The 69911-nt window shown below is 49.4% G+C and overlaps 3 protein-coding genes across 15 annotated transcripts in view; 1 reads left to right on the top strand and 2 right to left on the bottom strand.

Annotated features, from left to right (window-relative positions):
• The window catches only part of P2RX4 (purinergic receptor P2X 4), a 14764-nt gene extending 9815 nt beyond the window's left edge, over positions 1-4949 (top strand). Inside the window, exons 6-12 of the mRNA XM_082698516.1 lie at positions 424-504; positions 608-749; positions 853-989; positions 3127-3220; positions 3360-3425; positions 3737-3832; positions 4475-4949. Of these exons, the coding sequence (XP_082554642.1) occupies positions 424-504; positions 608-749; positions 853-989; positions 3127-3220; positions 3360-3425; positions 3737-3832; positions 4475-4501 (643 nt within the window). The 3' untranslated portion in view covers positions 4502-4949. The remainder of the gene's footprint in view (positions 1-423; positions 505-607; positions 750-852; positions 990-3126; positions 3221-3359; positions 3426-3736; positions 3833-4474) is intronic.
• Positions 4950-6803: 1854 nt separating this feature from the next.
• On the bottom strand, positions 6804-54607 carry CAMKK2 (calcium/calmodulin dependent protein kinase kinase 2). Of its 11 annotated transcripts, XM_082698452.1 has the most exons (18): positions 54492-54607; positions 39652-39741; positions 37734-38221; positions 32898-32945; positions 32155-32208; positions 31451-31502; positions 30962-31095; positions 27604-27640; positions 24274-24295; positions 24058-24146; positions 22529-22728; positions 21867-21920; positions 19498-19571; positions 19313-19400; positions 18026-18154; positions 13434-13534; positions 12846-12888; positions 6804-9904 (listed from the first exon to the last, which is right to left on the bottom strand). In XM_082698452.1, exons 3-18 carry the CDS (start codon positions 38178-38180, stop codon positions 9740-9742), a joined length of 1737 nt encoding a protein of 578 aa, XP_082554578.1. In that variant the 5' UTR covers positions 38181-38221; positions 39652-39741; positions 54492-54607; the 3' UTR covers positions 6804-9739. The 11 variants fall into 11 exon arrangements, with proteins under 11 accessions (XP_082554578.1, XP_082554581.1, XP_082554583.1 ...); XM_082698455.1 differs by lacking the exon at positions 18026-18154; XM_082698457.1 differs by lacking the exon at positions 12846-12888.
• Positions 54608-63189: 8582 nt separating this feature from the next.
• The window catches only part of ANAPC5 (anaphase promoting complex subunit 5), a 43383-nt gene continuing 36661 nt past the window's right edge, over positions 63190-69911 (bottom strand). For 2 of the 3 annotated variants that reach the window (XM_082698397.1, XM_082698399.1), the window contains 4 exons: positions 69371-69478; positions 69140-69287; positions 64332-64494; positions 63190-63530 (listed from right to left, as the gene is read on the bottom strand). In XM_082698397.1, the coding sequence (XP_082554523.1) occupies positions 63319-63530; positions 64332-64494; positions 69140-69287; positions 69371-69478 (631 nt within the window). In that variant the 3' untranslated portion in view covers positions 63190-63318. The remainder of the gene's footprint in view (positions 63531-64331; positions 64495-69139; positions 69288-69370; positions 69479-69911) is intronic. The other variant, XM_082698398.1, reaches the window with a different exon arrangement.

Genomic DNA, 69911 nt, shown 5'->3' on the forward strand with positions numbered 1-69911 from the left:
TCAGGATCCACCCTGTGGTTGAATTTATCGTTGCTTTGACTTGAAAAACCCGATCTGTGGAGCATTGCCGAGAACACCTGAGGAAGGTGAGCTCTGAAACCCCCTCCAGCCTGCAGGCCGAATAATTTCCCTGGGAGGCCACTGGGCACCACCCCTCCTTAGCTATTCCTCCAGCTCTTCAGCTTTCACTGCCTTCGGCAAGAGGCACAAGAGGAAGAAATGGAAAGGCTTGGTTTAGTCTCCCCTGCTGACCTGGTGTTTATGCAGAAGAGAGTAGAAAATGCTCAAGATGTTTCACTTTTTTTCTTGAGAAGATGACACTGTAAGACACACGTGCATGTGCTTTTTAAAAAATATTATCCAAGGAAGTGAGTATACGTATATGTGTGTTTTATTAACAATACACTATAATTTTTTTTTCAGACCAGCTTTTTTAAAGGCTGCAGAAAACTTCACCCTTTTGGTTAAGAACAACATCTGGTACCCGAAATTTAATTTCAGCAAGTAAGTGGTGGCCGGCCGCGTGAGTTCCCCCAATGTTTTAGAGTGACTTCTGGCTTTTCTTTGAGGTTTTCCTCACTTCATTTCTGCTTCTTCCTGACTTTAGGAGGAATATTCTTCCCAACATCACCACTACTTACCTCAAATCATGTATTTATGACGCTGTAACAGATCCCTTCTGCCCCATATTCCGTCTTGGCAAAATAGTGGAGAGCGCAGGGCACAACTTCCAGGACATGGCCATCGAGGTAGGCACAGGCCCCTGGCTTCTCTGACGCAGTCTTCAACACACGTCATTCTAGAACAGGCCCCAAGGAAAGCTTGCTCGCTCTCTCTGCTCACAACCCACAGGGAGGCATCATGGGGATCCAGATCAAGTGGAACTGCAACCTGGACAGAACCTCCTCCCTCTGCTTGCCCAGGTACTCCTTCCGTCGCCTGGACACCCGGGATGTGGACCACAATGTGTCCCCTGGCTACAATTTCAGGTAGGCGTGAGCTTGGGCCCCAGTTCTCCTGTGTAGGGGCAGGAGTGACAGCAGCTGGATCACTCCCCAGTGGGCCGTCCCTGCCCTTGGAAGACCAGCACTCGCTCAGCCGCCCAAGGGCAGGTGGGAAGGCTAGGTGCCAGGGAGAGTGTCCAAGCAGAGCCTCGTACCTGTGCTTTCCTGGCCCCCGAAAGCCTCCTCTGCCCCTTACTTCAGAAATCATGTTGAGACAGTTGGCACAACAGCCAAGAGAGCGTGGCTGCTGGAGCTTCCTGGGGCCAGCCTCAACCTCTGCTCACTGATTTTGAGGAATGGCTGAGCTTGTGATCCTCTGGTCCAAACACCCAGGAATTAGTTTCTCAAAGACCAGGTCTGCCCCTGGAATCTCCAGGGTATGGAAGATGCAGGTCTAAGCCTCAGGAAAGGCCTTCACTGGTATTTCCCTGCTGAAAGTACCATATATGTATCCTGGGGCTGCCTTGACAGACTTTCTCAAAGTGGGTGGCTTAAAACAACAGGAAGTTACTCTCTCAGAGGTCTGGAGGTCAGAGGCCCAAAATCAAGGTGTCAGCAAAGCCAGCACCTTTTTTTTTGCCTCTCTGGGCACATCTCTGTGGGTCCCCTCCTCATAGAACACCAGTCATATGGAATCAGAGTCCATGCTAATCCAGTACGAGCTCAACTTAACTCCTACCTGCAAAGACCCTGTTTCCCTACTTGGATTTCATATTTACAAGTTCCTGATGAGTACAAACCCTGGGTGACAGTGTTCAACCCAGGAGAGCCCGTCATTTGATGGAAGGACCAAGGGGCCAGGGTCAGGTCTACCACTTCCTTGAAGCAGCAAAAACCTTAGCCATGAACATTTTTGTGGGTGCTCTGCGGTCTCTTCCATGCATTTTGTCACTCTTAAACAAAGTAGCTCTGCCGGGGCCACCCAAGGAGGTCTGAGGGGCTTTTGTACTGTGCTTGTCTCCCTCTAGTGGTAACATGTAACAATCAAAGACACCTGTGATCTTAGAACCGCCTGGAACTGCAGTCAGCTATCACTTTGGCTCACTGATACTAGGGGAGCTATTTGAATTTTTTCCCGAAGAGAAAAATTAGATTTGTGTTGCTCTATTTCTACTGATACACAGTTCTAGAAACCACTTCCACAGTAAGCCTCAACATCAAGCTTGGGTCAGAACCTCAGGCAGAGAGAAGCTGATGGGAGACCTCACCAGAACTAGCATCAGGCCCCACCTGATTCCCAACCAGGATGGGGAAGCCGTGAGCCAGAGCGATCATAGACTACGAGTTCAGGCTTCTCTGAACCAATGTCCTGTATAACACAGGCAGCAAATGGCCTCATGGCTCAACAGTGCCCCCCGCCCCCCACCACCATTCCATTCCTCCTTGTCAGGTTTTGCTTTTTTTAATGGCTTTATTGAGACTAGTTCCCATACCACGGAGTTCATCCCCTTAAAGTGTGGGACTGAATCGTGTTTAGTCATGAAGTTTTAAGACTATCGCCACAATTTTAGAACACTTTCATCACCTCAGTGAGAAACCCTGTATCCTTCGGCCATCACCTCTGTCCTCCCTCCTACCTGTCCCGGCCACCACTGTCTACTTCCTGTCTCTCTGGACTTGCCTATAAATGGAATCACAGTGTCGCCTTCTGTGACCGGCTTCTTTCACTCAGTATTGTGTTTTGTTGTTTTGAGGTTCATCCGTGTTACAGTATGTATCATTGCTTTCTCTTTATGGCCAAATAGTATTCTGTTGTGTGGATATGCCACATTTTATTTATTCATTTATCCATCAGTGGGTCAGTGGTTCTTTAAAAAAGATGTCCAGTGCAGATTTTGTGAGGCTTGTGAAGTGTCATGGCCGGCCCCATGCCCCCCACCCACAGGGCAGTCCTGGGGTTTGGGGCTCACAGGCCACATTCTGTCAGTGGCCAGATCTCCTTGGCTCAGCTGTGATATGGGGGCTACTCAGAGTCAGAGGTTCCAGCTCAGGCGTCATCCGTTAAGAGTGCCTTGGAAAGTTCTGCTCTGATATTCCCCATCCAGGACCCAGAGGGTGAATCCAGCCACTTGTCTGTCCCTGCCCCGTACCCATCGGCTTCTCACCTGTCCTCCATCCCTAGGTTTGCCAAGTACTACAGTGACCCGACTGGGGCCGAACACCGCACGCTCATCAAGGCCTATGGCATCCGCTTCGACATCATAGTGTTTGGAAAGGTAGCCTGGCCGCCCCCTCCTCTTGGGGCACTGGCTGAGACCCAGGCTTCTGGGTTGGCCAGAAAGGGGGCCCTCTCCCCACCTTTTATCTGCTCATGCCCTCTATCACAACTGTTTCTTTTTCTCCTGTCTTTTGCAGGCTGGGAAATTTGACATCATCCCCACCATGATCAACATTGGCTCCGGTTTGGCCCTCCTAGGGGTGGTGAGTGACTTAGACTGCTCCTTCACCCCCCGGGGCTGGGGGCCTCCGCAGCAGTAGTTAGCACAGCAAGGCGAGACCCTCCACTGGCATCTTGGGGCTTCCCCTTGACCCTAAACTCGTTTCTAGAATAGACCATCTAGGCTTGTTGCCCTTGCCTCCAGCCCCACCTCACCTTCCCTTCTCCAAGACCACAACCCTTGGGGCCTCGCCTTTCCTTGGAAAATTCCGGGCTTTGCTAGGAAGGGACATGCACAGAATAACCGGCTAAAGCAGCCCGCCCGGCTCATTCTCTCACTCTCTGCCACACTCAGGCCACGGTGCTCTGTGACGTCATTGTCCTCTACTGCATGAAGAAGAGGAACTACTACCGGGAGAAGAAATACAAGTATGTGGAGGACTATGAGCAGGTAGGTCCCCTCCTAAAGGTCCCAGCACCTTGCTTCCTGCACCTCTCTCACGCCAGTGGTGAGCACCCAGAGTACTGGGCGAGGCCCTAGCACAGAGGTGCTACCAGGCATGTGGTCAACCCAGGTGGCCACACAGTGCTCCTTCTTCTAGACTTCTAGACCATCACTCTTTAAAATCTAGTTTTGGGGTACCCGGGTGGCTCAGGTCATGATACCAGGGTGCTGGGATGGAGCCCCACATTGGGCTCTCAGTTGGGGGGGGGTCCTGCTTCTCCCTCTCCACCTCTCCCCCCGTTTGTGCATGCTCTCACTCACACACACTCTCTAATAAATATAAATCCTTAAAAAAAAAAAAAAATCTAGCCTCATCTTAATTAGTGATGTCTCAGGTTAGTCATGATAACGAATATTATGACAAAACCCCACACTACTTAAACTTGCCTCACATAGCAAGAGGGGTCGGCACCATGCTTTGAGACCCCCTGCTCAAGGACTAACCTGAGTATGTTCAGTTGTGAAGGGGTGCCCGAAAGGCCTCTCACCCGCCCCGAATTCTCCAGACTCACCTGCGTGCAGCACGTGCTGGGGGTACATTTATCCATAAGCGCATCCGTCAACAATAAGCGTTATCATTCTTTGCAGGGTCTTGGCAGTGAGATGGACCAGTGATGCTCCTCCACACCAGGGCTCCCCGTAGCCCTCATCAGAGCACAGCCAAGAGGGAGAAAAGGCTGCTGTGTCGTCTCAGAGAAAGTTCCAGATTCTGAATCCATCTCCACTGCACGAGAACGACATGGTCACCCAGCTGTTTTGTGTGTAGGATGTGCAGAGCAAAGCACCCTGCAACCTGGGGTGTTGAGGTGACCTCTGGCCCAAGGGCAGTGATGCTCCCGCCACTGGGGCCTCGTCCGGCTCCCAGCTGAGCCCCAGCGTCTCTGGTCAAGCACTTTATGAGGGAAGGACGGACTGCTGGGTGTGGTCACTGGACCCTTAGCATGCGGGCTGTGCCTGGGCTGTGGTTCCTCTTCCGGTCCGTGCTGTCACAAGATAGTGTGTGTCCTTTGAGAAAAGGCCCGCTGCGGTGGTCAAGGACCAAACATTAAAACACTTTTCTCAATCTTTGTGTGGTTTCATAGCACGAACTAGAACTTTCCTCCCTTCCCTTTTACCTCAACAAGCAAACCCATCTGTTGTCCCAGCTCACTGTGCTCAGGAAAATTCCCGAAGCAGTCTGCGTTTGGAGCTTAGGCGTATTCCCCGCTTTGACATTCTCTTGAAGGCCTGAGATTTTTGATCTTGGTCAGGTTGGGTTCCTACAGAACTTACAAGATCTTGTCCTGTACTGACTACTCATCTTACCCGTATGTGTGTTTTGGGGTTTTGTTTTTTGGGTTTTTTTTTGGTTTTTGGTTTGTTTTACCTAAAATTGTGGTACTACACTATGGAGGACACAATTTTAAAGGCAACAAGTACACGGCTATCCTTCTCCCCTCCCCGTTTGCTTTCCAGAAGTCTCCAGCCACAAGCAGCACCACCTACACCTACTTTGTTTGAAATGTTAATGAAGTTATTTAGAGCTGCGCCTTCACACAGATTTAATTCCACAGTAAGTCTTCAGGATCTCCTTACAGCAAGCTGCTTGCCCGCCACATCCCCCATCACGAATTCATTTCCAAGTACTGAAGGGAACGTTTATTTTAGAAGTGCCTGCTTCTGCTGGATGAAACCTGGGCTTTTCTTGCTTTGGGGGCCGGGAAACGTTTACTGAACCCCTTTGAAAAAGCTCTGGTTCGTGTTACCTCTTTGGGGAAAAAAAAAAAAAAAAAAAAGCTTGCTTGAAGAACACACGGATCAAGCGGAGCTGGAATTTTTTAGGGCCGGCTTTCATTTTGCAGCCCAAGACGCGACGGTTACTGGAGTGGCGAGACCCCTTTTGGCCTCCCTTTTTCTCAGATGGAATGCTAAGGCCAGCTCGGGGGAAGGATGGGGGAGGGGCTGCTCACTTGACTCACCGCATTCACCTGTGTCCTCCCTTGCTGGCCCTCCCTGGCGCTGCTGCTTATGTAGGGGTCCTTCACCTTTGCACCTATGGAGCAGCTTCGGGGCATCTCTGGAACTCCTAAAATTCTGCAAAGGGACACACCTGTGTGCATTTTTTTAGCTTTCATTAGCTTCTCAGTGGGGTCTTTGAAGAGGAACACCTGCACCTGGACTCATAAAGGCCAGTATCCCAATGTTCTATTCCTGCAACAACAGAACAAGGAGCTTTCAAACTTCATCTACTTTCCTTTCATAACAGAAAACCAAGGTTCAAGGCCAGGAGAGCAAAGCCGTAGGCTAGATTCACATCTGGAGTGCAGGGAACCCCCCGCCTCTAGCCTGGAGGAAGCATCTGTTCTAAAAGTCTCTAAACGCCATGAAAACCGGTAGTCCAGAGCTCTGTAGAACCAGAGTCCAAGCTCTGTAGAACCCCGCGTTTGCCGAAAGTTGGAGCCCTCAGGACAACTGAGCCTCAGTTTACGGAGGACGATCCATAAAATGGGACAAATACGTACCTGTAGAGCAATATGTCCTACAACACACCTGCTCACAGGATGTGTTCCCTGTGGGATTACTACCGCTCCCGGAGCGGCTCACCTAGTTGGTCTCCCAACAGAAGAACCTAGCAATTACCTGCCTGCCAAAGCAGTGCTTTTCAGACGTCCGTGGACATGAGTCACCTGGGGATCTGGTGGAAATGGGGCCCAGGATTTGCATTTCCAACCCCTCCCCGTCCAGGGACCACGCTTTCAGTAGCGGGATACTAGGACGTAGCGACACTGACATGAATAATGTAACGCTGACATCATTAGCCCGGACTTGGGCCACTGATCTCACAGTCAGCCTAAGGAAGAAAAACACACGTAAGGATGGATGTCCTACAGACATCTGTAAACAATGACCAACAAAAATACCTCCAAAAGGCCCAGGCTTTGCACCATTTTGCTGTCTGTTTATTTCAAGTTTACAGAGAAGCTTAAACATCTGTGGAAAAACACCAAAGGCTTATTTTTCTCTTAAATTCATGTACTTTTAAGTGATAAATACACAGTATTTAACTTTGTACACCTGATAAAAGGAAAATGCATAGTAGAAAGGATCAGGAATAAAACAGAAGCATCGGGCATTAAATCACAGAATAGAAAAGTCAGCAGTCCCACGAAACTCAGCCCATAAAGCTGCAAAGAGGATGGGAACCGACGACCTTGAAACCCTCTCTAGCACCTTGGAAGCAAGTGGAGGTCATGGTTCCTCCCCCCAGCAATGCAAAGCTCCCCTCTGGAAGATGAGTGAGAGCAACAGTTTGAGCCCATGCATCTAAATGCTCAGGTGTTTGCCTCCTCGGTCCAGAAGTGCTTTGAGGATGGGAGCCCTAACTCATAGGAAAGGACAGACCCCTGGGGAGACAGCCTCTCCAGCCCCCAGAGCCAACAAGGGGCTAGCTACCGCTTTCTGGAAGCCCCCGGTAAGCCTGTGAAAGAGACGGGGGAAGTGGAACAGGGCAGAGGAAGATGGGGCAAGACCTTGTGCAGGCCCCAAGTTGCTTACACCGAATTGGTCCCACAGATGAGCCAACAATGGAAGAAACTGATAGGGAATCTTTTTTGCTAACCAGGAGAAGCTGCCCATGATGGCTTCTCCCCTTTCTGGACAGAGCCAGCTTCCAAAAAACCAAAGTTTGTGTTCCAAGAGAATGGTAACCCTACCGCTGTGTGGTACAGCGCTCTGCTTATACTTTATGCGGGGAGCACTTTCTTTGCACAGCTTTCTTTGGTGTTTCTTTGGAGAGGAGAAAAAAAAAAAAAAGTTATGAGCCCACCCACCTAAAGAGCTGGCATTCCGCATGCGGAATCTTACGTGGGGAGTTCTGCAGTGGAAGAAATGGTCTTGCCCGATGCAGCTGTGTAAACAGGAGTTCTACAGAGAGCTCGCTGCCCGCCCGCCCCAGGCGAGCCGCTCGGCCAGGCCAGAGTCCACACAGACAGGCTGGGACTAAGGACAGGTTGACTTGAACTACTGCAAGGTGCTGACTGCAAACCAACCGGACCCCATCTGCTCCCAGAAGGGGCGGCGCCCGCAACACAAACACGTGCAGGAACGCAAAAGGAAGGACCAGGTCACAAAAAGCAAGCAAGCAGGACAGACAACCCTTCCTCCGACGGTCGTCTCTGCTCTTGGAAGCCAGCATTCCCTAATTCTGTACGGTCTGTACGACAGCAAGAAAAGTCTGGCTAAATGACAGTCAAGAGCTTACGAAAGTCTGTGGAAGCCAAGAACACCCAGGTTCCGCGAGTGCGCTGGGCAGCGGGGGCACGAGGCCTCGCTCCTCTGTCTCTCTGTAAGAAGTCATCCTATGATCAGACAGAAACTACAGGAAAGCATGTCCTCTGAGCCCAGTTACCAACACCATTTCCCCCAAGCCAGAGACCAAAAAAACACTGGGAATCTCCCAGGCCAAAGGCCTTCCTGTTTTCCTCCCCCTTGAACTTCCCCCTCAGCCATGTGTGGCTCTGGAAGAAGTCACACTTGAACTGCAGTGAGAATTCCCAGTATGAGTCGGAAACCAAAAAGGTGAGCTTCTTCTGTCCGGGCTTTTGGCTTACAAAACAGAACTCCCTGTGCCAAGCCCTGGTTCTCTTGGACCCTGAGGACAGCTCTGCGTTTCCACAATCTTCTCTATAGGGTGCCCCAGAGTTCTTGTGTGGATCCTCACAAAGCTTTGCCAGTAAGGACGGTCATTTGTGTTTCCGTTGAAGCAGAGTATTTCCTCATTGGCCCTTCAGAAACTAAGTGTTTCACTGACAGCAACAATCAGCTAGTAATTGAGAAAACAAAACTTCAGCAGTCTCTAGGATACACAGGTTACGAACAGGCCAAGCTGCATGTTAATATACAGGCACAGATTTCATTGGCTCTAACTCTCATCACAAGCCTGAAGCCGTGGAAAGAATCCTGGAAGCTCTAAATGATCTCTGAACTGCTCTAGAGTTCAGTCTAGTTAGAGAATTGAAAGTATTTTGTTTACTCGTAAGCCATGTAATGTACATGGAAGTGTAGGATTTCACCCTGAAGGTTTTGTCCTTTAATGAGAGACTGACCAGAGCTCAGTTAATATTTCAGAAACCCGCTGTGAGTGGCTATCAGCCCTTTAGGTGAACCCCCCCCTCCCGCCCCCCAGCTACCATGGAACGCCCTTCGAGGGGTGGAAAATCCCCTTTGCGAAGCAACTAAGCTTCAAGCCCTTTCCCTTTTCCAGACTACAACTCTACCCATAAAAAAAATCTGAAGTCCTTCTTACAAATAAGGTGCATCGAAGCTCCCAGCAGCTCCTAGGGCCAGCCCGGCCCTGACCCCGTGAGCCCCCAGTCCTGGAAGGGGCCACGGACTTGGAGTCTGGGGCTTTCGGGGTTTGCAGGAGGAGTCACACCCCTTCTTCCTCTCCCTCTCAAACACAGCAACTAACTATGTGGTCTCAGCCCACACCGCCAGAGTTCCCTGCCAGTTTTTTTATGATTTTCAAACCCCACACACATTCACTTTGTATTATCTGACATGGTTCTGAGTTCACAATGAAGGATTTTTTGGCATAAAAACGTTTTAAAAAGCAATTGTCCCAAAATGCATGTGGCTTTGGGTCTGCAACTCCTCACACCTGCCCGTTCAGCCAGCCAGCGGCCAAGGTCGATGTCATGGAGTCAAGTCTTTTTTTTTTTTGTCCCCTTTAAAACAACAAAGGAAGAAAAACAAAACAAAACAAAAACACCAGAGATGACGGTCAAGGCTCTACACACGTGCTGGGTTTCCGTAGGACATGCTGCTATGGAAACGCAGGGTGCAGCCTGCATGCGAGGTCGCCAGTCCGGGCAGCTACTCCATCGCCTGGTCGGGCCGCAGAGGATGCATGCGAGCGCACGGGCTGGGGGCCGGGGCCCCCCAACTCTCGGCACAGGGACCGCCTTTCACAAGAGCACTTCCTCCTCCCCCACGGGGGGCGGGTCGGGGGCCCGGAGGCTGTCTTCGCTGCCTTGCTTCCTGCTCACCGAACAGAAAACCCACGTTAAGGCAAGGCTGCCCCAGCCTGAACCTGCATCTCCCACCTTCCCACACCACCTGCAACGTCACTGACTTGGCTTTTCCTTTTAGAGTCTCTCCCCTTTTCTTGCCTATATGAGGGTTTCAGAGGAGACTTCGTATCCCCCTCTGTAAATGGCAAAGCAGCAGCATTTGCCAAAAATAGAAAGGAACTATAAAAATAGATGCGAACCTATCTGTGTAACACCCCAAATCATCCCACGTGTGTAGGGCGCAGCCAGCGAGGGGGCCTGTTCCTGGAGGTTTTTAGGTATCTTGATGTGTCTCCCCACCAGCCCCCACCCCAAGCTTCCTTCTTCAGGCTAAGGTTGAAGGCTCTTCAGTCACCTGTAGGTGAACTTCCTGGGGGGGGGGGCGGCACCTGGGTTTGGCCTGGCACAGAGCCAGCCTTTTGGAAACAGTGGTTAAGAGGACTGCCGCCTGCACACAGGCTCATGGGACACCTTGGATGGAGAGAAGGGCCCTCCTCTTGGTGATGTGAGGGGTCAGAGCAGAAGAGACCGAGGAGGTAGGAGGAGAGGTGTCGCCATGTCCCTGAGAAGTCACATCCTGAAATGCCCCCAGCCAGACGTGCCCGGGAGGACAGACACAGGCTGATCTAAGGAGCTGAAAAGGAAAATCCTTGAGAAGCCCAAATCACTTGGGCCGCCAACAACAGGGGCCCCTTCTAAGGGAAGCCAGACTACGGTCTGCTGTGTGTGCCTGGCCAGAAGGGAAACTCTGTCCTGGCACAACGGAAGAGAAAGGGTGACGTCTGTACACTCCTAAGAAGAAACCCCTCTCTGTTTCAAGAGCAGGCTCACTAGCATTTAGGTTTCTGCCGACGAAGAGGGGGTCTAATCTCCCAGGGAGGAGAGCTGTAACTAGATGTCCAATCCCGTCCTCAATTTCTGCCCTAGAAGTGCCTGCTTGGACCAGCGGGTGTAGCTGCAGGCGGCCAGCCGGCAGGCCTCGGACCCAAGGCCTCCAACAACTGAGTAAGCCCTGGGAACTCCGGGTGCTGGGTCTCTCAGACAAGCCGAGCACCCCACCAACAGCCTGAGGGCAAGAGAAGTAATCCGCAGGCCTTGCTGGGAATCTGGATAAGGGAATAAAGGAGTCAAGCCATTTGGGCCAATCTCTGGCACCTTGCGATTTTGAGCTCATTGAAGATAAAAAACAGATGGCCAACTAGCACACAGGCAGGAGGTAAACCCTACAACTTGAGATTGAGAAGAAAAACTTCAGCCCATTAGGCTCCATCACCTCGGAAGGCTCAAAGAGCAGCAGGCAGCAGATAAGTGGGGATCCACCTGGCAGGAATGATGGCTAACTGCCACTTTCCCTGATCCTAAACTGTCCCCCACAGGCCCCTGATCCTGCACTGCAGCTGGCCAGTAATCTTCATCTCATGCATCAACTCCCACCACACAGAATGGCCGCGTGCTTGTATGTGAACACTTGTAGCGGCAGGCATTTGTGACAGCCAAAGTGGAGACAATGTCCATCACCTAACGATCGGAGGAGTACAAGGTGGTCTACCTGCACTACGAAATACCATCTGGCCAGAAACAGGAAGGAGGCGCCGACGCCTGCTACACCACGGATGAGTGCGAGACCCCATACACAAAAGTTTACACGCTGTACAGTTCCACTGACATGAAGTGTCTAGAACAGGGCAACTGTACAGACACGGAGAGTAGCTTAGTGGCTGCTGGGAATGGGAAGTTGCTGGTGACGGCTGGGAGACAGGATTTCTTCTAGGGCTAATAAAAATGCTCTAAAACTGGGGAGCCTGGGTGGCTTGGTGGGTTAGAGCCTCTGCCTTCGGCTTGGGTCATGGTCCTGGGGTCCTGGGATCAAGCCCTGCGTCGGGCTCTCTGCTCCACGGGGAGTCTGCTTCCTCCTCTCTCTCTCTGCCTGCCTCTCTGCCTACTTGTGATTTCTCTCTGTCAAATAAATAAAATCTTAAAAAAAAAGTTCTAAAACTGTGGTCTTAGTTGTACAAGTCAAACCCACTGAACCGTGCCCTTCCAATGGGTGAAACTTACATATTATGTAAGTTACATGTCATATGTAAGTTATATGTCAATAAAACTGCTCTTAGAACATAAAAATGGTTTCCCAATTACAAAATTTTAAATGTCAAAAAAATTAATAAAAAATACATAGAAATGACTGTCTGAAGTTCCCAGTTGAGGACGAGGTAGTGAGTAGAGCTCAACAGAAGGAACCCTAGAATTTCCATCTTGCCACAGGCACTAGGGGGAAGAGAGGCAGCAGGGGTGCTAAATGTTTATCATTAGTCCACAGGGACAAAAACTCCCATCTGTCCTGGGAGATGCTGGTAATGCTGACAAGGCTTCGTGTTGAGAAGACAAATGGCCAAAGGGAAAAGATTCAGATGCACCCCGGGGACACAGGACTCTTACACTAATCTGCAGCAGGCGGGAAGGGAAGCTATTTTCTACGTCTTCACCCATCAGAGAAGAAAGGGGTGGATACTGGAGAGTCCCAGAACACTGCTTGCCTGATCTACGCTCTGACCACGTGGCCCCAGGGCAGGAGCAGCCACAGGACCCCGTGACATAGCTTCAACGCCACTGACGTGCCCGGAGCATATGTGGGTACCAGACTGGGCCATGAGACCTGGGTGAATTCACAGGCATTCCGGGTGGAGCGCCATGCACCCGCAGCCCCAGCCCACATGCATGACCCGCCGTCGGGTCCAAGCCCCTGGATGACCCTTGTTTTTGTCCTGGGTCCAGAGGCCCCAGGGGAGCCTGGGCACAGCAGCCCAAGCTGGAAGGACCCTCCGCCTGGGTGGGGAGGCCCCGTGCTCTGCAGCTGCCCCCGCCCCCAGGCTCTGGCAGAGGCTACAGCGCAGGCAGGCAAGCATTACCTTGGGCTCAGACAGGGGCTCACACTCCCTGGTTGGTTTTTTGCTGGAATGGCCGGAGGGGAGGAAAAGGAAGTGAGAAGGGACACTTGGGATCTATGAGATGCCTTTCCCCCACCCCAGAGACACTCAGACCCCCAACACCAGCTTCCCAGAGCTGTTGCCAGGGGAACTTTGAGCAGGGTGCCCCTGCTGTGACACACAGGGTCACGTGGGCGAGAAAGGCCTTGCTCCTCCATCGCTGGGCTAATCCCACCATGGAACATGCATGCTTCTGGGCCGCAAAAATTCTGACTCTCAAGAGGTCCCTCAGTTAAAGTGCAAGTCTCCCGGAGAAAGGCTGCCGCATGGGTTAGGCATCCACAAAAGGTGGGCTAAGTCCAGGTGGGGCAGGGTGGTGGTGGTGGTGGTGGCGGTGGTAAAACCAAAGGCAGCTGCTCTGATTTCCCCGTGTGAGCCTGGGAGACCTGGTCTAAGTCATTCCAGACGCTTCAGCTCCAGGGATGGGCCCTGGGCCGAGTGCGCTGGGCAGGGCTGCCCTGTGTTCAGCTCTTAGCTCCCCATCCCAGAGGAAGGCAGGGGGCCACTCACGTGAGCAGGTTTCCAGGCGCCGACAATGAGCGCTCCTCCCGCCGGCTGCCCTCAAACGGGTTCCCGAAGGAGCGTTTCCGTATCATGGTCTTCACCAGGATCTGAAGGACAGAAGAGGAAGCTGGGCCACCCGGGGGAGACTCCAGGCAACCACCTCCCCTGCGCCACTCTACGAGAGCGATCTCCCTCTTCCTTTCTCTACCAGCCTCCCTGCCGCTCCTACGGCTTGTGGCTGGCGACAGGCCTTTGAGAGATCCCAGGCAGCATCCCTCCCACTGAGGACACAACAAAGCCATCACCACATCTGACTAGTCCATGTCCCAAACCGTTCATTCTGACATTCTGCTGTCTTAATCTTGTCTCGGTCTACTGAAGCCCCAGACGGGTGCGGGGAGAGGGGGCGGCTCTGTGCTCCAGGAAAGGCCAACACTGTCCCTCCAGTAACTTGGAAATGTTGCACACAAGCCATCACTACACCTGCCTCGTCGCCCATCAACCCTGTCTCATCTTCAAACCTGGGCCTTTATTTTCAGTGAAAACTATCTGACCACTCCAACAAGAAAGCAACTGTTCTTTTCCAGGCCAAATTCAGGGGCTGCCACTTCTCTTTAAGCTGAAATAAGTGTCCCACAGTAGAACACTCACCATTTTAAAGTGTACACTTCAGTGATTTCTAGTATACTCACATCACCACCATCTAACTTCAGAACATTTCCATCACCCCAAAAAGACACCCCATTTCCCCTCCCCCCAGGCCCTGGCAACCATCAATCTATGTTCTGTGGATTGATTCATCTATTCTGCGCATTTCATGTAAACGGAAGCACACGGTGTTCAGCCTTTTGTGTCTGGCTTCCTGCACTGAGCCCCACGTTCTCAAGGCTTCTACGGCTGCAGCAGGTGTCGGTGCCTCCTTCCTCTTTGGGGCCAAATGATGTCCCTTTGTACGGATACACCTCCACTGGGGGACATGTGGGACATTTCCACTTTTTGGCTCTTGCGGATAATGCTGCTCTGGACGTTCGTGCACATGTTTTTGTGTGTGGACCTGTTTCCCACACAGTTTTCATTTCTCTTGGGTCTGTACCCGAGGAATTCCTGGATCACGTGATGACCATGTTTAACGTTCTGAGGAACGGCCAGACCGCTACAGTGGTCACACCACATGAGGCTGCCTACTTCTCAGGGGGCTGCATTTGAGTAGAGGATGGGGGACACCGGACGGGGTGTAGGAGCTGAGGAAACACCCCAGGACACTGAGGGCGGCCAGCCCAGAGCCTGCTGCGGTGTGGAGAAGGGGCTGAGAAGTCCCAAAGGTCCATCCAAGTATGACAGGCACCGGGGGCAGGCTGGTCCATTGTCAGTAGTGGGAACTTGCTCGTGGGCCCCCTCACCCATTCTAACCTAGATGGGGTCCCCAGCTTGGTTGGCAGATACCTGCCTGATCCCTTGGGAAGGGGCACCAGTCCCTCATCCTGTCCCATGGCCCCCTACTCAGCTTCCCTCTGCCTCCCAATCAGGTCCTCTCCAAAGCCCAGACCTGATCCCCTTACTCTCAGACAAAACCTTTCACCCACAGGACTCTGGAACTTATCCTGCCGCTGGCCAGAGGGCCAAGGACAATTCTGGAGCAAGGGAGTGAATGAGATGTTTTTGGTGATCCTTTTGGCTGCTGCATCCTCTGAAGGAATAAGGAAAAGACCCCAGCCTAGGAGGAGCCGGCCCCCAGCCCCTCCAGCAGAACATGGTGCCTCTTCAAGCTATTTTCCATGTTGACAGAGCTTCTGAATTGTTTTATGTGTCTGCTACTAAGAAGAAATCTAAGTATTTAGAAAAACATGGACAGCGGTGCCTGGGTGGCTCAGTCGGTTAAGTGTACCTTCAGCTCAGGTCATGATCTTGGGGTCCTGGGATCAAGCCCAGAGATGAGTCTGCTTCTCCCTCTGCCCCCTCCCCCCACTTGTGTGCACTCTCTCTCTCTAATACATACATAAAATCTTTAAAAAAAACAAAACAAAACAAAAACAGTGACGTTCCAAAAGGTAGAAACACCCATCATCACAAAAATAGTGATGTTCCAAAAGGTGGAAACACCCATCATCTCAAAAACGGATAAACGAAATGTGGCCTAGCCGTACCATGGTGTGTTATTCAGCCAGGAAAAGGAACAGCACGCTCCAACACAGATGAACCTCAGAAACACCGCGCTGAGTACAAGAGATCAGACACAGGAGACCACATACTGCGTGATTCCACTGACATGAAATGCCCAGGAGTGGCAAATCCAGAGACCGAAAACCAACCGGGGGTTGCCAGGGGCTGGGGCGAAGGACAACAGAGTGACTGTTAATGGGTACAGGGTTTCTTGGGGTCAGGGGGATGAGAATGTTTCAGAAGCACAGAGGTGATGGTTGCCCAATATTGTAAATGTGATAAATGCCACTGTATTGCTCACTTTAAAACGGTTTGTTTTACGACACACAAGTTCTAGGTCATAAAAAAAGAAAACCACTGACTTAGACCCCCCCACGCAAGACACTCCCCATCCCTCCCTGGCCATGGCTTGTGGTCTGTGGTTCCAGGAGCATACCATTTCCTCCTCCATGCCTCTGCAGGTGTCGCTCCCCACGCCACTCCCTGTCCCCCGACAAGACCACCTGTCCTACCCCTCCTGTGGCCTTGTCAGCTATCCCAGCCCTCAGGACCCAGCAGAAGAGGCTCTGCCTCTGCCCTCCTCTGCACAAGCCTGTCACCGTGTGAGAGCAAAGGAGGGTGATTTTTTTTCCCCTCCCTCTTTCTTACAAGGCCAAGAGCCCCACAAGGGCTTGGGCTGTACCTTGAGCATCTCTGTGGCCTTGTGCCTGACACACACTGGGTGAGTGGACCTGGACCTCCCCACCTTCGCCCCCACCCTCAGATGGCCGCAGCAGCCCCCCTTTCCTCCCTGGTGTCCACATTCCATTTTCCATGTGGGATCTTTCCAAGGCCAACTGTGACGGGGCTACTCCCCTGATTTAAACCCTACAGGTGCTCCCCACCCCTCTTGGGACCAAGATCTAAATCTCTGCTGTGGCCTCATGTCTTGGGTGGTCTGGCCCCACCTCCTGCCCAGATTCCCAGGGCCACCTTCCCCCCACCTTCCTTGCCCTGCCTCAGTGGCCCTGGCTTTCTTGAAGCTTCTTGTGGGCCAAGCTTCCTCCGAGCAGAGGATCACATTTGCTCTCCCCTCTGCCAGAAACACCCTTTACGCAATACCACCTCAGCCAGTAACACCCTGCCATCCACTCAGTATCTAGTCACTCCTTCCAGGACGACTTCTCCAACCCATCACCTTGGCCACATCCCCCTCTTAGGGCTCCGTGGGCCCCCTTAGGGATACACCTTGTAGCCCCTGTGTTTTGTTGGTTGTTTGCCCAGCATCCGCCTCTCCAAGACCACCAGGCACACCATGTTGGTTTTGCTCATCCCTGGAACCCCTGTTCCCAGACCTCTAGGATCAGAGACCTCCTAAGAACACCCTGAGCCTAGAACAGAATAACCTGCGGTGGGCACCTGGGTCGGACACCAGCTGCCTCCCGCACTGTGGGGGCAGGACATGGATGAGAAAGACTGAGTGAGTGTGGGTGAGTTTTAACGTGAAGGTCATGCAGAGGCCCCAGGCGGGGCGGGAGGAGGGAGATGTGAATGGATGCCCCACCACGGGGGCTCAGGTTTTGGAAGAAGGAGAGAGAAAAGTGTGTGGGGAAGCAGGAGGGAGAAGTGCAAAGCTGGGAGAGAAGGAGCCAGCACTTGGGCTCCCACAGGGGCAGTCATCTGAGGCCAGACACTGTGTCTTTGTGGAAAGTCTCACCAGCTCCTCCCAGAGCCTAGGGCCCTGCCTGCCTGCTGGAGCCAGCGGTCGCCAAACGCAGCCCAGGGCTTTCACGGTGGCCTTAGAGGGACGGCCAACTGGACTCTGCCGCCTGGCCCCCAGGACCTTGAGAGTCCTAGTCTCGTTCTTGGAGCCAGATGCCCTCCTGGGTAGGGGACTGGCAAGTGAGGGATTCCCAGAGTCTCCAAGGTTAAGCTTGAGGACTCCACGTTCTGGTCCTTTTTCCTAGGTCAGGACCCAAACACAAGGCCATAAAAGCACATGAATTGGGAGCCCCTGCCCCTAGCCCTGGGAGCTGCCCACACGGCAGATGTGAGGCAGGCTAAGCCATCCTCTCAGGAGACCGAAGATCCAGCCAGGTGGGAATTCCATCTTAGAGACCTCGGCTCCAGCTCCCGCCCCTGGCACCTGCGCTGGTCCTTCTCCTCGCCCTGTCATACTCTGAAAGCAGGAAATCCAGGAAGAGCAGGAGTTACCCCTCCCTATAGTCACAAAGAATCTGCCTGTAGACAGAACTAAAACTACAAGATGCAGGGGCCTCCTGGCCTGCTGTGTGACTAAGGCCCAGAGCCTGGAGGCTTTGAGTCAGGGACAGACCCAGCCATCCCCTGACTCTCAGGCCCAGCGTCTGCTTCTTGGCTGCCCGCCTGTGTCCCGGCCCGTCCTTGCTGGCCCGCCTCATGCTGTCCCTGTTCTCGGTCAGTGGTTTGGCCCGCCTTACCACGGTTGCCAGGCTGGGAATGTGTTTGACCGAGTTCTCGACCTCCTCTTCGGTCACCTCGACCAGCGTGCAGTTCTCGTCCTCCGATGGCAACGGCTCCGCCCCATGCCTCGTGACCCAGGGGTGCAGCTTCAACGAATGACAGGAGGGGTGAGGGGCAGGCGACTGGCTCCCAGAGGCCAGAGGGCGACACCAAGGCCCTGCCAGTGAGCGGAGCCAGGGAGGGAATGCACAAGGGCAGAGGTGGCGGCCTGAGGTCAGGCATGCAAGAGAGCTGGCAAGCCAGGCAGAGGGTGGGGGTGAGCGAGATGCAAGGAAACGTGGAAAAGACGGAAACAGAGAATGGGAGGGAGCCACCAGGCCGGGATGCGCGCCAGACCGCACTCTCCATGGGGCCCAGGTCTTGGCAGAAGTGACCAGAATTTGACATCTGCCTTGTACGGTTGCCCAAGGAGCACCCATCACCCCTCAGCAACCTTCTCTGATGCCCCTGAAAGGCTCTGCTGAGAGCAAGCAGACCGTCCCCATTTCACAGAAGGGGAAAGAGAGGCTTAGGGAGGCACAGGGAGACCAGTTAGAAGGACACAGTCAGGAGAGGACCCGGGCGGGGATCTTCCCCACCCCGCCGTCATCCCTGGGGTCCAAGTCCTTATCTGGAGCCATTTGTTCTCCTCCTCCTCAAATCCTAGTTAACTGATGCCTAGGAGCTCCTGAAGCAAACCTTTGGATTTCTGAAAGAGTCAGATGTGTGCATGTGGCACTGGTCAGGGTGTAGGGGATGCACAGGGCTCTCTCCTAACAGTGCTTTCTGCAAAAGGATGGAATTCAGCAGGCCAGGGACACGGTGTCAACCTGCTCACAAATTTCCTCCCATCCCCACTGAGATTTCTCAAAGGGATAGGCAGGGCCAAGGAAAGGATCTAGGACCTTGGCAGCCAGGGTGTGGAGCACACAGAGACCCCAGTCTGGTCTGGTCCAGGGAGGGTGAATGCCATCAGCCCAAGCCAACTGGAGCGAGCACCAGCTGCCCCACTGGCAGTAGATCCCACTGCCACAATCACAGTTAACGCAAGTCCAAATCCTCCTCCCCAACTCCCACCACCACCAGCCCTCAGCAGCCCAGAGGCCCAGGGCATGGGAGGATTAACAGTGCCGAGAAGGGCGCAGCGCTGTGGACAGAGAGGCGTGGGGCCCGGCCGAGGCAGGGTTGAGCCAAACAATTCCAAGCAGAGGACACAGGCCTGGCCCCTGGTGCACACCCCATGGAGAGTGGTGGCCCTCAGGTACCTTGATTTCTGGCACCACGATCCTTGATTCCGGGTTCTTGTCCAACATGCGGGTGATTAGGTCCTTCAAGTCCTCAGCTATATCGGGCCTGGGGGATGGAAGACACGTTAAAGGGTGGGACACACACAAAGGACCGCCAAGGTCTTGGAGAGGAAGGTGAGTTGGGACAGAAAGGCAATACTCACTGATCTGGAAACTCCAGGGCCTGACTCTTGATCTTACTGTGTAAACACATGATCCGCTCGTCCATGAACGGGCACTACAAAAAGAGGTCAGGGACAGACTGGCCACTGCAGGCTGCCACATCAGTCCTGCATAGGCTGGCATCACTCCACGTGGGTTACAGCAGAGGAATAAATGCCCAGGAGCCCACTCTAGTGAGGGAGCAGTTCCCATGCCACAAGGCTAGAAGAACCAGGGATGTCCTTCTAGAAGGGCTAGAGCCCCTCCCAAGCACACTGTGGCTTTCCTCGGCAGCTGTGCTTTACTTTACCTACTTATACAAAAGCAAAGACTCCTCCACCCAGAGGTAGCCCCACCTGCTGGGTGAACAGTAATAATACTAAGCACAATATCGAAGATGTAGGGGCGACAGCAGTGATTCGTGGGGCCTTAACCTGGGTCAGGCCTTGGACAGAGGTTTCTCAGGACCAATTTTCACTGGCTGTTCCCTCTGCCTGTAATGTTCTTCCCACCAACAAATGCATGGCTCGTTTTCTCCCATCACTCAGGTATCTGAACAAAGCTCACCTTCTCAGGGAGGCCTTCCTGAGCCCCTTTCTAAAGCAGACCACCCCCACCTGCTGCCATGTGATTTCTCCTCAGAGCACAGATCTGGATGTTATGTTCCATTTGTATTCCTTTACTGTTTAGCTCCCGCAGGGCAACATCAGCTGTAAGAGGGCAGGGAGATTGTTGCTGGTCTTGCTTCCTGCCGTTTCTCCAGTGCCCAGGAATACCCCTGGTGCAAAGCAGGGGTTTGATAAATACTTGTTGAATTAATGAATGCTTGAATTATATCTGCCGATCCTCTCAGAGCCTTAAGAAATCATAAATATTCTTCTCATTTTACAGAAAAGATAAAGACAGAAGATCAGAGAGGTCACATGTCCTGGGAAGCATAAAGCTGGGATTTTTACTCTGATGCCCATTCACATGCCACTTCCCAGCTGACAAATCAGTGCTTCTCGGTGGTGGAACAGACCTGGGAGGAACTCAGGTACGGTGCCAGAAAAGGAACTTTTATATGAGATGCTCAGAATGTGGGAAAAAGTCACAGAATGTGACCTGGTCCTCTCCCGTCCAAGGAAAATTCTTTCATTAAAAGCAGTAACTTGGGGGGCATCTGGGTGTCTCAGTGGGTTAAAGCCTCTGCCTTTGGCTCAGGTCATGATCTCAGGGTCCTGGGATCAAGCCCCACATCGGGCTCTCTGCTCAGCAGGGAGCCTGCTTCCCTTCCTCTCTCTCTGCCTGCCTCTCTGCCTACTTGTGATCTCTGACTGTCAAATAAATAAATGAAATCTAAAAAAAAAAAAAAAAAAAAAGAGCAGTAACTTGAATTAAGAGTTAGGATTACACAGGTGTACCCATCTGACAGAACTCATTAACCAGTACACTTCAGATCTGTATATTTCATTATATGTCAATTTTACTCCAAAAATGAAAAAAAAAAAAAAAACCCCAACAACAAACAAATACTGAGCTCTAGCTAATGACTACATTCTGAAGCAGCGTCTGGAAGGAAGTGTAGAGATGTTAGCAACTTACTCTGGAATGTGTAAAAAAAAAAAATAAAGACAGGTTGAAGATGGACAGACTTGTGATAAAACCAATACAGTGAAATGCTGATGGCAGAAACAGCTGGTGGCTGTGTGGATGTTTCCTGCAGTGATTTCAACTTTGCTATAGGATTAAAAATTTCATCAAATATTGGTGGGGAGGACATTATAAACCATGAGACCGGTTTCTTAAGCTTTCCTCCATAAAAGCACAAGTTCATGAAAATGAAAAATCTGTGCTTCTGCTGTTCACATAATTTAATGTGAACTTCAGAATAAAAAACCAAAGTTCCTAAACATAATAATAAGAGACGACAGCAAAAGAACATCGACAAAGAGATGAGACCGCATTCCCTCGGTCAATAACGCCAAATGGATTTTCACGCCCATTCCAGTTCTGTCCCCCCAACAGCTGCTTCTGGGAACACACTCTGCTGAGAGGAACATCAAAGCAGCCCTGGGCTCAGGAAGAAAGGGTGCCAGTGGCTATTGACTTGTGATGTCTGTCTGGGGAGTCGGAATAGGGAGAGAGGTAGCGCATCTGTCATCCTTGCGCCAAACCCGTCTATTATTTACAACCTCTAGCGCTTCTGTCAATCCTTCATGTTAACAGATCATTTCCCACAGACAGGACTATTCTATACAGGTATGCACATTTGGACAAGCATCTTTTTTTCACATTCAGGTCTAACTGTGGTAAACTCAATGACTAAGTACTGTCCCCCCACCGGGGCTGCCCAGCGACCCTCAGCAGACAGGACACCCCACCCCGTTACCTGGCCAAACACAAAGCAGTACAGCGTCACGCCCATGGCCCAGACATCCAAAGCCTGCAAAAGAAAGAGCTTCGTGTAAGGGGCCAAGAAGCAGCGAGGGTTGTCTACGGCTCCTACGCAGCCAAAAACGAAATCAAATCCTTCAGCTTTTTTCTGAGAAACCACCCAGTTCTGATTCCGGATCCTGCTCCTGGCCGCTGGGTGAGCACATGACCCAAGCCCGGCCAAGTGATTGGCTTAAGGATAGGAGCATGTCCCAGGCCTGACCAATGAGAGCACCACTCCCCGCCGCCCGACACAATGGTTGGCTCAAGGATAGGCACATGACCCGGGCTGAGCCAATCACAGCCAATCCCGAGATTTTTCAGAAGGCTCCTCAGAAAGAATGCTCTTTCTACTGAGGTAGGTAAGCTGATAGGGAGGAGCCTGGAACTGGGGATACCCACCCACCTGGGCAGGAAACCAATTCAAGAAAACAGCTGAAAGATGGAGAGATAGATTCTTGTGGGAATCCCGTTATCTAGCCAAACCGGAAGCCATTCTTCATCTACAAGATCCAGCGGATTCGTTGTTTAAGCCAGTCTGGGTGCGATTTTTGCCATTTAAAGGGAAAGGACCCGATCACAAGCAGAACTCATCATCTCGGACAGGTCCACACCTACCTTCCCGGAGAAGATCTTCCGGGTCTCCGAGAGTGACTCCGGCGCCATGAAGGCGGGGGTGCCGACGGTGTTAGAAAGGAGCGCATCGCTGCCCTTGAACTCGTTGCTCACACCAAAGTCGGCAATCTTGATGTGGCCATCTTCTCCCACGAGCAGGTTGGAAGGTTTGATGTCCCGGTGGATGATCTTCTGGTAGTGTACTGGGCGTGGGGTGGACACCAGATGGGAGAGAGGGGGGAGAACCATGTGAGAAGCTCTGCGCAGCCCTCAGAGCCCAGAAACACAGACACTGACCCAGCCCCCAAGCCCTTCCCAGCCTTATCCTCCCAAACCTACATACCCTCAGCTTTGAGAGATAAGGGGGGGGGGTTTGTTTAAGGAAGTTACCCCATCTTCAAAAATAAGGAGTGAAACATCAACTGACAATAACAGTTAGTAACCACCTGCGGGGGACGACAGTCCCTGGAGCGTTTTTGTTGAGCCTGGCTGGCTTCCAGCTAGAAGCCTCCCGACTTGTGACAAACATATTTTCGTTTACTAATGCCAACACTCAACCTGTTCACCACACCAACAATGACTAGAGCGGGTCCAGTGGAAGTATGGACCACAAGGTAGGACTGGGCACTTCATTAACTCCTTCCTGCCTGGATGTCAACCTATGGGAGAGGACATGGTCTCTCTTCCTATGGTCTGGAAGGCCCAACTGCATTTCTTTGCTGGTGGTGGTGACGACGATGATACCAGTAATAGGGGCACCAGCTCCATTTGTTGAGTGCCCCACCTGGGGCCTAGCCCTGTGTTAACTGGTTCCCATTTTCCCCATTTAAATCTCCCAACGAGGGGCGCCTGGGTGGCTCAGTTGGTTGGACGACTGCCTTCGGCTCAGGTCATGATCCTGGAGTCCTGGGATCGAGTCCCGCTTTGGGGAGTCTGCTTCTCCCTCTGACCTTCTCCTCGCTCATGTTCTCTCTCACTGTCTCTCTCTCAAATAAACAAATAAAATCTTTAAAAAAAATAAAAATAAATAAATAAATAAATAAATAAATCTCCCAACAATGCGCAAGGGGAAGAGACAAAATGTTTTACAACCAAAAGCAGAAAGGACACCTGTCAGTCAGAACTACTGATATGTACTGGCTGATTTCCACCCTGGTGAGAGATGCTTTATTCCCATTTTACAGATGAGAAAACTAAGGTAACAGGAGATTAACAGGATCCCCATCCCAGGGTTGCTGGGTATAAAAGACAATGCAAATACAGCCCCTAACAGCACCTGGTATACAAAGAAAGTCCTGGGGCAAACAATCATTATCAATATGACTCTTAAATTTTTGTGGCAGAAAGAAGTGTTTCTGTTCATCGGGAGCATAGCTTTCTACAGCTGTCCAAGACTGCATTTCAGACGATTCTGCTTCCCACCCACCTGCTGCTTGCACTCCAGGAGGGAAATTCCACTTTCCCACTTGCCATCCGCTAGCTGGGATGCTAACCACCCCCGGGTGAGAATCCTCCCACAGGCCCCCGCTTACGGTACTCTATGCCTTTGATCAGGTCCTGGAAGTAGAAACGGGCCTGGTCTTCGGAGAGTGGTTTGAGGGTGGGCACTTCCATCACAGGCCTGGAGGGTCACAAAGCAAAAGCAGACACCCTCTCTCACCAGCAGAACCAAGCACCGCCTCCCTTGAGAAGCTCTGCAGCTTGAGAAGCTTCAGGCATCCTGCCTGCCAGGACAACGGGATACTCACCCCTGGTTGACCAGTTCAAACACTGCAGGGAAGACAAGGGGGTCAACTGTTACATTGGGAAATTGGAAATCCATCTTCCTCCTCCTCCCCAATCGCCCATAGAACACCAAGAAGCACAGAAACTAGTACTGGGGCTGGAGAAAGGAACAATCCACTGAGCCAAAGCTGGTCAAGGTCCTGCAAGGTGCTCCCCGGTCTGGCTGTATTTTTAGTCCTCCAAACAGCCAAGGACCCCCTGGCCAGGGAAATAAAAAGCAGGGAGACAGGAGACAGGTGGGGATGGCTCATGGGATCCTTTCTTCTCTCCGCTCATACCTTGGAGATTCCAGGGATACAACTGATACTAAACTATGTTCTCTTAGTCACACCCAGGTTCCAGCCACCTGATGCCATAGAACAGTCTATGGGGACACAACCCAACATCTGTTTACTTAGGCACAAAGAGGGAGCCCCAGAGGTCTTCAGGACCCTAGCAAAGTTTTGATTCAAGAAACAAGAACATGTTTCAACAATCCCTCCCATATCCTCCACATTGCCAGGCTGTGTCAGGCCACAGACAGAGAACACTTATAGATTCTTCCAACTCCTCAATGCTCTGCGGTCAGCTGGGCCTCAGACTGTTTCCTGTGACTCCCAATCCAAAACAAGACTTGAAGGGGGGTGGGGAGGGGGTGGAGATTTCTTCAGCACCTCAAAGGCCAGCTCATCCCACGATTCCTAAACAGGGCCTTTTCTTGACACATTCATGCACGACATGCAAATGCCTCCCACCCTGCCAGCTCCTTCCCAGCACTGTATGTGCGGGGAACCCCTGCTCCAAACCACCAAGTATTAGATAAGCTGTGTCCAGGGAACTGCACAGGCTTTTGTTGTTGGTTTGGTTTTGTTCTTCCCATTTTAAAAAACTGAAGTGAGGGGCGTCTGGGTGGCTCAGTGGGTTAAGCCTCTGCTTCGGCTCAGGTCATGATCCCAGGGTCCTGGGATCAAGCCCCGCATTGGGCTCTCTGTTCAGTGGGGAGACTACTCCCCACCCCCCACCCCCCACCGCCTGCCTCTCTGCCTACTTGTGATCTCTGTCAAATAAATAAATAAAAATCAAAGGCAATGGCACTGAAGGGAAGGTTTCCACAGACAGGAGCGCTGGTCCTTTCAGCTCTGGCCTATCCCACCTTGGTCATGGAAGACTTAACTTTCCAGGGGTGCTTCATCAATTTCTGTGCTTCCTCCCGAGCACGGTCACTTGGTTGGCATTGGAGGAAGCTAGCCTATTGAAACAGGTCTGTTTTCAGGCGCTCTCTCACGTAATTTTTTTAAAGTTAATCTATCTAGGAGCGCCTGGGTGGCTCAGTCAGTTAAGCATCTGCCTTCGGCTCAGGTTATGATCCCGGGGTCCTGGGATCGAGGCCACATCGGGCTCCATGCTCAGCAGGGCATCTGTTTCTCCCTCTTCCTCTGCCACTCCCCCTGCTCATGGACGCTCGCTCTCAAAAAATAAATAAAATCTTTTAAAAAAATAGATAAATTTAACATATGTGATGTTATTTGCTGTGTAGCTTCTAAATTGTTTCCATAGGAAGATTTTATAAGTTCTAAAATTTACAAACTAACTGGGAAAAAAAAAAAAGAGTTTCTAAAATTTGAACATGGAATGTACATTAGATCTCTTAGGGAACTGGTGTTAACTTTCTCAGATGTAATCATGGTATTGTGATCACACAGGAGAACGTCCCTATGTGCGACACACACTGAAGTACTCAGGGGCTGAAGTATCAAGATGTCTGTCTGCTACTTTACATTTTGGATAGTTCATCAAAAATAATATAGAAATGGATGGGTGGGTGGCTAGGGAAATAAAGCAAATCTGACAAACATTATTAACTGTGGAATCTGGGTGGGAGGTATACAGGGACTCATTGTACTATTCTTCCAACTTTTCTGCAGAGGCTTAACATCTGTCAGAATAAAAACCTGAGGGGCACCTGGGTGGCTCAGTGGGTTAAAGCTTCTGCTTTCAGCTCAGGTCATGATTCCAGGGTCCTGGGATCGAGCCCCGCATCAGGCTTTCTGCTTAGCAGGGAGCCTGCCTCCCCCCCTCTCTCTGCCTGCCTCTCTGCCTACTTGTGATCTCTCTCTGTCTAATAAATAAATAAAATCTTTAGGAAAAAAAAAGAAAAAAGAATAAAAACCTGAGGCAGGGAAGAGGAGCGGGGAATGAAAAATAACATGTTCTAAGCTACAACACGTCCTTGGAACTGAACCATAGCAACTGAGGAGAAAGTGAGCTCTGAACTGTTTTCAAACCAGACCCATTCAAACCAGACCCCACATAATCACTCCTTGTGCAACAAAGGATCATCCCCTCACATCCAGCAGACTTCTGGATTCCAGGCTGGCTTGTGCCCACTCCCCTCACCTCCTAGATACCCCTCCCACTGTCCTCTGTACCCACTCAAAATGTATAGGCTCATTTGAACACCCATCCATGTCATATTGCAAGGACACATGACCTATCATGCATTCCCGGGCCCAGTCTGCTATCTAGTTTTGAATCCTAATTCAAAATCCTAATGTCCTGTTTGGAAGTCCTACCCTTCCTTCATTTATCAGTATCTACGCTCTGAGCTGACAGAGGGCTGTCCCATGTCCTCACCAATTTTAAAAAAATCAGGTCTCTGAGGGAACACCTGCGTCCTTTCATTTCTTTGTGCAGTGCCCTCCAAGGCTGCACGTGCCCCACCATGGCCTCAGGCTCTTCATCCTCATCCCCTCTCCCTGGTTTCCTCTGTCAAGGCCACATTTTCCTCAAACACTAAGCTCTCACCAGCCTCAGGGCCTTTGCACCTGCACCTTTGCCAGGAATGCTCTTCCCCACATGTAATAGGACGGTGTCTTTGACATTCAGGTGCCAAATCATCACCTCATATGTGAAGTGGCCCTCAATCCCTCTCTCTCAGGTTCCTATTTAACCTTCTTCAGAGGATCAATCTGAGGTTAACTGGTTTATTCCCTGACTAGAATTATCAGCTTCACAAGAGTAGGAGCCTCATCATTCTCATCCACCACTGCATCCTTAGTGCCTAGAACATACCCAGCATTAGCATGCGCTCTGTAAGTATTTGCAAGTGAATGAATAGGACCTCCAGAGAAAGTCCCAGCAAGCACTCCCTTCCACCTTCTGCTTCAAACCAGAGCTGCAGCCTCCGGTGGGGCTCACTGTGGGGCCCAGCTCTGGCGGGAGATGCCAGGGACAGGGAATGCTGGCGAGGACCCCTGGGCTTTTGCAGGTTCAGCTGCCTGAGCCAAGACACCGGACGGCAAGGGCTCTCTTACCCATGTACAGATGGTCCTCATTGGGGTCATCCAGGACCTGTTGGCACAGCCACACGGAACAGGCCGGAGATGAGGAGCAGGGGAGAGGAAGAGAGAGAAATGATATGAGCAGGGAGGAAGCATCCACATGACTGCACTTGCCAACAGGAGGGCGGTTCTTTCCGCTGGTTTTCCTAGTCAAGATGAAGGGCACAGGAAAAAACCCAGTGTGCAAGATCCAAATGGCCATCTGGAAAATAGGCACCTTCTAACCCAATCCTCAAGGGTCCAAGACATCTAGAAAAGAGGTTATAAAAGGGAGGGGCCAATTCCTCCCCTGGGAAATGGGGGTGCCCGGCTGGCTCAGTCCGTCAAGCAAGCAACTCTTGATCTCAGGGTCATGAGTTTGAGCCCCACACGGAGAGGAGAAATTACTCAAAAACAAAACAAAACAAATAAAAAATAACTTTAAAAAAAAAAAATCCCTCCCCGGGGAAATGTCTCAGCTTCAGTAAGAATCCCCAGGAGACAGCGGACTGATCCTCAGGGTAAAAATTCAAGTCCTGTCTGGGCTCTTCCAATTGCTCTGTGAAGGGCCCCCCAACCTCCTGACCCCTTAAGAAAGGACGTCCCCCTGCCTGGAACCACCATGGCATGTCCTCCTCCTCCTCTCACAGCCACCCTGCTTTCAGCTTGTCACTTATGTCTATCTTGTCCCTCTCTACAAACGGCTGTATCTACCGGAGTTGCCTCCGTGGTGCCCTGTACAAGACAAGGCCCATAGTCCGTGCTCAGGAAATGCATGAATGTCCATGTCCATCTGAGGAATGTCTGAAGTCTGTCCAAGAGGCAGGCTGGCAACCAGTCTTGTTGGGTGGACAGATCAGAAGCCACAGGGCAGTGGGGACCAGGGAGATCCCACCAGGACCCAGAGCCACTTGCTAACCAAGTGTCCTTGAGTTTCCTCCAAGATGGCTGACTTCAGCATCAGCGACCTGAGACTATGAAACTCAGTGTCACAGGTGGAGGCAGCCAGCAGCCACCATCCTTCTCCTTCTCTCTTGCCTCTTTCCACATCATCTTCACCTTCCCCAGTCAACCAAGATCCACAGGACGAGAGCTCTAAGAACGAGATGCACCCTAGGCAGAGGCCCAGGGCAGCCCACCTAGAGCCCCTAAGCCTTACCCTGTCGAGAGAGTCAGACGCAGGGCATGGCATACCTAGAGCCCACACTGGACAAGACTCAGGAGGGCATGGTTGCTAACCCTCACACCCATGAAAGAGCAGGCGAGTACCCTCAGATGACACCGGCCCTTTGCACATGCTGTTCCATCCTCTGTGATGCTCTTCCCTGTCCTTTCCCTATTATCTACATCCAGGGAACAACCAGGGTCATCTCAAACATCCCTTCCCATGAGAAGCCTTCCTCCGCTGCTTGGGCTGGTGGGCTGCTTGCAATCCATGCTCCAGCACTACCTCCAACACCCACCCAATTACATACTTGATCACACGCCATTTACAAATCCTGTCATCTAGGCCAGAGGTGCCCCAAATGTGATCTGGGAACTTCTAGGGATCCCCAAGATGCTTTTAGGGAGTTTATGAGGTCAAAACGATTTTCACACTAAAACTAAGGTAAGTAGCACCTGGGTGGCTCAATTGGTTGAGCATCTGCCTTTGGCTCAGGTCATGATCTCAGGGTCCTGGGATCGAGCCCCGCATCAGGCTTCCTGCTCAGCGGGGAGCCTGCTTCCCCCTCTCTCTCTGCTCATGCTCTCTCTTCTCTCCCTCTCTCTCAAATAAATAAAAACAAAATCTTATTAAAAAAAATAGGGGCACCTGGTGGCTCAGCCATTAAACGTCTGCCTTCAGGGGCGCCTGGGTGGCTCAGCAGGTTAAAGCCTCTGCCTTCGGCTCAGGTCATGATCCCAGGGTCCTGGGATCGAGCCCTGCATTGGGCTCCTTGCTCAGCAGGAAGCCTAGGCTCCCTCTCCCACTCCTCCTGCTTGTGTGACCTTTCTCACTGTTCACTGTGTCTCTCTGTCAAGTAAATAAATAAAATCTTTAAAATAATAGTAATTAGTAGTAAAATAAATAAAACTAAGGTAATAGTTGCCCTTTCTTCTCTCACCCTTTCCTAGTAGAGAAACAAGAAACCACATGGCACGCAAAGTCACCATAGGCTAAAAGCAAGATCAGATACAAGGATCCAGCCATCTTCTAGTAAGCCAGATGTTAACAACAACAAAAATTTACAAAAATGTAAAATGCTTGGGTGGCGCAGTCCATTAAGCATCCGACTCCTGGTTTCAGCTCAGGTCCTGATCTCAGGATCCTGGGATCGAGCGCTGAGTCGGGCCCCCGCGCTCAGTGCAGAGTCTGCTTGGGACTATCTCTCCCTCACCCTCTGCTCCTCCCCACCATGCTTGCTCTCTTCCTCTCTCTCTCTCTCAAATAAACAAATAAATATTAAAAAAAAAATAAAATGCAGGGGAGCCTGGGTGGCTCAGTGGGTTAAAGCCTCTGCCTTCAGCTCAGGGCATGATCTCAGGGTCCTGGGATCAAGCCCCACATCGGGCTCTCTGCTCAATGGGGAGCCTGCTTCCCGCCCCTCTCTCTGCCTGCCTCTCTGCCTACTAGTAATCTCTGTCTGTCAAATAAATAAGTAAAAATCTTTTAAAAATATATAAATAAATAAATAAATAAACAGCATGTAAATTTTTTCAGGAAATATGCTTATTTTTCATAAAAATATATAATGGAACTTCTGTTGTTTTTACGTGAATTAATAAATAATTTTTCAGTTTCTCAGTTTTAAATCTTACTATGGCAAATAATAATAAATACAACCCACATAAGCAAAACTTTTTGGGGGTCTTCAATAATTCTGAAGCACATAAAGGAATCCTGAGACCAAAAACTGTGAGAACTGCTGATCTAGAACAGAGGATGGAAAATACAGCACACAAGCCAAATCTGGCCCTCTGCTTATTTTTTGTAAATAAAGTTTTATTAGAGCACAGCCATACCCATTTGTTTACATGCATATGGTTGCCTTTGTGCTAAAAGCACATATAACACGGAGAAACGGAACCAGATCCAAAGACAAAAATGGATAAAGGACACGTCTTAGTAGCCCTCTGACCTTCAATGTCCTCATTTGTAAATTGGGACTAATAGTCTTAGGGAAGGGTGAGGATAACATGAAAGAACAGTGGTGAATGAACCTGGAGCAATACTACTACTCGGTCCTCCAAGAGCGGCTTAACCTGGCCTGGCTCTCCCTAGAAACCAGCGGCGCAGCATTTGGGTAGTAACAGAGCTGGGCCTAGACAACCACCATTCTCGCCTCCCTCCTCCCTGGCCCCCCCAGCTCACCTCCACCAGCTTCACCACATTGGGGTGGTCTAGCTTCTTGAGGATGGCGATTTCCTGGTACACCTGCTCAATGGGGCCCCTAGGCTGGATGCAGCCGCCGGGGGCTGGCCGGGTGCCTCGGGGTGGGGGGCGACCTGGAGGAGACACAGACCATCCCAGGGTCAGGGCAAAGAGCTTTTCCTCTACAGATGGGGGGAAACGCAAGGGAGGCGGTGTCGGCAGGGCCGGAGTGGCTGACGCCACCAGGGGCCGTGAGTAGCCTGTTCCTCTCACCTGTCTCCTCTGCTGTTGACACTCAGTGAGGCTGGAGACCCAGCCCCCTTGCTCAGCTTTCTGTCCCCTCCTTCCCATGCCATACCCCAGGTCACAGTGACAGGAGTCTTTGAGGCCTCTACCCGGGTACTCTACAGGGGACACCATTCAACGAGATCTTCTCTGTCATGCCCCAACCCTGCACCAAAGAGCAAAGGTGCGGCCCACCAAACTCACGTGGAAAGCCCGCCTGTCGGATCAGCTTCTTTTTGGACAGCACCTTCATCGCCTGTGGGAGAAAAGACCCCGCATCTCGGTTAAAATGGAGGAAGGGAGAGGGAAAGTTCCCTCTACTCCTAGGCCTGCCAAAGCTCTTGGCACCCGGGTGGCTTCGGGACAACGTAGTGAGCACTTCGTCATCACAGTGGCTTGACCAGCTGCGAGCGGCCTGGAGGCCGGACTGCCAGGACCCCCCCCTGCCCTGAGGGTGCTTCTGAGGTTCCAGGTCGACTCTCCTGGCTGGGACTCAATGCAACTGTGTGTCCTTGCCCAAGGACACATAGGAAGGACACACAGGTGGCAGATGGGAGAGCCAGAATTTGAACCCACACTAGACTGACCCCAAAGCCTCAGCTACAAGGGCAATTTGTCTCACTACCACCTGATTCTTGGTGCTATGGAGGATGTAGAAATGGGAGCCCAGAGTGAAGGTATGAGACATTTGCTGAAGGTATCCACTTTCTTTCTGAGCCAATCACTTTGCCTCCCCATTTCCACATCTCTATAATGGGAACATCACTTCCTTCCTAACGCCTGAAATGAAACGGCCTAAGAATAAAATGAGACAAGAGCAAAGAAAATCTTCCAGGAAATCAAGTTCTAGAAAGGAGGCTTTTACTTTGGCCAATGGTGAGGGCGGGGAGGGGGCTGTGGATACTCACGTAATAGGTATTGTCATTTTCATTGTAGGCCAACTTGACCACGCCATAGGAGCCCTGAATAAAGGAAGATGCCCATGACATACTATCCAGAAGTTACAGTCTGCAAAATGAGGACCCTAATATAGGGGCTGCAAACAAGCAACCAAATGGCCAAATCTGCTCTCCAATTACATTTTGTTGCATCGGCAGCTTTTAGAAAGTTTGAATTAGTTGCCAACATTTAAAAACAGAAAGATGCAGATATAAAGATCTACATTCTCAGCTTCTTATGAAAAAACATGAGAAGATCTAGCCATATGGGCCTATAATCATTTCTACATGTTAACAGTTTGCCACAGTCCTCACCACTCCCTACTGCCTTAGCCCTAGCATGATTTGCTCATTTATATTACTCACTTGCTTTCTATTGGCATTTGAGTTTCTGACCTCTGCAAAGATACTTACTGCCTATTGGCTGAAATAAAAGCAAAAATAGATGTGACAGTATCTAAGAGGGGGGAAAAAAAAAACCCACTAATGTTGGTGATATGGAATTCCCTCGAAGTTGTCTGAGCTTTTGTGGAAACACATTAATATTATGATGTAGAAAGAAAATAAGCCAGATGGACCGCTGATGACAAAACCCTCCCACAATCTCGCCTCGAAGGACTTCTTCCCACTCCCAGCTCTAGTGCAGGCCCTCCATTCTGTCTGAGACATTTTTGGTAGATGAAGAAAACTAGCCTGGCTCCTGGGATATTTACCTTTCCAATTTCATCCTTCAGTGTGTACTGATTCAGCTGTACACAATCCTGGAAAGTTAAGAAGAAACACGCAGAATATGAATTTTAAGTCTGCAGCTCTCCTGGTATGTTTTTCACAAAACAACATATACACCAGGACCCAAATCAGGGAAGAGAATTCCCCCAACCACCCAGAGGCGTCTCCCAGGGTGACCACTACCCTGACTTCTAGAAGCCTAGTTCCTGTACATTGTAAAAAGGTGATCATACAGTATGTACTCTTTTTTTTTTTTTTTTAAGATTTTATTTATTTATTTGACAGAGATCACAAGTAGGCAGAGAGGCAGACAGAGAGAGAGGAGGAAGCAGGCTCCCTTCCGAGCAGAGAGCCCGATGCGGGACTCGATCCCAGGACCCCGAGATCATGACCTGAGCCGAAGGCAGCGGCTTAACCCACTGAGCCACCCAGGCGCCCCAAGTATGTACTCTTTTAATACCCATTTTTGTTTGTTTTTTTATACCCATTTTTAAGATGTGTTTTCAAAATGTTGATTTTCTTTTTTTTTTTTTTTTTATTAAAGAGTTTATTTATTTGTCAGAGAGAGAGAGAGAGAGAGAGCGTGCGCAAGCACAGGCAGAGAGAGTGGCAGGCAGAGTCAGAGGGAGAAGCAGGCTCCCTGCGGAGCAAGGAGCCCGATGTGGGACTCGATCCCAGGATGCTGGGATCATGACCTGAGCCGAAGGCAGCTGCTTAACCAACTGAGCCACCCAGGCGTCCCCAAAATGTTGATTTTCAATTAAACAGATAATCCTATCTAAGGACTATGCTGTCCTCCAAAAACATAAAGTGACTTAGTGGAGAAAATCTGAGTGACTGTGAGGCAGACAATGGTTTCTTAATGGTTTCTGAAAAGTTCTTTCTGTACAAAAAGTACAAGATATAAAAGGAAATAAGTAATAAACGGAATTTCATAAAAACTAAAACCTTTGCTCTTCGGGGAAAAAAGAACAAAAACAAAAAAACTTTTGCTCTTTGAGATATTCACTATTAAGGAAACAAAAGGCAAGCCACAGCCTGAGAGAAACTATTTGCAACACATCAGACTGGCATCCAGTTAGATAAAGAATTCTTATAACTGGGGTGCCTGGGTGGCTCAGCGGGTTAAGCCTCTGTCTTCGGCTCAGGCCATGATCCCAGGGTCCTGGGATTGAGCCCCACATCGGGCTCTCTGCTCAGCAGGGAGCTTGCTTCCCCCTCTCTCTCAGCCTACTTGTGATCTCTCTCTATCAAATAAATAAATAAAATCTTAAAAAAAGAACTCTTATAACTTATCAATAACAACACCCTCATTTAAAAAAAGAAGATACACAAATGATCAGTAAGCACATGAAAAGAGGCTCCAGGGGCACCTGGGTGGCTCAGTGGGTTAAAGCCTCTGCCTTCAGCTCAGGTCATGATCCCAGTGTCCTGGGATCGAGCCCTGCATCGGGCTCTCTGCTCTAAGGAGAACCTGCTTCCTCCTCTCTCTGCCTGTCTCCCTGCCTCCTTGTGATCTCGCTCTCTGTCAAATAAATAAATAAAATCTTTAAAGAAAAAAAAAAAAAAAAGGAAAGAAAAGAAAAGAGGCTCAACATCATGACTCATAAGGGAAATGTAAATTAAAACCACACCCATTAGCCTGGCTAAAACTCAAAAATGACCATACCAAGTGTTGTCAGAATAATGCAGGCCATAGAGAAGCTTCGCACACTGCCGGCAGGAATTTAAAATGGTGCAGCCTCTGAATCATGAGAGACTATGGACTCTGAAAAACAATCTGAGGGGTTTGAAGTGGCGGGGGTGTGGGAGGTTGGGGTACCAGATGGTGGGTATTATAGAGGGCACGGATTGCATGGAGCATTGGGTGTGGTGAAAAAATAATGAATACTGTTTTTCTGAAAATAAATAAATTGAAAAAATTAAAAAATAAAAAAATAAAATGGTGCAGCCTCTTTGGAAAACAGTTGGGCGGTTTGTTAACAAACACCTCCTCTAGGACATAGCCATTCTGCTCCAACCCGTTCACCTAAGAGGTGTGAAAACCTGTGTTCGTGCAAAGACTTGCTGTTTGAAACAGCTTCAAGTTTAATAGGCGAACACTGGAAATGACTCAAACGCCCACTGACAGGTAAACGAATAAACAGTGGTCTACTGCACATAATGAAATGCTAGTTAGCCATGAAAAGGAAGCATGTAACAACACGGACAAGTCTCGACATCATCATGCCATCAAAGAAGCTAAGCCCAAAAAAGAGTACATACTAGATGATTCCGCTCACAGAAAGTTCTTGAACTTGCAAACTAATCTATAATGCTAAAAAGCAGGTCAGCGGGTACCTGGGAAAGGGGAAGAGGGGGAGGGATGTGTCATCAGGTGTGCGGGGAAGGTCTGTGACCTTGACTGGGGCAATGATTTCACAGACGTATGTGTCTATCAGCAATGACTGTATTGTACACTTGCAATATGTGCACTTTGGTTTACTTCAATTATACCTCAACATAGTTAGGGAGAAAATGTTAGGTGATGTAAGAAGTAAAACAGGGAAAAGAAACATGATAGAAAATAACACTTCCAGTGCTACAGATAGGCCCAGCACTTCCCTTGCACCCCCCCACCCCAATTCTAACCCTTTCCCCGAACCTTGACATCAGTTTGGTGCATAAACTTCCAGGCCTTTCTCTATGTAAATGCACGCATACATGCACCTGTTGAAAATACAGAGCATTGTTTTGGGATGGGGTTTGGGGAGACAAAAATGATGTCACACTAGATCATCTGTCACTCAACAATGTCACTGGAGATCGTTCCATGTCCGAGTGTACACACAGACCCCCATCTTTTGACCTGCTGTAAAGCCCTCCTTGGCTCACAGAGCCCTCCCTTCACCAGGGAACATTTTAGGTTGCTTCCACTGTTTCTTCCCAGTGTCGCTTTCATTCCCTTGAGTCCTAGAGGGATGTGACAGGCAGAAGTAGGGCCCTGCAGAGCTGTCCTAATGGGTCTCGCTGCCCCTAATCCAAGCCCCAAACACTGCTGAGTTCATCTTCCAGATTCCACTCAGATCAGGCCCTGATGCTTCCAGGGTCAAGTTCTGACTCCACTCCTCTGACCTTGCAGAGTCGCCTAGTTGCCAACCAAATACCAGGCTCCCCTTTCTTCCTTATAAATGGATAGCTCAGTGGCAATGTCTCAGGCTGCAAAACTGCATTTCCCAGCCTCTCTTACAGCTAGGGGTGGCCACACTTTGATCTGGGTAGCAGGAGAAGCCAGAAGTGGTTGGGTAGAGTTTCCAGGAAAAAGGACTGACTTAAGAGAGCAGATGACTTTTGCTCTTCTTCCCTGTTCCTTCTTCCTGCCTGGAATGAAGCTGTGAGGGCTATAGTCACAGCAGCCATCTTGAGACCATGAGGTTTTAAGGACAACAACAGGACCACCACACAGGTCCCAAATGCCTACCTCCAGATTTATTTTACATGATAAATAAGCCCTATTATGTTAAAGTCACTGTTATGGGGAAGGGCGGTATATCTTTCTCTCTCTAGGCTGATTCGAATCTAACCAAAATAAACCCAAACTCCCCTGTTGTCACAGTGCTCCTCACATGGGCCCTATTCTTCATCTAGCTGAAGCCCTGAGAACCTTTCCCCCACATCCTGCCTTCTACCCCTGGGCTTTTGCTCACACTGTGTACTCCCCTGCAGTGAACTCTCTGTGTATACCCATCCCCAATTATGCGAGTCCTACCCGGCCCGCAAAATAGAGTTAAATACTGGCCCCTTTAAAAGGCCATTCTCGATATCCATGCTTCTCCCAATTAAATTCATTCATTCCTTCAACAAATATTTTTGTGTTCCTACTATGTGCAAGGTACCGTGCCAGGCGCTGGGAACATGACAGTGGATGGGACTGTTCCTTCTGAGCTTACATTCTAGCTGGGGAGACAGGCCAAAAACAGACACACAGATAATTAGATGGTGATGAGTGTCGCTAACAGGGTGACAGGGGAGATGGGCTGGGGGCTGAGGGGGCTTGCAAGGGGTGGTCAGAGAGGTCCTTCAGAGGAGGAGACATCTGATTTGAAACTTGGTTGTCAAGGGGAGACAGCCCTGCAAAGACAGGGGGTGGGGGGCCCAAGCACAGAGGACAGCAGGGGTAAAAGCCTAATGGAGGGAACGAGCATGGATATCTGAGAAATACAAAAAAGGCAATGTGGACAGAGCCCTGTGAGCTGGCAGCAGAGAGGCAGGAGATGGGGTGGGAGAGGGGGCAGGGGTAGAGCACTCAGGGCCTGGTGAGCCCTAGTAGGGCTCTAAGTTCTAACCTACCTCCCAGAAGTTTCCAGTAAGGATCAAATGAGAAATTTACACACAGTGCAGAGAGAGAGCAGTGCCTGGCCCCCCTGCTGCTGGACCGGAGGCTTCTCACTGACCGCCATCCCCAGCCAAACTCCAACCAGCAGCACCTGCATCTCCCTGTGGCCCCCGAGCTGCTGTGCCCACTCTCAGGGCAGGTCACCTGCCCCCAGCAGCCCTCACCAGCAACTGTCAGGAGTCAGTATGAAAAGCCCAGCTCCCTTGGCCCTCAGGCAGGATCACTCTGAGGTACAGAACTTTGGACAGGTCAAACAGGGCTCCCCAGAGATGGAGCCCCAGTTGTGTATGGCCACACCAATTCCCTCAGGCACCCTTTGCTGACGTCCTTCTCTTCTACCCTCATTTCCCACCCCCACCTGGGCTTCCTGGGGTCACCTCCCAAATGAATGTTCTGGAACAGCGCCGCCTACCAGAGGACCCCGCGGCCCGGCCAGCTCACACACCTGCATGCCGGTGATGGAGACGTGGTGGGACTCCACCGTGGGCCGCCGGGGCAGCCGCGGCGACGACTGCGGGGAGCCCACCGGCGAGTGGGGCAGGGCCGCGTAGACGCAGCGCCCGTTCGCGTCCAGCTGGGACCGCTCCTGCAGAGAGAGCTTGCGACTGCACAGCTGCGGCCGGGCCTCGGGCCCCGAGCCGGAGGCGTCGAGGGGCCCATCTCGGCCGTGGGCCTCCAGGGGCCGGTCCCGGGCCAGGCCGCGGTCCGCCACGCAGCCCGGCTCACACTCGGTGACCACAATGAAGGACTCCATGCCCAGGCGGATGCTCAGGGACGAGAGGCCCTGCAGGGCTTCACAGGGCTTCTGGCCTTCGCTGTCGCCGCCGCCCCCCAGCTCATCCTGGAGGGCGGCCGGGTCGCTGCTGGGCTGGCTAGAGACGCATGATGACATGGTGCGCGTGCCCAGGCACTCCCATCCGGCAGCAGCGCCACCTGCGGAGAGAGGAAGGGTCAGTGGCCGGAGGCGGGCAGGGCAGGGGAAGTCGGTCGCTCCTGGCGCAGTGAGGACCTCACTCCCCTCTCCAGTTGACATCCTTAAAAAGTCTTGCATAACATGATGTAATCTTAAGTCTATACAGAAGAGCCTACTCCACATTTCCTTATTTGAAAAGCCCCTCCTCACACACAGACAGAGAATTCCAAACTCCATCTCTGCAGGAACCCCAAAATAGAGTAAGCCTGCCCCCTACAGAGGCGGCAGCTACTTCCAGCTCAAGCTGATTGTTGCTAAACTGGGATGTGGGCCTAGAACTGTCTGTTCCCCCAACACCACCACTTTTTTTTTTTTTAACATATTTATTATTTAATGTTTTCCTAGTCCAGTATCCTAGTTGGTGCCTGCCAGGCATAAGGCAAACAGGAAGTGAAAAGGCTGACATCGGAGCACCTGGCTGGCTTGGCTGGCAGAGCATGCAACTTTTGATTTCAGGGTTGTGAGTTCAAGCCCCACAATAGGAGTAAAAAAAAAAAGGTTGACATCAAATAGTTTTTTGAGGTGGTTCCTCAAAAATCCTAAACGGAGAATGACCACATGACCCAGCAATTCTGTTTCTAGGTACACACCCCAAGAGTACTATTCACCATAACCAAAAGGGAAGACAATGTACACGTCCAACAGTTGAATGGATAAGCAGAATGTGGTCTAACCACAATGAAATATTATTCAGCCATTAAAGGAATGAAGTCCTGACACCTGTTACAATCCAGGCATGCCTCAAAATTATGCTAAGTGAAGGAAGCCAGACCCCAAAGATCACGTACGTATAATTCTCTTTATTTGCAATTTCTAGAATGGCAAATCCATAAAAACAGAAAGCAGATTAGTGGTTGTCTAGGACTGAGAAGGTGCTGGGGAGAATGGGAGTGACTGCTGATGGGTACAGGGTCTCCTGAGGTGGCAACCATGTTCTGGAATTAAACAGACATAGTGAGGGCATAAAATTCTCAATGTAACTAAGTGCCGCTGAAGTGTTCATTTTAAAGTGGTGAAGTTCATGTTATGTGAATTAAAAGAAAAAAATAAGTTGACCCTTCCTTAGACTGTCAATTCCTTCCGTTTCTGGGACAGATTATTAACCTTTGGTTCATGTGTTTGACAAACCCTGCTGGACAAATGTCACAGGTGCCGCTAGGATTCAGGGAGTACATCCACGGATGCTAACGGTGGCAGCCCCGGACTGATCACCCACATCACAAAGGTGCCAGGCAAACAGTGGTGCTGAGTAGAGAGATTTTATGAATGAATCAAAAAAGGACATGTCTTTATGACACTGTGTGGCAGTGAGAGGGTAGAGAGGAATATGGGAGCAGAAAGTCGGTGCTTTCTGGAAGAGCTGGGTGAGGGACAGAGAAATGTCACTTGCCTTCTTAGGATCGTCCTGTAAGAAGTATTTATGGCGCAGCTTCTGTGTCCGGCAATCTGGACAGTAACGTGGGTGGATGGGGTCCGTGCTCTTGCGGAGGAGGGAAAGACCAATGGGAAAAGCATTAACAAAATCACTGCAGCATCCTAGGTACAATTTATGAAGAAGGACTTCAAGATAAAGAGCAACAAAGAAACCCATCAAGATACTCAGCCTTAGCTACAGTAAGAGAAGGGCAAGTTCAAATGACAATGAAATGGTCTGGTGGGTCCTCCAAAAACTAACTGCAGTGAACGGCCATAGGATCCAGCACGTGTTCTCCCAGGTATGTACCCAAAAGAATGAGGCTAGGATCCAAACGGATACATATACACCCTTGTTCCTCACAGCACCATTCACAGTCAGAAGGTGGAAACAACTCAAGTGTCCATCAACTGTGAATGGCGAAAAGAATGTATTCTATCCGTATAATGGACTATTAATAAGCCATAAAAAGGAATAAAGTTTCAACACATGCTACACCATGGATGAACTGTGAAAACGTGCTAAGTGAAACAAGCCAGATGTTAAAGGACAAATACTGGATGCTGCAATGGTACGAGTCAGGACCTAGAACAGACAACATCATACAGACGGAAGAGAGAGGCTGACCAGGGAGTGGGGGAGAGGAGACCAAGGAATCACTGTTTAAGGGGCACAGAGTTCAGTCTGGAGTAATGAAAGAGTCCGGAAAAACAGATAATGGTGACAGGTGAACAGCACTGTGAACGTCATTAATGCCACTAAATGGTGAAAGTGGTAAATCTTGTGTTATGTATATTTTACCGAAATTAACATAATAATAATAAAACTATTAGGAATTACTACTTTTTCAACTATCAGATTGGCAGTGACAAAAAGTATAATCGTAGCACTATTCTGGTGAGGCTATGGGGAGTCTGAATTGGTAGCATCCTCATGAAAGAAAAGTCACCGATACCTAACGAAATTCCAAAGCACATACCCTTGACTTAGCAATTCCACACCTAAGTCTTCATCCTACAGACAACCTCCCACATGTGAAAAGTGATGTATTCTGGTAGTATGGTTTGAAATGACCATCCACAGGGGGCTGAGTAAGTAAGATTATGCAAGTATCCCAGGAGAAAACCAAGCATTCAGTTGACCCCACACAATCTGGGATGAATTCGCTCTAAGACACGCTGTCATATGGAAAAAACCAAAGCATTAGTATGTTGCTGTTTTGGCGTAGGGGGAAATAGGCCCTGTATGTGAAAGAAACTGTACATGCAACAGCATATTTCCAAAAAGGTATTCAAGAAAATGGTTAACAGGGGCCTCCAGAGCAAACAAGTGGTTTGCAGAAGTAGGCAGACAGGGTGGGAAGAACTGACATTCTACTGGGTACCATGTGCAAATAGTAATTCTTCAGAAATGAACTCTTTTATTTAAAAAAAAAAAAAAAAGATTTTATCTATTTATTTGAGAGAGAGAATGAGAGCACGAGAGCATGAAAGTGGGGCGGGTCCGAGGGAGCAGCAGACCCCCCCGGAACAGGGAGCTGGATGTGGGACTCCTCAATCCTGGAACTCCTGGATCATGACCTGAGCCAAAGGCAGTTGCTTAACCAACTGAGCCACCCAGGGGCCCCATGAACTCTTTTTTTTTTTTTTTTTTTTTTTTTTTTTTTAGTATTTTATTTTTGGGGTATCGCGCCCCCTGTCGGGCTCCCTGCTCAGTGGGTCAGTGGGGAGTCTTCACCTCCATCTGTTTTCCTGCGTGTGCGTGCACTCCCCCCTTTTGTCAAATAGATAAAATCTTTTTTTTTTTTTTAAGATTTTATTTATTTGACAAAGATCACAAGTAAGCAGAGAGGTAGGCAGAGAGAGAGAAGGGGAAGAAGGCTCACCGCTGAACGGAGAGCCCAGTGCGGGGCTCGATTGAGCGGAAGGCTTTAACCCACTAAGCCACCCAGGTGCCCCTAAAAAATTTATTTTAAAGTCATCTCTAGGGGGCGCCTGGGTGGTTCAATAGCTTAAAGCCCCTGCCTTCAGCTCAGGTCATGATCCCAGGGTGCTGGGATCGAGCCCCGCATCGGGCTCTCTGCTTAGCAGGGAGTCGGCTTACTCCTCTCTCTCTGCCTGCCTCTCTGCCTACTTGTGATCTCTATCTGTCAAATAAATAAATAAAATCTTTTAAAAAAAAGTAATCTCTACACTCAACATGGGGCTCGAACTCACAACCCTGACATCAAGGACCGTACACTCTACCAAATGAGCTGACCAGGTGCCCCAGAAATGAATTCTTTAAAGAAAGAAGGTAACTGTAACCCTGGTAGGAGTTAGGATAATAAACCTAGAGGGCTGAGGCAGGAGGAGGAGGAGGCATCTGGTCCCACTCCTATTCCTCTATCCCACCCTTAGCAAGTCTGAGAAAGAAATCATTAACTGTGTTCCTGGCTGCCTGGCCGCATCGCTGAAAGAATCCAACCCAAGTTCAAGGTTTTCTGTGGCCCAGCTTGTTATGTTACGCATCCTCCAGGAAAGGAAAAGCAGGGCCCTTGAAGCTCCATTGCTTGCACTGGCCACATACAAATGACTTAGATTTCCTCAGCCTCAGTTTTTTTTATCTATAAAATGGGCAGTCACCCGACAACCATGAGGATTAAATAAGCTAAGCACACAGTGTCATGTCTCATACATGGTCATATGCTCAAAAAGCTATTTTTTCAATAATTACCTATCGAATGCCTACTACGTGCCAGGCTGTGTTCCAGAATGTTCCTATGAGGTACTGATATCCAAGCCAGCCAACCTACTCTCCTGTGGGTTCCAACGCTCTGGCTACAGGGGCCTGCCGCCTCCAGGGCAAGAGGGGGCAGCTCCAGTGGCCTGTCCTCCTCCCACAGACACCTCTGACAGGGCTGCAGAGTTCCTGAAAAGAAAACTAGTCTGGCAGCACCTGAGAAAGTTAATGGAGAATTTTTTTCTTGCCAAGAAAAAAACAATTGCTTATCGATCTTCACTCCAGGCCAAGGACACCAAGCCATCTGCCCCCAGCAAAGCTGCTTTGAATCAGTCTCCTTGACAAGCTGGCGTCTGGCCAAGGCCTTGAGGAGGCAGGGCGGAGATGGCAGCCTCTATGCTAGAGGGGCAAATGTGTCCCAGTCTCAGAAAAGAGGGCCCAGACCTCAGTGTCCCAGGGCCCAGCGAGGCCTGAGGACCAAGCCAGCCATTCTGCCAGGCGTGAGGGTTGGGGGTCGGGGTGGAGGGGGAAGTCTTCCACCTCTAAACCCTACAGAGTCCAAGCCAGGGTTCCAGTGGATCTGGGGCCACAGACCCTACAAGGTCACAGGCTCCATAATGATCTGATGAAACCCATCAACACTCTGCCCAGGAGAAAAAAATCCTACAAAGACAATGGTTTGCGCAACAATAGCAGTTAGCTGAGCACTTATCCCACACCAAGTATGGCTAAACATTCTGCCTGGCATTTGGTCCCCACCAGCCCTCTGCAAGGGAGGGACAGCCAAGGGCGCCATTGCGGGGGGCGGGTAGTGAGGGGCCCTTTCTGCAAAACTGCTTGGGTTTCACAAACTGCGAAGAGCCCTCTCTCTAGAGCTTCCTGCCTGAAATCTGTGTCCTCTCCCTGCCCCTGAAGCCTTCCCCATCCCCCCGGGGCTGGCAGCCCCAAGCTCCCCCACCTCTCACAGGCAGCTCAAGAGCAACCAGACCCTTCCTGAAGCAGATGGACCAGGCTCCATGCCAGGATGAAGGGAACACTCCTTCCTCTGCCAGGAAGCCAAGTGGCACAGACCTTTAGGAAGTGCGCTCCCATTTCCTGGGGGCTGTTTCCAACCTGTGCCTGTTCATCAAACGCAGAGGCACCACAGGACCAGCCAGCAAGCAGCCAGCAAGCGTGGCAGGGACATCCCCAACTCCGGACTCACCCTGGAAGGGGTTCCCTGAGCTCCTGGGTACCACGGGATAACAAAGGGGCCCCAGACAATGTCCTCCCTGGGATAACAGGCTTGGCCAGACACATCCTCTAACGTGGGGAAACTGAGGCCCAGGGAGGTCCTAAAGGAAATTCACTCACCCATTTGTTCTTTAAGGTAATTACTAAGGACCTACTATGTGGCAGCTAAAAAAAAAAAAAAAGATGTGATTTCTTAAAAGTAGGTACATGGGGGGGGGGGCGGCCCCTGGGCGGCTCAGTTGGGCATCTGCCTTCAGTTCAGTTCATGATCCCGGGGTCCTGGGATAGAGCCCTACATCGGGCTCCCTGCTCCCTGGGGAAGCCTGCTTCTCCCTCTCCCACTCCCCCTGCTTGTGCGTTCCTGCTCTTGCTGTCTCTGTGTCAAATTAAAAAAAAAAAAAAGTAGGTACATGGGGTGCCTGGGTGGCGCTGTCATTTGAGTATCTGACTCTTGGTTCCAGCTCAGGTCATGATCCCGGGATCCTAAGATTAAGCCCCTCACTGGATCTGTGCTCAGTATGGAGTCCCCTTGAAATCTTCTCCCTCTCCTGCCCCTCCCCCTGCGCATGCTCTCTTTCTCCCTCCCTCCCCCCCCCAAAATAAAAAAACAAAATCTTAAAAAAAAAAAAGTAGGTACACAAATGACTCTAAGTTTGTAAGTACAAACGAGGAGAAACCAAGACCAGATAAAACAGAAGATAGGGGAGACACCTGGATGGCTGAGTCGGTTAAACAGCCGAGTCTTGATTTTGGCTCAAGTCATGATCTCAGGGTCCTGGGATGGAGCCCCATATCGGGCTCCGCGCTCATGGGGAGTCTGCTTGAGAATTTTCTCTCTCTCCCTGCTCGTACTCTCAATCTCTCAAAAAATAAATCAATCAGTCTTAAACACAGAGAGAGAGAGATCAGAATGGTGGGGGCAGGTCAAGGAAGGCCGCGGTTCAGGAAATTGTATTTCAGCTGAGACCTACAGGGTAGGTAGGTGCTGAGGGGGCAGGGCCTTGTTCCAGAAGGAGTGAGCTTCTGAGAAGGTCCTGAGCCAGAAAAGACATGGGAGAGTGGAGGGAACAGAAAGAAGCACCACCCCCTCCTCCCCAGACTGGAGGCATGGGAGTGTGAGCGGAGTGTGAGTGCCAGCGCGTGGAGGGTGCGTGCAAAGGAAGCTGGAGGGGCGAGGACAAGAGCTTTGTAGGCAAAGTTGATGGAGAACACAAAGGGCACCCCAGGGCAGAGTCCCAGGGACCCCACTAGGCACCTGTTACAGACTGAACTGCCCCCCCACAAAAGATATGCTGGAGTCATAACCCCGGGACCTCAGAATGGAATTTTATTTGGAAGAGAGGGTCTTTACAGAGGTAATCAGGTTGCAGTGAGGTCACTAAGCGTGGGTCCTAATCGAATTTGAGTGGTGTCTTTATAAAAAGGGGAAAATCTGGCCCCAGAGAGAGATCCACATAGGGAAGAACACAGGGGAATGTGGGAGTAGAGATCTGGTGCTGCCCCGTCAAGCCAAGGAATGCCAAAGATGGCCAGCAAGCCAGCAGAAGCCCAGGGAGGGGCAGAACAGATTCTCCCTCCCGATGCTTGACCTAGGGTTTCTGGCCTCCACAACGGTGAGCCTCTCCAGTTCTGCTGTTGAAGCCTCCCGTCTGCGGACCGTCCTCCCAGCAGCCCTAGCAAGAGAACACAGCTCCCGCCCACCCACAGAAACCAGCTGCCTCAAGGCCCCGGATGACAGGTGTTTCCCAAAGGAGGAGCGGGAGACCTGGGGGGCTCGGCGGGACTGGCTGACACAGCACTAAGGTTTGATGCCAGCGGGGACACTCCAGATTCCAGCCCTGGCCCAGCCAAACCCTTACCCCTTTGGTCACACCAACCCTTACAAATGTCTCTCCTCGAGCACTCTGTTTGGAGGCACGGAACCGACTGTCTCCCCAGGGACAAAGGCCCTCCCTTGGCAGAGGTTAGGAGGGATAATGCCGGTTTCAGCTTAGCGTGCCCAGACCCCGTCCCTGTCACAGTCCCGAGAGCAACAAGGTGGCAAGTGGGGACTCAGGGGTCAACTGGCCAGGCCGACCCTGTGTCTGAAACTATTTGAATGAGATGTCAACATCTCAAAGCCAGGACATTTCTGAATCAAGGCAAAATTTCCAGTCTCTTGAGGTCCTGGGCACTCCCAACAGCACCTGGTCTGTATTCTCTCCCGGCAAGAATTCACTGCAGCTTTGGACAGGAAATACAGTTGCCTGTGTACCACAGTCCTTGACGCCACTACCACCACCCTCACCTCCTCCCCACCCCCACCTCCTCACCTCCCCAACACCAAGGACAGGCTGAGTGCACGGGTCACACGCTTGCCTCCTTTTCCCACAGCTCCCGCCCTATCTCACCCCTCCAAGCCCTGCTTGGAGATGCATCAGATGTCTGTGCTAAACAGGGCACACATCAGGGGTCACCTGCTCCAACCACTTCAATTCACCAATGAGAAAAATGAACCTTCAGGCAGATTTACTGATTTGCCCCAAGTTAAACAGTGGTTCCAGGAAAAGCTAAAACCGGTCTGAGTTTTTCAAGAAGGGGCTAAAAATTACAACCACAGCCTTGGAAGGTCCATGTACTGGATCCTAGATCAAGTACGGGCTAGGCAAAATCCCCAACAAAGGGGAGCATATGGCCCATTCTAAGACCTCAACCTGCTTGAGAGGGGAGCACGAAGACATGAGTCTTAGGAGGGTCAGAAAAGAAAAGCATAGGATTTGGAGATATCAGCCTGATTTAACATGTGAGAGCCATGGCTTTGCGTTTCTTGTTTACGGATCAACTCCAGGACCTAGAACTTTCCAGAACACTGCTGACACTCAGTAAATACTGGCTAGAGCCATTTGTTTCTATCACTCATCCCAAGGCTGCTCAGAAGTTTTCTTTAGTTGGCTCAGAATCTATGTTCCTTTACACCAATAACAGCAGACTGATTTACATCTGGGAAACCATTCTTTCTTGTGGAAAGGTGACTCCACGAAACTTGTCTGTACCATCAACTTCAGGGATTCCCATATGACTTCAGCCTGATTAATGAGGTATGAATTACTCTGGTCAAGAGATCTGATACAAGAGTAGACGTGTTGGGGCGCCTGGGTGGCTCAGTGGGTTGAGCCGCTGCCTTCCGCTCGGGTCATGATCTCAGGGTCCTGGGATCGAGTCCCGCATCGGGCTCTCTGCTCAGCAGGGAGCCTGCTTCCTTCTCTCTCTCTCTGCCTGCCTCTCAGTGTACTTGTGATTTCTCTCTGTCAAATAAATAAATAAAATCTTTAAAAAAAAAAAAAAAGAGTAGACGTGTGACTCAGGTCGGTCCATCTCTTTCTAGGACTTGGCTTAAGGATTGAGAATGTCTCTTTCTGTGAAACTTGGAGCAATAAGGATGTATTTCTAGAGTTATTGGGGGCTGGGAAAAACCCTGCCCTAGAATGAAGTCAACAGAGAAGAGAAGCAACAGACAGAGAAGAACTGAGGCCCAGAGACACTGTCCGAGTACAGGATCCAACCATGCCTGAAGCCCATATATACCAGAAGCTTTTAACTACATGATCCCATTTTTGCTTGTTAGTTTGTGATTGGTTTTCTGTCATTTACAACCCAGGGTCCTGATTGACAGAAGACACAGAGCCGATTGACAGAAAAGCCTCTCCACTAAACTCCCTATCAGATCAACACTTCCCTGCACCATAAGGCTCTCAACCAGACCAAAGTGCCAGGCAGCCGCAGGTCTCCTGGTGACCCACACAGCCTTCACCTTGACACTGAAGCAAAAACAGAACTTCCAAAGACTTTCTTTTTCTTTTTTCTCCTCTTTAATCTTAAAGAAAAAAAAAAAAAATCAAGGCTGGGGAAAGGAAGGGCCAATGAACAGGACAGAGTGAAGTGAAGATAGTGACCAGACCTTCGATACAAGAAATGTATCAGGGCAGCAGTGGCCATGTCAGCGTTAGATAGCAGCCAGGCCCCTGCAGCTCTTGCCAAGTGCCAGGCTCTGTTCTGAGCACTTTGCATCTATCATCTCATTTAACTGTCAGAACAACTTTAAGAGTCAGGTACGCTTAACATGCTTATTTCACTGATGAGAAACTGAGGCAGAGTCGGAGTCACTTGCCCACAATCACACAGCGCTTTGGGAAAGCACAGGTGTAAACCAAAGGCCCCTGGATTTGGGGGGACATGGTGATGAAGTGCATGTCCCTTCTCCTGCACACAGCAAATGCTCCCTGGAACGGACGCTGTTGCCAGGAAAGCACCTCCATGGCTAGCAAGTTCAAGTCCCTCATCTGGCTTGAATTTATATTAAAACAAAATCTTTATCTCTAACCTCACCGTGCTAACTTTACTCTTTCCATCTTCTGCCCTAACTCTTGTCCACGTGCATCACTTTTCACAAGACTTAAATAAAGCAAAGTGTGCACAGAATTTCACATCCTTGGGGCACCTGGGGGGCTCAGTGGTTTAAGCCGCTGCCTTCGGCTCAGGTCATGATCTCAGGGTCCTGGGATCGGGTCCCGCATCGGGCTCTCTGCTCGGCAGGGAGCCTGCTTCCCTCTCTCTCTCTCTGCCTGCCTCTCCATCTACTTGTGATTTCTCTCTGTCAAATAAATAAATAAATAAATAATCTTAAAAAAAAAAAAAAAGAATTTCACATCCTTGCTTACATGTACCCAAAGAATGTGTGCACACTCCCAAGGCTTTCATCACCGGCACAGGGCTGCCCATGGAGTTGGTCAGACCCAGAGACGTGAGGTGGCCTCCACAAGGGAGCCCAGCAGGTCCCAGACTAGCTCAGGGTGAGAACCAGAGGTTCTGACTCCTGCAGCCTCATGTCCCCTGGGGGACAGGACACTTACAGAGCAAGGAGCTCCAGTGTCTTCCTTGGAGGTTACTGTTTGGTTAATAAGGAAGTACGGAGTGGGGGAAGCCCCCCGCATTCATGCAGTCAACCATCTAAAAGCCAGGTGCACCCCAGTGGCCCCCCATCTTGAACAGAAGGAAGCGTGAGTGGGTGGGTGGGTGTGAAGCAGGTGTGGCGGGGGCTACCTGGAAAGGGAGGCAGGAACCATCTCCCCCGCACCCCCACTCAATCTTTCAGGGAACCAAAGATAGAGGCAGAGAAACGACTGGAATTTGAGTTTGTAATGAAAAGAAGTAACAATCTGAAGGGGTGACTGGGTGGCTCAGCCAGGCTCAGTGGATTAAGCCGCTGCCTTCGGCTCGGGTCATGATCTCAGTGTCCTGGGATCGAGCCCCGCATCGGGCTCTCTGCTGTCTCTGCCTGCCTCTCTGCCTACTTGTGATCTCTCTCTCTGTCAAATAAAATAAATAAAATCTTTAAAAAAAAAAAAAGTAACAATCTGAAACAAATGAAGAAGTAACTCAGACGCCAACATTCTGCAGCCTGTGCAGGTGGGAGACGGAGGGGGACCAGGCACCCCAGCTCTTCCCTCCGCCTGCAGCCTCCCCGCACAAAGCACCCCAGCCAGGGGCCAGGAGAGGCTGGGAACCGGCTCTGCCTCTGAGGAACCAATCCTGTCCCCTACACCTGGACACAGAACCTGGTAGAATTGTCTGAAATGAATCTAAATAAAATCCCTTTCCATCAGGATCCTCAAAGGCAAAAATCCTCATGCACTCATAAAAACCCCAGATGGATGCGTTCTCTCTTCCACGCCCTGCCCCCACCCAAACCACCGGGTTCCCCATTTAAACTTCCCCAGCAGAGGCTTATCTCAGACACCACCCTCGGTGCCCCTCCCCCCACCCATTCACCGCCTACCTCCAGCCCCTGCGGGCAGAGGGGCCAGACCTTGGCCTGAGGAGGGATGAGGGGGCATCTCTTCCTGGGGCCATCCTCTCTCCTCTCCAGGTTGAGATTAGCATTTTTATCTCTGCAACTGCCATCTCTCAACTATTTACAGAAGCCAACGGGATAAAAAGAGACAACATAAAAATAGTTGCTCAGCAGCCTTCAGGATGGGGTGGGGGTGGGGGTACAACAGGCTTTTAGAATTTTCTTTCTCTCCTTTTCAAAGGGGAAGTTGCTAGAATTGTTTATCTTTCCCAAAGCACTCGCGTAAGAGTTCACAGACCACTCATTTGGGAGCTCTCCGGGCCCAGGGACCAGGTGCCCGTGTTCCTCAGCTCCCAGGACAGGGCTTGTCACTAGCCCCCCAAAAAGTGTGGGTGGGCTCAGTTCAGTGACATATCATTAGGGTTCCAGAGCCAGTGCTAAGTGAAACACGGCGCCTTGCTCTACCCTGTTTCCATCCGGCCTTCCAAAAAACATGAGCCAGTCAAAAAAAAAAAAACAAAACAAAACTTGGCTTTTCTCTATGCTTAAAATGTTTCATAATCGAAGAAAAAAGTTCAGCAGCACCACTACCAAAACGACAGAAACAGAAAACACCGGCAGCTGAAATCACTCCTTCCCCATTTTGGTCATGAACGTCCCCCGGTAGGGAATGCTAGGGCATTCCCCACAAGCGACAGCGCCCACCTCCTCTGAAATATACCCAATTTTTCGCTGTGTTGAGGAAGGGATCCAATCAGAGAAGAAAGGAATCTTAAAATCTTATTTTTCAGAGAGTAAAAAACCATACCCTCCTGGGGCGCCTGGGTGGCTCAGTGGGTTAAGCCTCTGCCTTCGGCTCAGGTCATGATCCCAGGGTGCTGGGATCGAGCCCCACATCGGGCTCTCTGCTCAGCAGGGAGCCTGCTTCCTCCTCTCTCTCTGCCTGCCTCTCTGTCTACTTGTGATCTCTCTCTCTGTCCAATAAATAAATAAAATATTAAAAAAAAAAAAAAAAAAACATACCCTCCTGAAGAGGGATTCTATTCTATGAGAAAATGGGCATCATCTGCCATCATATGGAGGTCAAGGTAAACTCGAGAGCTCAGGATTAGAAGGTATGCGAGGAAATTAGACAACTCCCAGGGGCCTGGACCTTGATTTTCTCATCTGTAAAATGGAGCTGCTACAGCCCGGCCAGGGGGCAACTCTGGAGTCCATCCTCTATATGAACGTTGGCTCACAGACAGTGTTCCCAAAGACCCTGTTCTCCCCTCCTCTCTGTGTTCTACCTACTCAACGGTCAAAGGGAAGGGGCTAAAGGACTGCTCTTTTCTGGGCTTCCTCCCAGCTCCGGGTTCACTAGGCTTCTGATTTCCTCCATGGCAGGCATTTCTGGCCAAGCTGTCAGGAGACGGCGCTGACTCCACGCCTGGCCACAGGGTTAGGGCTCCATCTGTCTGGGGAGGCTTTCTCTACTTTGTGGATTTACTTACCTGGAAAAAGTCTCACAAAAATACATGCCAAAAGATGACATGTGGGCCTGCGTCTAACAAATCACAGTGATTGAAGAAATGGAACCGAATGAAATTCACACTCTCCCTGAAAAATCACACGGCACCCCTGTGCACTGAGCGTGGAGGCACCGGGCTTTGGGAGGAAGCAGGATTCTTGTGGCGGAGCTGGAGGGGGCCCGAGATGGAGGAAGTCCTAAAAACCCTGTTCCTGGTAAGTGTTCCCCAACTGAATTCCAAGACCCTTCCCTCCACTACCTTCTGTCTGCCAACAGAGTGAGAAAGTAACATCCCAGGCCCAGAGGTTCCTTAACTGGGCTCTGAGGAAGCAGAGGTACGCACGAAGTGGCCGTAAGAAACCCTCATAGTGGAAACCACCCAGGGTCCACCAACTGATGAATGGGTAAACAAGATGGAGTCTATCCATACAAGGGAATACTACTCAGCCACAGAAGAGAAGCACCCACATACTTTCCAGCATGGGTGAACCTCGGAAACATTTCGCTCCAAGAAAGACAAGCCAGCCATGAAAGGTCACATATTAACAGGTCCAGAAGGGAACCAGCACAGCTGAAACAAGAAAAGGCCATTCCAGGAGAGGAATGCGATTTCCTTCACTTCCAAGAAAGAAGGCGCAGAAATGAGGGAGAAGGCCAAGGCGGCACCCCGGAGCCAGGCGTGCCTTAACCCCACCCTCCCCACCCCCCAGGATCCTGTAGCTCAAAGGGGAGGAGCTGACTGGGAGAGCAAAACATCCAGGGAAAAATAGCAACGCAAGGCCCTCCTCGGACCCAAAGGACCATCTGAAACAGCATTTGCCCCAAATCTCCAGGATCAGGAAAGGAAGCAAAAACTCAAGGCTTCCCAGTTACCAGAAGGTGGGATGAAGAAAGGAAGGTTGCAATTGACCCTAACCAAGTTCAAGTACTCTGCCTGTCTGAGCCCTTCCGTTAAATGAGTTCATGATGGGATGAGGACGACTCTGCAACCCACATTAAAATCTGAGCCAAACGCCTTGAAAATAGGCTTGGCTGCTCCACCCAGCAGCCCATCTTGGATGGATGCAGGTTGAGGTTCTCAAGGAGGAAACTCCTGGGTGACTGCAGAAAGTTCCCACGGCTAGGTCAGACCCTTCCCCTCCCACTCCCATGCAATTTCTCTCTCTATTTCTCTCTCTCTCTTTTTTTTTTGAAGATTTTATTTATTTATTTGACAAAGATCACCAAGTAGGCAGAGAGGCAGGCAGAGAGAGAGAGGAGGAAGCAGGCTCCCTGCTGAGCAGAGCCCAATGTGGGGCTCCTGGGACCATGACCTGAGCTGAAGGCAGAGCCTTTAAACCACTGAGCCACCCAGGCGCCCCCCCCTCTTTTTTTTTTTTTTTTTTAGCCCATCCCTTAAGACTTAGCACAAACACCACCTCTTTCTGGGAGCCTCCTGGATTCATACCAGCAAGAAGAGATTTCTCCAGAAACTCCATCGCCCTCTGCTTCCTTCATTCCCAGCACACTTACTCCTCCTGGTGTGTTTCAACACGGACACTCCTGGCATTCAGGGCAGGGCAATTCTTCATGCCTGGCATGGATCTGGCCTGCTTGCCGGACATTTGGCATCCTTGGCTCCTACCTACCAAAGCCAGAAGTGCTCAGCATCACTTTGACAACCAAAAGTCACCAGGCACTTTTCCAAATGCTTGCCAAGAAGGTGTGACTGCCCCTGGTGAGAGCTATTGCAGAGTTATTGGTGAATATATTCGGCCACTAGCCCACTAACAACCTGGGAGCAAAGACAAGTCAATACGCATCAGTATCATGCCCGCTTAGCTCTGTGTCCTCCTAAGGTGGTTTAGTAAACAATTCTGGGTCCCTCAAAAAGCTGAGGACAGCCTTGCAAGGGACCCTGCTATAAAAGAGGTGGTAAAGTGCATAAGGCTCAAGGAACTGACAGGCCTGGGTTGGCTGTGTGACCCTGGGCAAGCTGCTTAACCTCCCTGATCCCTCTATAGAATGCGGCTAACTCCAAGAAACACGGCAGGATTGTTTCCTGACCTCCTCATCTCTACAATGGGAGTAAACATTTCTGCCTCTAGGATTTTGGTAGGCATTAAATGAGATAATAAATGCAACACATAGCACAGTGTTTGGAGGCTCATCAAATGATGGCTATTACTTTGTATGACAAAAATACACTGTGCTCTCACTAGGCATAGCTGCTTTCTACATAGGAAGGGCTTAAATTGAGCAATCTGGAAGGAGGTGCCAAGGCTCACCACAGAGCTGCATCTGCATAGCACGAACACTGTTTATTCTTAAATTGCATGTTTTTGTGGGGTGGTTTGGGGGGGGCTCACTCCCCCAAAACCCTCCCCTTGTTGCTGCCCCTACCTCCCCGAGAACATGGCAGCCTATGGGGACAGAGAGCTATCCTCTCAACCCCCTGGGGGCAGGGCTAGGAGAGGGGGTGTGGTAAATGACCAGTACCACTCTAGGGGACATGAAGTTTCTATCTCTAGGACTGCAGGGACTTCCAGATTAAAGTTACCTTTAAGGAAGTGGACACTACATGTCCCACCTCAAGCCAGCGAGCCCCTCTCTTACTGAGGGCACTGAGTTCCCAGCCCCCTCCCCAAACGGTATCCCTCCACCCCAAAGTTCTGATGGAGACAGGAGAGGCTAAGGTGCAACCTCGCTAAGGCCAAGTGAGAGCAGCAGAGCGGCTGGCAGAGCTGTGAAAACATCCCGCTTCCCAAACTGGGCAGCGCAGAGGTGGGGGGAGCCAGGAGGAGCTCGAGGCTGGGCAGGGTGGCATTCCTGGCATCAAGACCCAATGCTTACGGGGCTGGGCCCAGACTCCCCGCGTCCCCAACATTCAAGCAGAGGGTGCCGGTGAAGGCACCTCTCCGCACTGAGTGCTGCGGACCGGAGGTAAATTTAGGTCAAAAGGACCAGCCAGCGAGGTTCCGGAGGGCGGAGGCAGAGGGCCAACTAAGAGAGGCAAAGGTCCCCAGACCCCGCAACTGCTGATCCGGGGTCCTGCCCCCTGCTGTCGGTCCCACCCACCAGGGCCTGGGTTTGCCCCCAAGACAAGAGGGGTGCGGGGGTGGGGTGCTTAGAGGCCGGCGGCCCTCTCTTTCCCTGCACTCTGTAGCTTTCCGCACCTGTCAAACGCGAGAGGGTGGGCCTAGGCCGCCTCCAAGATCCTTGACTGCCCCGGCCCCGGTGACATCGGTTCCAAACTCCGGGACCGCCCCTGCCACCCCCAGCCGGGCGCGGCCCGGCCAAGGAGGCCACTCCAAGGCCCCAGGCGTTCCGAGGACGCGGGGGAAGGGGCGCCCGGGGGCCGAGTCCCCCCACGTGGCGGGGCGTGGGGCGCCGCACGTGGGGTCCTCTCCACGGAGGGAACCTGGTGCCGGCCTCAGGGCTTTGTCTGCAGCCCCAGCAGCTGTCCCCCGCCCCGACAGGGCGAGGGCGCCCCGGGCTGCAGCGCTGTGTCCCCGGCCCGCGGCCCCGCTCCCGTCAGCTCACCTGGGCTCCGCGCCTCCGCCGCCGCCGCCGCCGCCGCCTCCCGCGCTCAGCGCCCCCGGCTCGGCTCAGCCCGGCTCAGCGCGGCCGCGCGCTCCTCTCCGCGGCCCCGGCCGGCGCGCAGGGGGTGGGGCGGGGGCGGGAGGAGCCGCCGGGTCCCGGCTGGGGCGCGACGACGCCGCGGGCTGCGCGGGGATTGGCCGCGGCCGCTGGAAACCCGGGCGCGGAGCCGCCCTCGGCGCGCCCCCGCCGGCTCGGCCCCGCGCCGGGGAGGGAGGGGAGGCGGGAGCCGGTGGAGACGAAAGTAGCGGCGAGGCGGCGGGGTGGTGAAAGGAAAGGAAAGGGGAGGAGGCGAAGGCTAGGGGAAGTGATGTGGGGCCGGGAGCGGCCGCCGGAGGCCGCCAAGCCGGGAGGACGGGAGAGACCCGGCGCGCGCCGGGGCGCGGGCTGCTGCGCGGCAACTTTGCCTCCGCCCGCGGCGCGCACCTGCCCCGGTTCTCGGCGCGGCGGCTGCGGCACCCTCGGGCAGGCCGGACGCGCCGGCAGCGCTCGCTTTGTTTGGCCAAACGCGGGGACTGCAGGGCGGCGGCCGAGTCGCGGAAAGTTCCCCAAGCCTGCGGGACAGCCGGGGTCCCGCCTAGCGGCCGGGCTTCCGTCCCAGGGCTGCTGCCTCTGCACCAGGCGCCGGGCGGGGGATGCGGCCTAGATTTCGGGTCTCCACCCATTCGGGGAAACCCCTTTCCTCACCCGCCTCCCCGCTGACCACTACTCAGGGCCCGCCCTAAAGGCTGGGGAGCGGTGTTCCTTTCCCACCCCCCACTCCACCCGGATGTACCAAACTACACGAACCCCAGTGAAGTTCTGGCTTGTCCCCAGGACTACTTAGATGCTATTTGCGGAATACATCTTCTTTTTAACAAGCATTCTGCCCCTTTGGGGCGCCCTCCTTTGCTGGCGCCTTAAGAATGTGTTTAGTCTCCCAGCTGGGTAACGGTATTGCAGGGGGAGGGAGAGAGGAGACCTCAAAGGCTACCTGACCCGCCGACCTTAGATGGTTTCGGAAACCCAGTCCTGACCTTAAAGGTACCCAGTCGGTGTATCGCTGACCCTGCCAAGGAGCCAAAAGGGATTCGAGTCCAGAGGGGAGTCAGGGGCCAAAGCAATTAAAAGTTCAAAGTCCTCTTGTACTGGGTGGATTTCCAGTCCCCTTCAGTTTATTTAGTATTTCCATGCTGCAGGGGTGCTCAACGACAATGCGGAGCTTTCAACCAGATGACCACAATTTCTGATGTGACTCATCACGCATGCTTTTTTTGTTGTTGTTGTTAATAGTAAAGCCCGAAAACAACCTTCCTAAATGTTCATGGGGGGGTTGGGGTGGATAAACAAAAGGTATATTGGCCATTTCATGGAATACTATGCAATAGTTCGAAGGAGTATGTACATTCGCTCTATTTGTACACACACGTGGGAAGATCCCCAAACCGGAATGCTGAGTAAAGGAGCAAGTTGAAATATACAATATGATGTATAATTAGTGTTTTAAAACCCCCACATAGGGGTTCCCCGGGTGGCTCAGAGGGTTGAGGGTCCTGGGATGGAGCCCCACATCCAGCTCTCTGCTCAGCAGGGAGCCTGCTTCCTCCTTTTGCTCTGCCTGCCTCTCTGCCTACTTGTGATCTCTCTCTCTCAAATAAATAAATAAAATACTTTAATAAATAAATAAATAAATAAATAGGCTTTCTCATTCATGGACACATGCTTAGCCTTTTTTAAAAAGGTCAGTGGGGATTGAGTGTAAATTAAATTCATGACAGTCTGCCACAAAGACAGAAGTAGGGCCAGAGAACAAGGACAGGGAGCATAAGGAATGTTGGACAGTTTCGTGCCTTTTACTTATAAATGAATTCAGCAAATGCTGAAATGTTGTCAGTTCCGAATGGTGGATGCATAGTTCTGTGTTTTTCCATATTTTGCTATTTTCTCCCCCCAAAATATGTATTGGGACTGATGGGGAACATTTTGATCATTTCTGACTCTATGTCAGGGGTCAGCAAACTTTTTCTGCAAACGTCCAGGTAGTAATTATTTTAGACTTTGAAACCATAAGCCGTGTGGTTGCAACTTCTCAGCTCTGCCTTCCTAGCAGGCACAGACAAATGAATGGGTGTGGCTGCGTTCCAATAAAAGTCTTATTTGCAGACACTGAAAGTTAAATTTCATATAATTTTCACATGCCACAAAATATTATTGTTTTGATTTCTCTTCAACTATTTAAAAATGCATAAACCATTCTTAGTTAGCAGGACATATAAAAAACAGGTGGCATGCCAGATTCAACCCGTGTGAGCAACGATTTGGCAACCCCTGCTTTACTAAAGAAACCAAAATAGATATTGGTTGATGTCTCTTCCTGTTACTTGTTAAAATATACTATTCTGTATGTTACTAAACTGTCTATGTTTTATTATTTCTTAAGGTTTTATTTGAGAAAGAGAGTGAGAGAGCATGAGTGCAGAGAAGGTCAGAGGGTAAAGCAGACTCTCTGCTGAGCAGGAGCCCGATGTGGGGCTCGATGTGGGGCTTGATCCTGGGATTCCAGGATCATGACCTGAGCAGAAGGCAGATGCTTAAATGACTGGGCCACCTATGTGCCCCAGTCTATGTTTTATTAAAATGCTATCGTTAGCAGGCAGAAATTTAGGTATACACACACACTACTGTGTAAAGTTAGAGGCCAATTATGTGAGAAAGGCAAGAAAGTTCCCATTCCGCCTGGGTGGCTCAGTGGGTTAAAGCCTCTGCCTTCGGCTCGGGTCGTGATCTCGGGGTCCTGGGATCGAGTCCCGCATCGGGCTCTCTGCTCAGCAGGGAGCCTGCTTCCCTCCTCTCTCTGTCTGCCTCTCTGCCTACTTGTGATCTGTCTCTGTCAAAGAAATAAATAAAATTTAAAAAATTAAAAAAAAAAAAAGAAAGAAAGTGCCTATTCACATTAAACTCTGGCCTAAGATACACTTCTTTCTGGAAGAATTTCCTGAAATGTTATGATCCAGGCCCTCGTTGGCCTCTGCCCTCTCTGACCTCCTATAGCAAAGGAGTGTTACCACGGATTTCAGTCTCCAGGCTGTCTCTATCCTTTCCTTTTCACTAATGGGTTCTGATTTGCCAGTAGAGCTATTAATTCCTGGAGTATAGATAGCACTGCATCTGAAACATCTGTTTACCTTCAGCATTGGGGTTGAAAGCACTGACTTTGGAATCAAGAAAGACCTAGTGCAAATTCCAGCTTTGCTAGTGAAGAGGTCTCTGGCCTTGGCCTTGGACAGGGACTCTGGTTTCATCAGCTGTCAAATGAAGATAACCAGCTTTGTTCACAGGTTCAGTGAGGTTTAAATACAACAATGTGTGTAAAGGGGGCGCCTGGGTGACTTAGTAGGTTAAAGCCTCTACCTTTGGCTCAGGTCATGATCTCAGGGTCCTGGGATCAAACCCCATATAGGGCTCTCTGCTCAGCGGGGAGCCTGCTTCCTCCTCTCTCTCTGCCTGCCTCTCTGCCTGCTTGTGATCTCTGTCTGTCAAATAAGTAAATAAAATCTTAAAAAAATAAATAAAAATTTTAGGGGTGCCTGGGTGGCTCAGTGGGGTAAGCCTCTGCCTTCAGCTCAGGTCATGATCTCGGGGTCCTGGGATTGAGGCTCTCTGCTCAGTTGGGAGCCTGCTTCCTCCTCTCTCTCTCTCTCTCTCTGCCTACTTGTGATCTCTGTCAAATAAATAAATAAAATCTTTAAAAAAATAAAAATAAAAATAAAAAATTTTTAAAACTCTCCCTTAAAAAATAATGTATGTAAAGTTAATGGCTCAGTATGTGACACATAAGTGCTCAGAAGTACTACTAATGTACTTAGTACAGCTGGGGCACCTGGGATCAAGCCCCGCATCAGGCTCCCTGCTCAGTAGGAAGACTGCTTCTCCCTCTCCCACTTCCCCTGCTTGTATTCCCTCTCTCTAGCTGTGTCTCTGTCAAATAAATTTTAAAAATCTTTAAAAATATATATGTATACATACTTAGTACAAGGCTAAAAATCCCATTGTTTATGTGCCTTCCTTATTAAAGTGAATTAACCAAAGCAGAGGACATCGTAATTGCCTTTCGTTAACATTTGGCCTTCTTTATGATAGGAATCATCCCACTGAAGAAAACCATTTTCTTCTTAGAGATATGAAAATAAAAATTGGCTTTGCTTTTTGGGTTTTCTCCTCTAAGAACACTAGAAAAACCTGTTCTAGGCAAACCGATCTTGTTGTCTTGACAACCCAGATTGCCAAGAAAATAAGTAAACAAAGCATCTGAATCTTATTTTTAAGAAAACTTGGGACAGTACAAGGGAGGGGCTGAAAACTAAGACTAAAGAATTAATTACCCCCTAGGACAGCACCACAAGCTCCTGCCAAGGCTTTGTCTTTTCCTCTGAGAACTGTTCTGTGTTCTACTCATGGTGTTCACTGGAATATTCCACCTCCCAAACCTCAAACATCCAGGTAGAGATAGCAGGATTAATTACGCTGATATACTGTATTAACTGAATTCCTCCCCCATGCAACAGGAAAGTAGAGAAACACTGGTCCCCCCCCCCCAAAAAAAAAAAGGAGAAAGAGAGAGAGCCTGAGAAGTTTCCCTTCAATGGGCATTAAGATTAAAATGTTTGTTAGTCCTAAACAAAAACAACAGCATAAAAGGAGAAGTCAGTGGAGACAGAGATGAAGCAGCTCTTCATTTGTCTTAGATGTACTATGAGAAAGAAAAAATAAGTGTAAGCATCTAAAAATATAGGGACGAAATACAAAACACTCTCAACAAGTGGGAGTGTTCAAGGCATGTAGGTCAACACGAAGATGCTCCAGTGACAAGACTGAGAAGCCTGTCATCCCGGGATGGAATCCCCACAGATTCTTCCTAGTGAGGGGGCTGGGTCAGGCCAAATCTCTGAGGCTGTTCCCTCAACTGTAAAATAGTATTTGGCTTACAAGCATTAGAGATGGTACGGGTGGAAGTACCTACACCACAGTGGCCTATACTGGGCACTAGATAAATGTGCCTGGTGTTACCAGTTATCAAATCTAAACTCTGAAAAGAATGTTCACAAAATATTACAGTACTTCTCAAAACTCCGGAAACAGGGAGCTCTGGGGATAATGTAGGTACTGGACTAGAATCCCATCTCTGCAACCTACCAGCTGTGTGACCTTGGGTAATTGAATTAACCTCTTTATGCCTCAGTTTCTACATCTGTTTCGTTCCAATTTTAGTATATGTGCTGCCGAAGCGAGCACAGTTTCTACATCTGTTAAATGGGATGAATGCTATTGCCTACTGGGGCTCCTGGGTAGCTCAGTCGGTTAAGTTTCTGCCTTCAGCTCAGGCCATGTTCACAGGGTCCTGGGATTGAGCCCTGCACAGGGCTCCCTCTTCAGTGGAGAACCTGCTTCTCCCTCTCACTCTGCCCCTCTCCCCCCACCCCTGCTCATGTGCTCTCTCTCAAATAAATAAAATCTTTTTTTTTTTTTAAGATTTTATTTATTTATTTGACAGAGAGAAATCACAAGTAGGCAGAGAGGCAGGCAGAGAGAGAGAGAGGAGGAAGCAGGCTCCCTGCTGAGCAGAGAGCCCGATGCGGGACTCGATCCAAGGACCCTGAGATCATGACCCGAGCCGAAGGCAGCGGCTTAACCACTGAGCCACCCAGGCGCCCCTCAAATAAATAAAATCTTGTACAAAAATGCAATTGACTACGTTTTAGGATTGTTGTAAAGATTAAATGCATCAATATACATGAATTACAACATGGCACTCTGTGTTAAAATATTTGTACCCACCTGCTGCAAGGCTGCAAACACTCATCACTAAATCTGCTAGTCAAGCTCCCACCATGCTGAGTCACTGGCTTGGGTCACCACATCTTTCTTCTCTGTAAGGTCTCTGATAGAGACCCACTGGCAATACAGCCTCAATTCCTTCCTCACCAAACCCTTTCCCCATTTACCCAAAGCATCATTTAGTTACACTTCCATGTTAAACCATCCATAATTACACCATTCTGAATCTTCCCTCCCCAAATGCTCCACCAGGAAAAAAGCCAATTAGCTATAACCCAGACAGTTCGGGGTGGGGTGTGTGGGGGGGGTGGTTCATTCTGACGTTTCCAACTTCCCATTTAACCCTTATTCCTTCCTGGAGGAGAGGGGCCCGAGCCAACAAATCTAAGTCACAGATGGCAGCAGGCCACGGACTATATTAGCTTTGGCTTCAGTTCTGCAAGGGTGAGTGTACAGGCTGGGAGCAAGACCAGGCAGGCTGGCTTCACGGGTGTGTAAATTGTGCCCCTTCCTTGATTTAATGTTCTATTTAATAAAGGGTTTGTATTTTTACTTAGCGCTGGCCCTACACATTATATAGATGGTTCCAGTCAGGTCTGATTTCTGGTTTTCAGGGTTGATATGTGAGGGGTCGGCTGAGCAACCTTGCCCCATCTCTTGGACCTTCTTCTGCTGAGGCAGAGTGATTAGGATCACTTCTTAGACTAATTGCATGGACAAAAATGTATCAGTTGAGAGAATACATTTGGAAGAATTAAAAACAAACTGATAGGAGCATCTGGGTGGCTCAGTGGGTTAAAGCCTCTGCCTTCGGCTCAGGTCGTGATCCCAGAGTTCTGGATCGAGTCCCGCATCGGGCTCTCTGCTCAGCGGGGAGCCTGCTTCCCTTCCTCTCTCTGCCTGCCTCTCTGCCTACTTGTTTCTCTGCCTGTCAAAAAAACCCAAAAAACAAAAAAGCGAACCAAAACCTGATAATAGTGGTTACTTTTTAGGAGGAAATTACTTTTTACTCTACAGCCCTTAAGAATATTTAATTTGGGGGGTGCCTGGGTGGCTCATTGGGTTAAGCCTCTGCTTTCAGCTCAGGTCATGATCTCAGGGTCCTGGGATGGAGACCCATGTGTGGCTCTCTGCTCAGTGGGGAGCCTGCTCACCCCCCCACCCGCCCGTCTCTCTGCCTCCTTGTGATCTGTCAAATAAATAAATAAAATCCAGAAAAAAATATTTAATTTTTGCCATCTACATATATAACCTTTCAAATTTAAGATTTTTCAACATCAACACACCAATTACTGTCTCAGTCTCTACACTGAGCCTCTTGTTTCCAGAGCAGCTGTCTTTAGCCAACAAACGCACCCCATGAGTGGGAGTTGTTTTACACTGTTTCAAAGAGCTCTAGAGATAAATTATTTCCCATAAGAAGGTTTAAATTTAACGGAGAAGGAGCCAATGATAGAAACCGTAAAATTTGGTTGGTTCCTTGTTGCTGTTTTAGACTTGAAACACGGTGACTTTCCTGTGAACGAACACTGAGGGATAAGATAAATTCATAGACAAAGCAGTAACTGGTTCTGCTTAATTGCAGGTTTGAGACGTAAATTAGATACATTCTATATTTGAGTGATAGCACCCACACACCTCTGAGCTTCAGACCTTTTTTTTTTTTAATTTAAAAGATTTTATTTATTTATTTGAGAGACAGAGGTCACAAGTAGGCAGAGAAGCAGGCAGAGAGAGAGGAGGAAGCAGGCTCCCCGCTGAGCAGAAGGCCCAGGGGCTCAATCCCAGGACCCTGAGATCATGACCTGAGCCAAAGGCAGAGGCTTTAACCCACTGAGCCACCCAGGCACCCCTTCAGACCCTTTCTTAATTTATAATCACCTTATTTATGATGAATTCCTAGACTTATCATCAACTCCCATTTATATAAAGAGATAAGAAATATACTCATGCAGAAGATACAAAAAACCAAATACCCAGAAAGTGACTGAAACAGGTTTCTTGTCATTGGTCCAAAAACCATAAAAAGATCTTTTCCTTTTAGGGTGCCTGGATGGGTCAGTCAGTTAAGTGTCTGCCTTCGGCTCAGGTCAGGATCCCAGGGTTCCAGGATCAAGCCCTGCATCTACCTGCTTCTCCGTCTTTCTTTCCCCCTGCTTGTGCTCTCTGTCAAATAAACAAATATATGTATATATATTTGTTTGTACTGACCCACTAGAGAGATCTACCAATACCCAAAAGAGCTTATGTCTGAGCACCGATGCTAAATGAATTCATGTGATGGAGAGTACGCACAGATTCTAATAAGACACTGGCAGCTTTGCTCAGAGAGAACATCATCCTTAACATTTGCACTAACTTAATAATGAAACAGCTGTTTATCAGAAACAGTTGGTATCTTTTGCTCTCAAAAAGAGAAGGGTGGGGCTGCTGGGGTGGCTCAGGTGGTTAAGCGTCTGCCTTTGGCTTGCATCAGGATCCCGAAATCCTGGGATGGAGCCCCATGTCGGGCTCCTTGCTCAGTGGGGAGTCTTCCTCTCCCCTCCCCACTTGTGTTGTCTCTCTCTTGCTCACTCTCTCTCTGTCAAGATTTTATTTATTTATTTGACAGAGAGAGAGTGTGCGAGAGAGAATGCACAAGCAAGGGGAGAGGAAGAGAGAGAAGCCGGGAGCCCGATGCGGGGCTCAATCCTAGGACTCTGGGATCATGACCTGACCCAAAGGCAGACGCTTAACCAACTGAGCCATCCAGGTGTCCCTAAATAAAAACCTGAAGAAAAAAAAAAAAAGGAGGGAAAAAACAAATACGTATACTCCAGCAACAAAGTAAGACTAAACAGAACGCAGTTTATTGATCAGACAGACATCAAGTCCATCATCTACATGGAGGGAGGGATGTAAACATGTAAACAAGTCCAAAACCTTCTAGCCTTTATGGCGGCTCGGCTCTGTGAGACTACAGATGATTTATCAAGGGCACCCCGTGAGAAGGCAGCTCCTGATGCAGCTGCCGGAAGAGCATCGCACACCGGTTCCTCTCCTGGGTCTTCCCCAGTGTGTGGTAGAGTCTGGCCTGGAAGTAAACAACATCTCTGATTTGCTCTTTGCAGTCGACCTTTGCAAAATAGTTCTTGGCTTCATTGAGATTCTCGATGGCTGCCTCCAGAGCTGAGGGAAAGTGGGAAAACACCACACATGTTTAACTCAACAGTCTACACATCATTTTCTTTTTCTTTCTTTTTTTTTTTTTTTTTAAAGATTTTATTCATTTATTTGACGGAGAGAGATCACAAGTAGGCAGAGAGTTACGCAGAGAGAGAAGGGGAAGCAGGCTCCCTGTTGAGAAGAGAGCCTGATGCGGGGCTTGATCCCAGGACCCTGAGATCATGACCTGAGCCGAAGACAGCAGCTTAATCCACTGAGCCACCCAGGCGCCCCATACACATCATTTTCAAAACATAACATCTGGGCGCCTGGGTGGCTCAGTGGATTAAGCTGCTGTCTTCGGCTCAGGTCATGATCTCAGGGTCCTGGGATCAAGCCCCGCATCGGGCACTCTGCTCAGTGGGAAGCCTGCTTCCTCCTCTCTCTGCCTGCCTCTCTGCCTGTTTGTGATCTCTGTCTGTCAAATAAATAAATAAAATCTTAAAAAAAACAAAAAAACTTAACATCTACTTTTATTGATTTAACATGTACCAAATAGTTTTGTAATTCTACTCTTCAAGAAGAAAAAAAAATACACTAGGATGAGGTTTTTAAAAAGGTCTTTGGTTAAAATAATGATTTCACTTGCCCTTAAATTTCATGCCAAGCAAACATGGCAAAGTACTTTAAATACAGCATGAAATTTTAACATATATTTGAGAACTTAAATACTGTCCCAAATTTAATGTCTTTCTTCTTCTGGATCCTAAATTTAATTTTTTTCCCACATTGGTATTGCCTAGCAATCTCTGAGTGGCTCCCTACCTTCTGCTTTCTTCGGTGGATCATAAGAAGCTGCTGAAGCCACCTGGCACTTGGCCACCAAGAACATGGCACGGCCTTTGTCCAGCACTGCCCCGTCAGCCAGGATGGGCTCAATGGCCATGTGGAGAAGACTTAAGGCCTGTTCTGGGATTCCAAGAATGAGCTGAAAAAGAAATACTGTGGTACTATACAAATCCACATCCACTGCCCATGACAGAAAAGGCTTCATTTCTGGCTCTTCTCTCCTGAAGGGCCATGTCTGGCTTATGCTCTCCTTGACATGTACTACATTTAATATGCACCACACTCCTAGAATACAATGTGAGTCAATCTGATTTGATATTATGATGGCTCCAGTAGGTAGAAGTTATTCACACTATAGAAAGGTTTTTGCCTTTACAAAAAAGATTCAGAATCAATATCTAGATTGGTGATTCCAAAGGGTCAGAACATCATTCTTGCTGTGTAAGAATCATTCAAAGAAGGGGAACCATTAAGAAAATAACTCAAAAGTATATAGTAAAATAAAACAAGAAACATCCATTTAATACAAAAGAAACAGTGATGGAGGAACTGATGAACAAAAAGATGTAAGACGTATAGAAAAAAAAGAACAAAACAGAAGTCTTTCAAATCCATAATTACATTAAATATAAATGAATTAAATTATTCAATTACATGGCAGAGATCAGCACAATAGATTTGAAAGAAACATGATCCAACTATATGCTATCTACAAGGATACTCTGGTTAAAGACACAAATAGGCTGAAAGTAAAAAGACAAAGAAAAGATATTCCATGCAAACAGTAACCAAAAGAGAGCTGGAATGACTATTCTTATATCAGATAAAATAGACTTTAAATCAAAAACTGTTACAAAAGGGGCACCTGGGTGGCTCAACTGGTTAAGCATCTGACTCTTGGTTTTGGCTCAGGTCATGATCTCACAGTTGCAGGATCAAGCCCCACATTGGGCTCCACGCTCAGTGCAGAGTCTGTTTCAGATTCTTTCTCTGTCCCCCTCTACCCATCCCTGCTTATGCCCTTGCACTCTCTCTAAAATAAATAAATAAAATCTTAAAAAAAAAAAAAAAAACTGTTACAAAGCTAAAAGACATTACACACTGATAATGAGTCAATTTATCAATAAGATACAATTATAACCACATATATACCAAACAATGGAACCCCAAAATATATAAAGCAAAAAATGATAGAACTGAAGGAAAAATTAGTTTAACAATAATAGTTCCAGTACTCCACTTTCACTAAGGGAGAGAACAACCAGACAGAAGATAAGCATTCAGTCGTTAAGCATCTGCCTTTGGCTCAGGTCATGATCCCAGGGTCCTAGGATCAAGCATCAGGTTCCCTGACTGCCCCCCCTCTCCCACTCCCCCTGCTTGTGCTCCCTCTCTCGCTGTGTCTCCCTCTATCAAACAAATAAATAAAATCTTTTTAAAAGAATAGAATAAAGGGGGGTAGAAAACACAATCTACTCAATTGAAAAAGAAAAAACAGGGACACCTGGGTGACTCGGTTAAATCTGCCTTTGGTTCAGGTCATAATCCTGGAAAACCTGCTTCTCCCTCTGCATGCCTTTCCCCGTTTGTGTGCACGCGCTCTCTCTCTCTGACAAAGAAATAAATAAAATCTTAAAAAAAAAAAAAAGAGAGAGAGAGAGACAAAAAACATTTCACAAAAACCCAACACCATTCAGGAGTAGAAGGGAACTTCCTCAACCTAATTCTGATGCACCAGTGAAAAACCCACAGCTAACACCATGTTTAACAATGAAAGACTGAAATCATCCCCCTAAAATCAGGAGCAAAAACAGGATGTAAACCCTTGCCACTTCTATTCAGCACTGATCTGGAAGTTCTGCACAGGGCAATTAGGCAAGAACAAGAAATGAAATTGGAATGAAAGTAACACTCTGTATTTGCAGATGAGCTGATCTTATATATAGAAAACTCTAAGGAATTCTTAAAAACCTATAACAGGTATTAAACAAGTTCAGCAAAGTTGCAGGATACAAGATCAATATACATTAGCAATAAAAGATCCAAACATGAAATTAAATTTTTAAAAGTTTTAAAAAATACTTTATTTATTCAAGACAAGGAAGGAGCAAAGGGAGAGGAACAAGCAGACTCCGCGCTGAGCACAGAGCCCAACAAAGGGCCCAGTTCCCAGACCTCAAAATCATTACCTGGGCCGAAACCAAGAGTCAAACACTTAACCAGCTGAGACACCCAGGCCCTATGAAATTAGTTTTCTAAATTCCATTTATGATAGCATCAAAAAGAATAAAATACTTAGGAGTAAGTTTAACTAAGAAATTCTAAGAATTGTGCACTGAAAATTAGAGGACACTGTTAAAGAAATTATAGAAGATCTAAATAAAAGATATCTTGTTAAGGGACTGGAAGACTTAATATTGTGAAGATGGCAACACTCTCCAAATGCATCTACAGATTTAACGAAATCTTTATCAAAATTCCAAATGCCATTTTTGCTGAAATGGACAAGTTATTCTAAAATTCATAGGGAACTGCAAAGGAACAACAATAGCTAAAATAATTTTGAAAAAGAACAAAGTTGGAGGCCTCTTACTTCTTGATTTGATTGATTAACTTTTTTTTTTTTAAAGATTTTATTTATTTGACAGAGAGAGAGATCACAAGCAGACAGAGAGGCAGGCAGAGAAAGAGTCCCTGATGAGCAGAGAGCCCGATGTGGGACTCGATCCCAGGACCCTGAGATCCTGACCTGAGCTGAAGGCAGCGGCTTAACCCACTGAGCCACCCAGGCGCCCCTGATTGATTAACTTTAAAGAGAGAGAGAGAAAGCATGAGAGGGAGGTGGGGAGGGAAGGGAAAGTCTCAATGCAGGGCTCGATCTCACAACTCTAAGATCACCCCCTGAACAGAAACCAACTGCACCATCCACAAGCCCCTCTTACTTTCTGATTTTAAATTTAATACAAAGGTCAGTAATCAAAACAGTACAGGCATAAGGACAGAATATAGAACAATGGAACAGAATTGCGAATGCAGAAATAAACTCAATGTCCATGATCAATATTTTTGACAAGGTACCAAGACCATTCAATGGGAAAAGAACAGCCTTTTCAACAAGTGGTGCTAGGACACAGCGTTTCCGTAGTGTAGTGGTTATCACGTTCGCCTCACAAGTGGTGCTAGGACATGGGGATATGTGAAAGAATAAAGCTGGACTCCTCCTCATACAATATATAAAAATTAACTCAAAATGGATCAAAGACCTAAATGTAAGACCTAAGACTATTAAGATCCTTAGAAGGAAATATAGGTATAAATCTTCATGAACTTGGATTAAGCAACAGTTTCTTAAGTAGAATACCAAAAGCATAAGCTACAAAAGAAAAAAAGGATGAAATGGATTTCATAGAAATTAAAAACCTCAGTGCATCAAAGGTCATGATCAAGAAAGGGAAAAGATGGGGCGCCTGGGATAAGGCCTCTGCCTCCGGCTCAGGTCATGATCCCAGAGTCCTGGGATCCCTGCTCAGCACGGAGCCTGCTTCTCCCTATCCCACTACCCCTGCTTGTCCTCAATCTCTGTCAAATAAATAAATAAATAAAATCTTTAAAAAAAGAAAAAAGAAAAAAATCACTAGAGAAGCTGGAAAGGAAAACATTAGATTTCTGTGCTCCTTCCATACAGATACTGACTGCATGCATCTGCGGCAAGGCCAAATGCGTAGATATTTTTAAAATCTTCCCAATTGATTTTAATGCATAGTTTGGGGAATCTCTGCTTTAGTATATGTGCTACTGAAGTGAGCATGGGAATCTCTGCTTTATTAAATGCCTCTAGCACCAGTGAGTTCAAAATGCATGCACTCACTAAATATTTATTAAAATCCTGGGCGCCTGGGTGGCTCAGTGGGTTAAGCTTCTGCCTTCAGTTCAGGTCGTGGTCTCAGGGTCCTGGGATTGAGCCCCACATTGGGCTCTCTGCTCAGCGCGAGCCCGCTTCCTCCTCTCTATCTGCCTCTCTGCCTACTTGTGATCTCTGTCAGATAAATAAAATCTTTAAAAACAAAACAAAACAAAACAAAAAAACCTACTATGTGCACGTTTTACTATGTACCGGAAGACACAGCAGGGAGAAAACAAAGGCCCTTTTCTCACAGCCTTTACATTCCTCAGGGGGAGATAAAAAATAAACAGAAAGGGGCGCCTGGGTGGCTCAGTGGGTTGGGCCGCTGCCTTCGGCTCAGGTCATGATCCCAGGGTCCTGGGATCGAGCCCCGCATCGGGCTCTCTGCTCAGTGGGAAGCCTGCTTCCTCCTCTCTCTCTGCCTGCCTCTCTGCCTGCTTGTGATCTCTCTCTGTCAAATAAATAAATAAAAATCTTTAAAAAAATAAATAAATAAATAAAATAAACATAAAATACAATTTGATTTCCAAAAGCTTTCAATGAACACACAACTTCCTCACTTCTTTATCCCCTTATTAACCAAGCATAGCTCTGGGCCAGCTAAATCATTCATATGATACAAGTGTCCTCAAAGAAGAGGTGCACCCCCTTTCTTAAATACACAGCTCGGCACCGCCAGTGCGGCTGGGAGGGGTCAGCTTGCCATGGAGTTCGCAGCTTCAGACTCCCATGGAGGGTTTGACAATGAGACTCCATTCCCAGACTTCAATATTAAGAAGAAGTCAAAGCTCATTACTATCCTTTCCAAAACGAAAAAGTAGTAACAGACTCACCAGTTCTTGAGCACAAATATGTGCTGTAAAAACAGAGATCAGCTTACCTGAGCAAAAGCCAAGTTCAGCACCGTTTCTGAGGCCAAGTACTGTAACCGGTACTCCTTGGAGAGGGCCAGAGCCTGCAGGAGCACGGGCAGCGCGATGGTGGGGGAGGAAGATCGCCAGTACAGCTCTGCCACAGACAGCAGGACGCTGCCCGCAAAGAGGAAGACACGGGATGAGAACGGCCGACACAAAGGACCACCTACAGCAGAGGCTCAAGAGCTCTCCCTTACCTGATCACCATTTCTGTGTTCCTGATTTTCTGACAATGAATCAACAATTTTTGTAAAAGCTTGTGCGCCTCTGACATTTGGTTCTGAGCTTGTAGTACAACTGCTTTCCTGACACAGAAACAAAATAAACACAAATGGTGATGCTGATGTTTTGCAGTCGCGCCCCCTCAGTCTCTATTTCCTCAATTAGACTGTGAACCTCCCAGGGGGAAGAACTGTGCCTGATACAATTTTTGTGAAAAAAGGAAAAAAAGTGTGTGTGTGTGTAAGCACATGTGTATACACCTACCCCCCCACACACATACAAGAACACAAAAGTCTGAAGTTGTCTGTATCAGCATGCTAGTGATTATCTTGGGGTGAAACTTATTTTGTCCATTTTACTCATCTGTATTTTCTAATTTCCCAGAACAAATTGGTAATAAATACGTTAAGAAGTCTTTTCCTAAACTAAAGTTAATAAATTAATTTTAGTTAAACAAATAAGAATAAAGGCATTTGAGAATTACTTCATCCTGGGGTTGGAGTTTTCAAAGTCTCT

The sequence above is a fragment of the Mustela nivalis genome (assembly GCF_964662115.1).
Source record: "Mustela nivalis genome assembly, chromosome: 14".
NCBI classification, from domain to species: domain Eukaryota; kingdom Metazoa; phylum Chordata; class Mammalia; order Carnivora; family Mustelidae; genus Mustela; species Mustela nivalis.

Coding starts and splice junctions, on each gene's coding strand:
- CAMKK2 (XM_082698452.1), bottom strand. CDS start 38,180: ATGTCATCATGCGTCTCTAGCCAGCCCAGCAGCGACCCGGCCGCCCTC. Junction 27,641..30,961: donor ATGTGGTGAAGCTGGTGGAG/GTGAGCTGGGGG, acceptor CTGTGCCAACAG/GTCCTGGATGACCCCAATGA. Junction 24,296..27,603: donor TGAGGACCATCTGTACATGG/GTAAGAGAGCCC, acceptor TCTTCCCTGCAG/TGTTTGAACTGGTCAACCAG.